Here is a 60,948-nt window from a genome sequence, read left to right on the forward strand (position 1 = left end):
TGTGTGAGGAGAGGAGGAGCCGATTGCCTAGCAACCGGCTGTTTGTTTACATCACAAATGATGGCCGTGATTGGACACGGCCGTCATGTGATCAGGAGGGCCAATCACAGAGCCCTCCTGCCGATCCGAGATGTGCCGTGTCCGGGTGACACGAGCACATCGGGATCGCGCCACTGTGCGTGCGATCTCCCTCCTTCTGAAGGACGTTCCTGAACGTCCTATCAGAAGTAGAGAGCTCCCACCCGGCCGTATATGTACATTGGCCGGGTGGGAAGTGGTTAAGGAGGCCTGCCCCTCTGCCAATCCAAGTTGGGGATTGGTCAGGGCTCCTTAAAACAGCCGAGGCAGCTCCACCTCTCCACTCCTCTCCTCCTCTCTTTCCAGCCCTTTCTCGAAAGAAGAGGGAGGTCTAAGTGATGCTGCCTGTGAGTCACCAGCTGCTACCTCGAGCCGCTCCTAGCCCAGACCAAATCCAGCCAGGCCTGCCTAAATTTGCCTAATCCTCACCAAAATACTCACTCTAGCACATACCTACCTAGAGGGTGCTACATATACAATGCAATCATTTATTTATTTATTTTTTACTTTTTTTTTTGTTCTGCTCATAATAAACAAATAAAACGAATATACATACAAAACTCTACTTTCTGTTAAAGAGTTATTATCAGGCATTTACTGAAGCTACAGCAGAGCATTTCACATGCCTGTTAGATTATTTGAAAGGCTGAGCACACTTTGAGGGGAAAACCCTTGATGATGTATGTACCCACATGCCACATCCCATTCATTTCCCGGAGCAATAGGAAGACAGCTTGGGTGTGGCACTTCATTATTTGGCCAGCAAATCACCAATATGCAGTTAAAGAGGAAGTAAACCCTTACAAACCACTTTGACCTACAGGTAAGCCTAGATTAAGGCTTACCTGTAGGTCCAAGAAATATCTCCTAAACCTATATGGTTTAGGAGATATTTGCCCGAAAACGGGCACCGCTGTCTACAGCGCATGCGCCGTAGACAGCGGCGCGCAGGCGCACTAAACGCGGCAGTTCCAAGAATGGAGCTGCCGCATTTGTCGACTCCCATGCACATGCGCGGGAGTGACGTCATCGCGGCTTTGCCGAATGACAGCAGCGGAGCTGCGAGACGCCACTCCCGTGCGCATGCGCGGGAGTGACGTCATCGCGGCTTCGCCGCTGTCATTCAGCGGAGCTGCGAGACGCCACAAGCAAGATGGATGCGGCGGACTACAGGGGACAGCGGCGACTTCGCTGGCTCCTGTGTCAGGTAAGTGACACATAATGGACTACTATGCGATGCATAGTAGTCCATTATGCTTTACCTTTGCAGGGAAAAAAAGAGGAAGTAAACTCATCAGGGTTTACTTCCTCTTTAAAGGCTTTGCGAAATAAGTGCTTTGCATGTCTCCTGCCCTCCCTCCTCTCCTCTGGAAATCATGCCCAATCACCTTCCCTCTGCACCAGACAAGCCAGCACGGCATTGCAGCAGCCCTATGTACCGTATGTACAGCTAAAGTCATATACAGATGTCTACACTGTCTAGTGTGTTAATAGCAGCTCTGTAGCCAGACTATTGTCATAGAAGTGTAGCAGAATCTCTGACTTCTTCCAGTCTAACACCCACTGACATCCTTGAATAAGTGGTGGGTTGTGAGGCATAGAGGGTGCAAAGGTGGTAAAAGGCATTGGGCGCCAGACACTTCTTGGATGTAAAAGAGGTTTATTTGAAATTGACAGTCCTTTTTATATTTTGTTTATTGAAAGAGAGTTAGGGCCAGGACACCCTTAAGTAGTTGCAATTTCAATAGGCATCCGAGACCCATTAGCACGGTTCCCAATCGTGTAATCATCATGACAAACAATCAGGTGTTCACCTAAAATTTGTTTACAAGCAAACCTGATGGCCGCAGCTGCCACTTTGGATTACAGAATATAACATTTTTTTTATTTTTTTTTAACCCCTTCAGCCCCGGAAGAATTGACCCTCTTCCTGACCAGAGCACTTTTTGCGATTCGGCGCTGCGTTGCTTTAACTAACAATTGTGCGGCTGTGCGGCGTGGCTACCAAACAAAATCGATGTCCTTTTTTCCCCACAAATAGAGCTTTCTTTTGGTGGTATTAGATCTCCTCTGTGGTTTTTATTTTTTGCGCTATAAACAAAAAAAAAAGCCCAAAATCTCCATAGGCGACGTTTAAAAAATTCTACAGGTTGCATGTTTAGAATTATAGAATTATTGCTCTCGCTCTACCAATCGCGGCGATACCTCACATGTTTGGTTTGAAACACTGTTTTCATATGCGGGGTGCTGCTCATGGGATACAGTGCCTTGAAAAAGTATTCATACCCCTTGAAATTTTCTACATTTTGTCATGTTACAACCAAAAACGTAAATGTATTTTATTGGGATTTTATTTGATAGACCAACACAAAGTGGCACATAATTGTGAAATGGAAGGAAAATGATAAATGGTTTTCAAAATGTATTACAAATAAATATCTGGTGTGGCGTGCATTTGTATTTAGCCCCCTATACTCTGATATCCCTAAAATCTAGTGGAACCAATTGCCTTCAGAAGTCCTCTAATTAGTAAATAGAGTCCACCTCAATCCAACAGCATAATGAAGGCCAAGGAACACACCAGAGAGGTCAGGGATACAGTTGTGGAGAAGTTTCAAGGGTAACTCCACTTTCCTGGGCAAAAAAAATAGCGAATAAAGAAAAAATAGCATAGCGCATATAATTGGGACACTAATCATATTGTAATTGAATGTTATTAAAAATTACCTTTCCTTTTCAATCTGCAGCTACCGTAATTTTCTGAGAATGCAATGTGGCTACCTGAAGTTGTTCTGTACACAAAATGTTTACTGACCACTCCCCAGAAACAACATTTCCTGCTTGTGTGATTGGCTCACCAATTTTCCCAGACATCTGCCTAAGATACAAGTCAGATTTCAGGCATCCCCTGCAACAACAATGTCATTTTTGGTGAGATACTTTCAATAAAAAGCACATCTAAAGGGATGCAGGCCCAGCATATTTCCTCATTAGAGCCCAATAGCTGCACATCTGAGTTAATTATGAAACCACTCCCATTAGACCCACTGGGCGCAGAGGCACAGACAAACACACAGGGATTTCTTCAGAATAACAAAAAGGTAGGAATCTGCAATAAAGCTTGTTATAATCCTAGCAATGTACATTTTTACAAATTAATATGTGAAAAGTGTGGGGGGCATTTGTATTCAGCCCCCTTTACTGTGATACCCCTAACTAAAATCTAGTGGAACCAACAGCCTTCAGAAGTCACCTAATTAGTAAATAGAGTCCACCTGTGTGTAATTTTATAGTACAGTATAAATACAGCTGTTCTATGAAGGCCTCAGAGGTTTGTTGGAGAACCTTAGTGAGCAAACAGCATCATGAAGGCCAAGGAACACACCAGAGAGGCCAGGGATAAAGTTGTGGAGAAGTTTAAAGCAGGGTTAGGTTATAAAAAAATATCCCAAGCTTTGAACATCTCACAGGGCACTGTTCAATCCATCATCCAAAAATGGAAAGAATATGGGACAACTGAAAACCTACCAAGACATGGCCGTCCACCTAAACTGACACGCCGGGCAAGGAGAGGAATAATCAGAGAAACAGCCAAGAGGTCCATGGTAACTCTGGAGGAGCTGCAGAGATCCACAGCTCAGGTGGGAGAATCTGTCCACAGGACAAATTTTAGTTGTGCTCTCCACAAATCTGACCTTTATGAAAGAGTGGCAAGAAGAAAGACATTGTTGAAAGAAAATAAGGGAATTCCCATTTGCAGTTTGCGAGAAGCCATGTGGAGGACACAGCAAACATGTGGAAGAAGGTGCTCTGGTCAGATGAGACCAAAATTTAACTTTTTGGCCTAAAAGCAAAATGCTATGTGTAGCGGAAAACTAACACTGCACATAACCCTGAACACACCATGCCCACTGTGAAACATGGTGGTGGCAGCATCATGTTCTGAGGATGCTTTTCTTCAGCAGGGACAGGGAAGTTGGTCAGAGTTGAAGGGAAGATGAATGGAGTTACAGTGCCTTGCGAAAGTATTCGGCCCCCTTGAACTTTTCAACCTTTTGCCACATTTCAGGCTTCAGACATAAAGATATAAAAATTTTATTTTTTGTGAAGAATCACCAACAAGTGGGACACAATTGTGAAGTGGAACGAAATCTATTGGATTTTTGAAACTTTTTTAACTAATAAAAAAAAGAAAAGTGGGGCGTGCAAAATTATACGGCCCCTTTGCGTTAATACTTTGTAGAGCCACCTTTTGCTGCGATTACAGCTGCAAGTCGCTTGGGGTATGTCTCTATCAGTTTTGCACATCAAGAGACTGAAATTCTTGCCCATTCTTCCTTGGGAAACAGCTCGAGCTCAGTGAGGTTGGATGGAGAGCGTTTGTGAACAGCAGTTTTCAGCTCTTTCCACAGATTCTCAATTGGATTCAGGTCTGGACTTTGACTTGGCCATTCTAACACCTGGATACGTTTATTTGTGAACCATTCCTTTTTAGATTTTGCTGTATGTTTGGGATCATTGTCTTGTTGGAAGATAAATCTCCGTCCCAGTTTCAGGTCTTTTCCAGACTCCAACAGGTTTTCATCCAGAATGGTCCTGTATTTGGCTGCATCCATCTTCCCCTCAATTTTAACCATCTTCCCTGTCCCTGCTGAAGAAAAGCAGGCCCAAACCATGATGCTGCCACCACCATGTTTGACAGTGGGGATGGTGTGTTGAGGGTGATGAGCTGTGTTGGTTTTACCCCAAACATATCGTTTTGCATTGTGGGCAAAAAGTTCGATTTTGGTTTCATCTGACCAGAGCACCTTCTTCCACATGTTTGGTGTGTCTCCCAGGTGGCTTGTGGCAAACTTTAGACGAGACTTTTTATGGATATCTTTGAGAAATGGCTTTCTTCTTGCCACTCTTCCATAAAGGCCAGATTTGTGCAGTGTACGACTGATTGTTGTCCTATGGACAGACTCTCCCACCTCAGCTGTAGTTCTCTGCAATTCATCCAGAGTGATCATGGGCCTCTTGGCTGTATCTCTGATCAGTCTTCTCCTTGTCTGAGCTGAAAGTTTAGAGGGACGGCCAGGTCTTGGTAGATTTGCAGTGGTCTGATACTCCTTCCATTTCAAAATGATCGCTTGCACAGTGCTCCTTGGGATGTTTAAAGCTTGGGAAATCTTTTTGTATCCAAATCCGGCTTTAAACTTCTCCACAACAGTATTACGGACCTGCCTGGTGTGTTCCTTGGTCTTCATGATGCTCTCTGCGCTTTCAACAGAACCCTGAGACTATCACAAAGCAGGTGCATTGATACAGAGACTTGATTACACACAGGTGGATTCTATTTATCACCATCAGTCATTTAGGACAACATTGGATCATTCAGAGATCCTCGCTGAACTTCTGGAGTGAGTTTGCTGCACTGAAAGTAAAGGGGCCGAATAATTTTGCACGCACCACTTTTCAGTTTTTTATTTGCTAAAAAAGTTTAAAATATCCAATAGATTTCGTTCCACTTCACAATTGTGTCCCACTTGTTGGTGATTCTTCACAAAAAATTAAAATTTTATATCTTTATGTTTGAAGCCTAAAATGTGGCAAAAGGTTGAAAAGGTTAAGGGGGCCGAATACTTTCGCAAGGCACTGTATATACAGTACAGGGCAATCTTAGAAGAAAACCTGTTAGAATCTGAAAGACCTGAGACTGGGGTGGAGATTCACCTTCCAGCAGACCCTAAACATACATCCAGAGCTACAATGGAATAACAATGGTTAAGATTAAAGCATATTCATGTGTTAGAATGGCCCAGTCAAAGTCCAGACCTAAATCCAATTGAGAATCTGTGGCAAGACTTAAAAATTGCTGTTCACAGACGCTCTCCATCCAATCTGACAGAGCTTGAGATATTTTGCAAAGAAGAATGAGCAAAAATGTCCCTCTCTAGATGTGCAAAGCTGGTAGAGACATCCCCAAAAAGACGTTCTGCTGTAATTGCAGTGAAAGGGGGGTTCTACAAAGTATTGACTCGGGGGGGGGGGGGGGGGCTGAATACAAATGCCCCCACACTTTTCACAGATTTGTAAAAAATATATAAAAAACATTTATCATTTTCTTCCACTTCACAATTATGTGCCACTTTGTGTTGGTCTATCACATAAAATACCAATGAATTACATTTGTCCTTGACAAAATGTGGAAAATCCCAAGGGGTGTGAATACTTTTTCAAGGCACTGTATACATGAAGCAGTGCACCAAATAAAATACTTTTATGTCCTTAACCTCCATGCTGCCTCCTGGCAGCCCTTTAAGTGAGCTTAAATGCCAGTTGGCAGTGAGGCTTCTCTATCACATGATTGCTGTGATTGACTTTCACAGTGGTTAAATGACCCCCTGGCTCTCTCCTGTTCAGAGGCCATGACCGAGAGCTTGGTCAATGTGTCGGGAGCGCCCAGTTAACGTTCTTTCGGTACAGAACCTCAGGCCTCCATGGACACATAGCTGGGTGTTAAAGTCCACTTTTTATGCCGCCTCATATGTGCATTATGTGATCAGCAACAGGTTATGAAACAATGTGAAATGATATATGTAGGCAACTTCGGGGGTTAATGGGCCAAATTTGATGCTGATAAAATTGTGCTCAGAAGGCTTTAAAGTGGTTGTAAACCCTCCCCCACATCTTTGTCCCATGTAAATCAGCATAAAAAACCCTAATGAACACTGCTTGTAGATATCTCCTTACTTGCTTAGCATTGTTGTAATCCTTGTTGTTCTGTAGAATGAAGTCACTGAGCATGCCCAGATCTCCCCTGATTTAAGGCACACTCTCTATGTCTTATCTATCTGTTATCAGGACTTCCTATGGCACAACACTGAACTCTGCTAATCACTCAGAGCTTCCTCCTACACAGCATGTGACCATGGGACCTCACATACAGTCTAAACTTGGCCATTACTGCAGTCTTATCAGCTGAAGCTGATAAGTCGGACAAAAGGGAAACATTAGACATCGGCACAAGTAAATACTATGAAATAAACAAGTAAGCTATGAACAGGGAAGCAGGGTTGCCATAGAATACCCGCTCCTCCCACTGGATGCAATGGTTTCTTCTTCTCTTGTGTCATTGCATGATAGATTGCATCTCCAGGTGGTTTGGATGCCAGGGAGTGTCTCCATGCGGATGCTTCCTACATGTCAAGCTGACATCTATTATATAGTGTGTGTCACATCAACTTTTTTACAAACGTATTGTTCCCACACAAACAGGGCTATGCCTTCCTTTCGCTTCACTATTGTCAGGTGTTCCTCCGGGGTAGCCCAGCCACATGCAGTTCCTACTTGATGTGATATCACTATACGCTCTGAAGATTAGCCATTTGAAAGGGGCAGATCCTTGGAGACTCAGTCCCGCTCATTTTTCTTGCTTTCAATAAAGTCTATCGGAATGTTCCATTTATGATATCTCTACATAATATGTATATGATTGACCTTGTAATAGACACCCCTGAGGAAGGAGACATAGATACTCTTAAATGCGTTGGGTGAACTACAAGAAACTTATTGTCAATCAGTGTGGTGGTTTTGTACTTTGTACACAGTAACTGTAACCATTCCAGTATATTTTATCTATATTATGTATATTATGTTTAATAAAATATGTATTTTCTATAAACCATTTCAGTGCCTTAAAAGTCCATTTAAGGGATACCCTTTTGTTGTTTTTCATGATAGATTAACTAGCAGGAAGAACCATTGCATGTGGCAGAGGAAGCAGGTATTCAATCCATTCAACTGGTGAAATACCTGCAGCACCTGGAGAACAATGAAGCAGAGAACAATGGAAAACAATGAAGTGGAGAACAAAGGAGAACAATGAAGCAGCGGCGTTTGAAATGGGCCGCCAGAAAGGTGTACTGCCTTCTCTTTTTTTTGGGACTGTAGTGATGTGGTCACTTTAAAAAGACATAAGTTATCATAGGTTGTGTCAGGAAGGGCTAGCCAATATCCAAGATGGCGGCCGCTGAATGCGAACACCTCCGGTGCATCTCTGTGTGTGTGTGCGCACACATGGACATGAGAATCCAAGACTTGTCAGATTGCCGCTCCGTGCACATGCACGCATTTTTGCACGCATCTGCGTGCGAGCGCACACCCAGTAACAGCTTTGTCGCCGAATAGCCTATTTAAACACTCCCAGTGCACAGATTCAGTGCTGTCTGCTCTACAGCGTTCCCGTGTGTTCCTGCTACCTGCATCTTGTTACTTGTTCCTGGTACCCGACCCGGCTCGCCTTTGAGGATTCCTGCTATGCGCCTGCACCCGACCCGGCTTGTCTGACCACCGCACCTGCTTGCTCCTTCTGCTACCTCGCTGCCAGCCCGTTGCCGACCGGGCCCGCATCTTGACTATTCTTCTGCCTCCGCATCTGCTCCTGACGTTTCCGCCAGTGTATGACCCGGCCTGCCTGTACCATCACTCTCTTCTGCCTGGAGAATTCTGCTGAGCTACCGCTACTCCTACAGCTGTTTCGGATTCCACGGTCTGCAACCAATCAGGCACTCATGCGACTCTGCACTCCTGCGCTCCCTGTCTGCTCTACCGGGGGGGCCTCGAGTCAGAGGTTTAAGAGAGGCTGTCCGCTGCATAGCAGGCTCTACCGTCAAGTACGTGACAGGTTGGATGAATATACAAAGACCTTGTAATCTTCTATGTTTGGCGTAGGCAATATTGGCCCTTCGAATATGGTAAACTATAAATCCCATCATGCCTCTGCCTCTAGGAGCCATGCCTGTGGCTGTCATTGTTTCAATGCCTCTTGGGATTAGTAGTTCCAAAAAAGCTGTGGAGTGTCTGGGTTGCCTACCCCTATACTAGCTAGTTTAATAATTCTCATCATTTTTTTTAGAACTAATAACATCCCAGACTTGGAGCCAGAAGCAGATTCCACACTGAGCCTACAATGGGAGAAGATAAGAATACTCAGCCTGCACTTTAAAATGCCAACCCAGATGGTGTTCCCAGATAACAAGGATTCCTGCCAAAGGGTTTTAACAGTAGGATGGACTAGTGTGGTAGATTAATAATAAAAGGAAAGGGGGAAATGTGGGACTTTATATGAGACACATGCAATCATGCATCTCCATCCCTAAATCTATGAAAAGAAAAAAAAGTTTGGGATTTTGTATAAGGCATAGAATATAAACTGGGTAAGAATTATAATAATGTTTTTATTAGTATCAACATATGTAGCGCTGGCTCCTGAAGAGCAAGCGCTATATGTTTTGAAAGTTAATGTTACACCTGAACTGCAGTTTGGTTAGGGTATGATTGTTCCAAATTTGGACCTCAGCATCAGTGTGACTGGACTATAGGATGTTCAGCCTGGCCATAGGGGGCACTGTCTCTATGGACAGGCATGGAAACACAGTCTGGTTGGGTGCTTTAAGGTTACTTTCTCTCGGAGCCCGCCCAGTGGGAGTGTCACTCTTGCTGTGCTTTCTGGGAGAGGGTACTTAAGATGCAGATGTCACTTGGTTCGGGGTTCCGGTCCAGAAGAATGTTCTGACTCCATGGTCCTGGTCCTCCTGACCAGCCCCCAGGAAGGCTATGGCCTGGGGTGCGGATCCGCCCGACTTTATGTCTCTGGGCTGGCTAGCCCGAGAAAGGGAAACAAAAGAAGGGATTCTGAGGTGGTTCGGTGCCATCTCCGATCGAGGAGAGGCCCAGTAACTTCGTAGCTATCCAGGGGAGGACTCTTCAGAAGAAGGCCACGTACGGGTTGGCTTCTTAGCAAGAGCCTGGTGGGGCTGAAGTACCTAAGTGAATCCAGTCTCGTGGCTGAAAGATCCAGATATCACACGAGTGTTCTGCAAGTTTTAATTTGCTACATATCTGTGTCAGAGACGTATTCCTATATGTTCTACAACAACGTCTGTGGCAGAGACTTGTTCCTGAGTTAAGCACCTTGTTGGCTGCTAGGCCTTGTGAGAGAGGGACTATCCAACTTGAGTGAACATCCAGTTGTGAATGGCTATTCTCTGGATTTAGTCAAAGTAAGCAAGTTCTTCATTATTGACTTTGACAATAACAGTATCTGAACTTTCCTAACCCTCTGATCCTACTTTAAGAGACTGTTCGTTGACTAGGTTTTGCAAATAAAAATCCCTTTAAGCAGATCTGTTGTCAGTCTCTAAAGTTTCTGGGCCACCTACCACGGGAAATCCCTAGGCATAAATCGAGGAGAAGAAGGTAAGCCCAATTAAACCAGCAGCTCCTTCGGGGGTAAGTGCTACATATATATCATGTCACTTTGCAGTATATGCATATGTGAAAATATTTCATATATATTCAAGTCACTAAAAGTTTACAATTCATAAATATACATAGATAATTGAGCAGCATGTAGTAGTACAAAGTATTCATAAATATGCATGGATGGATAAGCGGTACATAGCAGTAACTGGTGTTCCTACATATACATAGGTGGATACACAGCACATTGCAATAACCAATGGGCAAGCTAATAGTAATGGTTGCCACTTTCATGTAGGCTCTGCCTTCTTGCACTACAGTGGAAGGAGAAGATGTTGCAGGAGCCGTGGCTATCAGCATCATCAGTGCTGCTGATTTACAGGTCTGCACCTTGTCAATCAGAACGTTTCTACACCAAATCCTGCCCACTGCTTTATTGATTTACAGCACTTTATAAAACATAAAGTATAGCAGTTTTGGCCAAAATTTTAAGGGTTTTTGAATGAAATTAGTTGCCAAACGAGTTTTCTATAAGCATTCAAACAATGTAACTGTAACTCTGTGTGGCCAGCTTAAAAGATAAGTATGCTGCATCTGTTCCTCGCCAGCTCTAAGGCTGAGAACCGAGCGACCAAACACCGCTGATTGCTTGGTTCTCAGAGCTCCCTGAGCAGAGAGCTGGTGACTGCCCCCCCCCCCCCCCCCCCACCCCGGCTCTCATTGGAGCACCAGGCTGTGGAGAGGGTGGGAGCGGCAGGCTCAGGCTTTCAGCAGGTACTGGTCCAGGCATGTAGGCGGATCCCGACCATATTGTCGCAATCTTTCCCTAGTCTGTGACGTCAGCCAACAGCGGGCTTCAATCCGCTGTCTGCTGAAAATGGATCACAGGATTGCAGAACGAACTACATTCCTGTGATCCACAGGAGAAGTACAGCCAAACGAGCTTCGGCTGTACTTCTCCTTTAAGGCTAGGTCCACAGTCCATAGCTCCCAACTGTCCCTGATTTCGAGGGACTGTCCCTAATTTGGAGCAATGTCCCTCTGTCCCTCATTCCTTCTCATTTGTCTCTCATTTTGGTCTGATCTATATAGTTGTATATAAAATCCATGTTTTATCTATCAAAAAATGTTTCCCAGTGCTAAACCTTTCATCCAATTTCTAAATTGCTGCATTTGTACATTTTAAAAGCCAATATAAAAGAATAGTAGTGGTAAAGAAAAGCACTTATGGATTTAATAAACCTTTTTTTTTGGTTAATTCTCCTTTAAGGGGGTGTGATGGGGCATGTCCTATGCCTACATATGTTTGTTAGTAGGTGTCCCTCATTCCTCTCTCAAAATGTTGGGAGGTATGTCCACACTAGTGCAGGGTGGGAACGCGCACAAAATCATGCACTTAGCCAGCACACGCAGAAACTCACTGCTCTTCAGCAGACTCTTGGCAGTGCCATCAATTCTTAATGGCACTGAAACGCATCTGCTAACCACCAATGCAGAATTTTGAAAAAGGGTCATGCGATGGGCGGAAATGAGCACACAGTAGTGTGAAGGAAGCATAATTCAGGCAGTCAAGCAATGGCACCTTCCAATGATAACCTCTCACCTGTGCCTGGTAACTGCTGTTTAGACAGGTCAGAAAGACTATACTATGACCAACAGATGCGGTTACAGTAGCCTTTTAGTGCTATATTGAGGTTCCTGGACCACATCCTAATGGATGAGACAGAAATATTTTGAGCTAAGGCCTTGATCAGACATGTGGCAGTCCTTGCCACCACTCTGAAAAGCATGACTATGGTAAGATGAGGCATATGACGTGCCCCAGGCTGCTAGGCCAGAGATTGGGCCTATCCTGGGGGCATCTGGCTGCCAGGCTGTGTGAGGGCCTATCCAGAAGTAAGAGGGCAGCACAGGGTTGGGATTGCGGCTTGCATTTCAGCCAAAAGTGACGGTTCTGCTGGCCGGAGAACCTGTCGCGGTCACAGGTAGAAGGGAAGCTGTCACCACTAAGGGATTAATCACCTTTACCAGGGACCACAGTGAGTAGCTGAAACAAGTACCAGAGCAACATTCACACCAACCGGGCATGGTGGACAATCTGGAAACTTCAGGCGGTGATCAAGTCAGGGTACCCAACCAGCGGAGGTGACGCTTGCAGAGCAGCCCTGTGTGTCATGCCAGGGACTGAGCCGGTTAGCAGGGGTGAAGTTTGAAAAGGTATCTGGAGTGCCAAGCTAGGGACCCAGTAGGGAAGAATGGGTGACGCTTGAGGGAGATACCACCGCAAAAGCCTTGAGGAGCTCACGAGATTCAGAGTCAGTGAATCAGAGAGTCCAGTGAGAGACTAGGAGCTCAAGGGGCTGAAGAGCTACAAGTGGACATTATAGTGAAGTTGAGAGAACTGTTGAACTTTGGGTTAGGAACTGTTAGATACTGTTGATATAGGAGACAGTGCATGTGCAGAAGTAGCACCTTGCTGGGGCAGCACTGGGGTCATTGGTTTGAATCCCAACAATGGCACTGCCTGTCTGGAGTTTGCAAGTTCTCCCTGTGCCTGCATGGGTTTACTCCTACACTCCAAAGACACGTTGGTCGGTTAATTGGCTCCTGTCTAAATTGGCCCTAGTATGTATATGTAGCAGAATCTCTGACCTCTTCCAGCCTAATGGGAACCTTCAAGGCCAAAGATAGCTGACATCCTTCAATAACTGTGAGGTTGTGAGGCATAGTGGGTGCAAAGGTGGTAGAAGTCATTGGGCACCAGACACTTCTTGGATGTAAAAGAGATTTTATTTCTGTGACAGTCCTTTTTATATTTTGTAGGGGAACGAGAGTTAGGGCCAGGACACCCTTAAGTAATTGCAATTTCAAATGGTAGACTCTGAGACTTCAATAGGAAAACAACTGTATAAGGAAAGGCCCCAGCAAGGTACCACTTTTGCATGTGCAGGATTGCGATCTCCTATGGCAACAGTACTTAAAGGGGTTGCAAAGGTAAATGTTTTTTCACCTTAATGCATTCTATGCATTAAGGTGAAAAAACATCTCACAGTGTCGGCGCCCCCAGTCCCCCCGTTTTACTTACATCACCCCTCGAAAGTCCCGCGCTTGCCCCCACCGTCCTCTTCACCACTCAGCCTGGCCGCTGATTGGCTGGAGTGGATGGATTGAAAGCAGCGCAGCCATTGGCTCGCGCTGCTGTCAATCACATCCAATGACGCGGCGCGCTGGGGGGCGGGGCCGTGTGATACAGCGAGCGGCTACAGCCGCCGGCTGTATCACGGGAGTGCGCCCGCAGGTGCTTCTCACCATGCGAGGGAGCTCGCATGAATGTGAGAAGTACCTGCGGGAAGAAGCAGAGACAGCCGCCGAGGGACCCTAGAAGAGCTGGTTCAGGGCCACTCTGTGCAAAACGAGCTGCACAGTGGAGGTAAGGTAAGTATAACATGTTTTTTATTTAAAAAATAAATAAAAAAATTTACTTTACAATCCCTTTAAACAGTTCCTAACTCAAAGTAGCAGTTCTCTCAGCTTTACTACAAGCCTACACTTCTTCAGCCCCTTGATCTCCTGGTCTCTCACTGGACCCTCCGATTCACTAACTCTGAATCCCGTGAGCTCCTCAAGGCTTTTGCGGTGGTATCCCCCTCAAGCGTCACCCGCGCTTCGCTGCTGGGTCCCTAGCTTGGCACTTCGGATACCTTCAAGCTTCACCCCTGCTGACCGGCTCGGTCCCTAGCTTGACACACAAGGCTGCTCTGCAAGCATCACTTCCGCTTTTTGGGTCCCTGACTTGATCACCCCCAGAAGTCTCCTGATTCTCCACCATGCCCGTTTGGTGAGAATACTGCTCTAGTACTTGCTTCAGTTACTCACAGTGGTCCCTGGTAAAGGCGAATGGTCCCTTCATGGCGACAGCTTCCCTTCTACCGCTGACAGATTCTCCGGCCGGCAGAACCATCACTTTTGGTTGGACTGCAAGCCGCAGTCCCAACCCTGCACTGCCCTCTTACTTCTGGATAGGCCCTCACCCAGCAGGGGGCAGCCAGATGCCCCCAGGATAGGCCCAATCTCCAGGCTAGCAGCCCGGGGGGGGAAGACACACGTCCACTCAGTCCGGTTGGCACACAAGAACCTGGATCACTCGAATAATTAGGCTCTCCCAGCAGGCCAAGGGATTCAACAAAATGAAATACCCCATATACCCATAACCTGGTCTTGAATTGTCCTTCCCAATATAATATAATACAATATAATACCTCCAAGTGCCGGGCCACCTGGGGGTAGAAGAGGAAAGTACAACCAGGCCAAACTTAGGGGGAAGTCAATGGATACCTAGTAATTAACTACAGTAGCTATTCCCGACAAGGAATTTGGTGAGGAGCTCCCTGACTAAACCCCAGGGCACTATATCTTCCCCCTGCCTAACAAAACTACGTTTTGGAGTTTGCATTAAAAAAATAAACATAAATAATTATTTGAGCTCCCAAACCTGAGAGCGGATGTTCTGGCAAAAACTGGGATGGGTAAGGAAACAGGAAAGGTTTAACAGTAAAACAAGATAACAAGTATATGTGGTGTACCACATGAATAAACATTATCATCAACATAAAATAGTTAGTCACATATGACATTTAGATGTCAAAAATAATTATTTATACTTCAAGGTAGTAAGGCAATAGCGTTGCTCCCTAACTATCTATTCAATATATACAGTTGTAATAATGCACAAATGGTTAGTGGTGTCATCTGGCTACATCCCTATCGCTTCTTTGCCAAGGAAGACACACCGACTCAGCAACACCTGAAAGAGAGAAACAAACAATGCAAAAGCATCCTATCTTCTAAAAGCATTGTGCGATATGTACGCAGTTATTTAAACTGGTCCTCAGCCAAGGGCAGCATGAAATGTAGGAACATCCTATATACTGTATGTCTACATTATTTATATTGTTTTGAAAGTGGGCTCCATTCTCTGTAAGAATGCCACCCCCCTTCCATTATTGGTATAGAACTAAAAAACTTTTAGCAGTACTTCAATCAGTAAGAGTCCCGATATAGGTGCAGGAGTACATTGTTTGAAGAAATAGGCAACCATTTCTTTATCACAGCCTATTCTAACTAACTACGCATTCAGTGCCCATGACCGCTTACCATCCATGAACATTTGTTCTAAATGGACTACATTCCCCAGCAGTTCCTTCTCTTCTTTAAAAGGAAACTCCGGGCACAGGGCATAACTGCATTTCAAGCAACAGGCATTCAGGCCAATTTGCAAAGGACCATACTTCTGGACACAGATCCCCTTGCATGAACATCTTCAGTCTGCTCACATGGTTAGGGGTATGCACATACCATGGCTGTGATGCTATGCCATGGCAGAAATTATAGAGAGCAAAGCAATATTTTTCAGAATTTTTATTTTTTTTTCTTTACTTTTTTTGTTTTTTTAATTTTTACGGGCTTCCTATTCATTCACAAACTGAAGCATAGTAAACAGTTTACTATACTTTAGGGATGAATGAACACAGGAGCGATTGGTACCGATCACTCACCGTTTATTTAGAAAAGAAGGGGCCAGTAAATAAGATATTTACTGGCCCCTCCCCCCAGCTGCAGCGCAGCTGGAGGGAGGAAGCTGGCAGTGCTGCAGAGGGAGGAAGACTAGGATTGGTATCTACAATAATAAGGCATTACTGCCAGTTCTCTTACTGGGCAGGTGCCAGAGCCTCCCCTTTGAAAGGACCTGGGCCAGGTACAGGAGGGCCGGCTGTACTGCCTTATTAGTGGCTCTGGCACACAGGGTGATTAGGGTGTGCCCAGGAACACTCGGCACACCCCCTGCACACACCTATGACACAGACAGTGTTGACAGGGGAATCAGCAATTGTCTTCTCCCGGCAGGGGCGGGGTGGGGTGGGCGGGTGAAGTCGCCCCTGCGGGGAGAAGACAATGATTATTGCTAGTGGTTCTAGCAGCTGCTATTGATAATTGCAAGAGAAGCCGGCAGGCTGGTTGCACGCAAGTTGACCGATCAGCTTGGTACATTCAGCCTGTCCATTAACGATTCCAGCCATCTATGACCAGCCTTAGGGACCTTGGATTGTAAGCTCCTTGAGGGCAGGGACTGATGTGAATGTGTAAATTGACGGCGCTATATAAGTACCAATAATAAATAAATACTAACAACTTACAAAACCATCCACAACTCAGCCCCCACCTACATCACTAGCCTAGTCTCAAAATACCAACCTAATCGTTCTCTTCATTCCTCCCAAGATCTCCTACACTCTAGCTCCCTCATCATCTCCTCCCATGCTCGCCTCCAGGACTTCTCCAGAGCCTCTCCCATCCTATGGAACTCCCTACCCCAATCTGCCCAATTATCTCCAACTCTGTTTGCAGGATAGGCTCCTCTTCAGAGAAGCCTATCCTGCCTCAACTTAATGACTGCACTTTGATTTTCTCCATCGCCAGCCTCCCCCACAGTTATTACCTTTTGTATCACTCAATCCTCCCTCCAAGATTGGAAGCTCTAACAAGCAGGGCCCTCTGATCCCTCCTGTATTAAATTGTATTGTAACGGTTTTGTCTCCCACTGTGTTGTAAAGCGCTGCGCAAACTGTTGGCGCTATATAAGTCCTGTAAAATAATAATAATAAATAATTAAATAAATGAGTCCTATGGAAGGGCTTCTTTTGTATTTAATATACTTCATCTAGACAGGTCCCCTTTAAACTATCTTGCAGCTGCCTGCCGCCTCCATTGCCGTTTTCACGCAAAGGGGTGAGCCCACCATTTCATCTCATTGCTCAGCACAATCCCGATGACTGCTCCTCTGTTCTAACAAAGGCACTGAAACCGTTAACTTTTATTTTTTTCGGGTAATAAAATAAAGTCCTCCTGACAGCCTTTGAACAAGGGGGGGCGACAAGCGTCAGCGAAAGAGTTATTATCCGAATGCGCATAAAAATAAGGGGGTCCATCGTTCTTATAAACTGGGGCAAGTCTACCCCCCCTTTTTTTTTTTATTCTGCCGTGACAAAATCCCGAGGGTCTCAGGAAGGGGGTGGGGGTCGTAAAATAACCCAGGCCCGATGATTCTGCTACTAAGACGGTTTTGCATTTTGTAAAATGACGCACAAATCTTCCTCTAGCCGAAATCTTATTGGTCTGCTCCCCCACCCTCCTCCCCTGTTTTGCCTGTACAAAATCTGTTCCATCTCCCCCCTTGCATTCTGCGTATAAAATGCCACACCCTTTAGGATGGGATGATCGAGAGCATTGAAGCAGCTTCGCAGTAACCCAAAGCTCTGCAAGCACCATGGCTGCGTCTGTGACCGTGCTCTGGCTGGTAGCTGCTTTTCTGGGAGGAGGTGAGGACTTTCTTTGCTAGCTGAACATCCATCCACCCATTAATGTCTGTTCCTTCTATAGGCACCTGCATGCATCGTACAATATAAAATTACCTATACAGCATGCACCTGACTACGACATCTGCAGGGATTTTAAATTAATCTGTACAAATGATTGATTAATGCATCGACAATAGGAGTCGACCTCCAACCCCCCCAAAAAAAAAAACACAACAGGTTAATGCAGTGCATACATCGTTCAGTGTTCTCAACCCAAATTTATGCAGAAGGGGAAAAAAAAAAAGGTCCTTTATAGAACTGATCATCGTATTTCGAAAGAATTCAGACACGGTTATATCAAATGATTAAAAGATCACAGAGGAATAACTGTTAGCAAAGTTTAAAGGGCCATTTGTTAAATTTTCAACAAAATTTGGCCGCAGACATTTTTTTTTTAGCATGAGGGGAAATCTTTGTAATACATCCTGCGACCGCGCCAATTGTTGCTCATTCCCTTTGAAAACGGTCGAGGTTATGGGTGGCGTTTTTTTTATCATTGTGGCAGGGAGAGTGCAAAAAAAAAAAAAAAATCTGCCAAAATTTGTTGCATGCAGGGTAATTGCTGAAAATAACTGTCATTTTTTTAATATTGATATTTTATGTATAGTAACTTTTGTACAAGAGATTGTAGCTGGAATAATCACTGAATATAACTGCCATTTTTTTTTATATTAATCTATTATACATAGTAAGGTTTGCACAAGAAATGGTAGCTGGAATAAATCGGTGAATATAATTGCCATTTTTTTTTTTTTTTTTATTAATATATCATACATAGTAAGGTTTGCACAAGAAATGGAAGCTGGAATAATCGGTGAAAATAACTGCCATTTTTTTTATAATAATTTATTATGTATAGCAAGGTTTGTACAAGAAATTGTATTTAGAGACCTGCTCCACCCAACATGCTGATGGGGCATGCTGCAACCTGTAGTTCCTGCCCAAAAACACACAGTCAAGTGGAAGGAAAAAGGATAAATGGGTGTTGCCTGGATCATATTTTACCTTACCTTGTGGTATCTTGGAATGTAAAATGGCAGTTGGAATCTTGTTGCTTGGGGCATCCCCGCTCTTTTTTTTTTTTTTTTTTAAAGCCACATGATAAAACAGTTCAAGGAACATACAATAGGATCAAGGAAGTTACAATGGGATCACGGACAGTACAATAGGATCAAGCAAGGTACAATAGGATCAAGGAAGGTACAATAGGATCAAGGAAGGTACAATAGGATCGAGTTAGCCAATCAAAGAAGCTTACAATCTAAAGTGATAAATTGGTGACAGCCAAAGCCAAAGGAATCAGTAGTATGGGTGATGACCAGAGGCTTAGGGTTATTATTTAGGTATTTAAACAAATAGTATCAATGAATCTACAATAGGGTCAGGGAATTTACAATAGGAGTGAACCGGCCAAAGGAGCTTGCAATCTAGGCAATGAACAGGTGACAGGAAGAGCCAAAGACATCTGTAGGATGGGTGGCAAAGAGAGGCTTAGGGTTATGATTCAGGTATTGAAAGAAATAGGATCAAGGAAGGCACAGTAGGATCAAGTGAACTGATCAAAGGAGCTTACAATCTAAAGTGATGAACTGGTGACAGGAAGAACGAAAGGGATTTGTAGGATGGGTGGCGATGGGAGGCTTGGGGTTATTATTCAGGTATTGAAAGAAATAGGATCAAGGAAGGTACAATGGGATCGAGTAAAGTGGTCAAAAGAGCTTACAATCTAAATTGATGAACTGGTGACAGGAAGAACCAAAAGGATCTATAATATGGATGACTTAGGGTTATTATTCAGGTATTGAAAGAAATAGGATCAATGAATCTACAAGAGGGTCAGAGGACTTACATTAGCATTGAGCGAACCGGTCAAAGGAGCTTACAATCTAAAGCAATGGACAGATGACAGGAAGAGCCGAAGGGATCTGTAGGATGGGTGATGAAGGGAGGCTTACAGTTGTTATTCAAGTATTGAAAAAAATAGGATCCATGAATCTACACTAATATTAAGGAAATGTATTAGGATCGAGTGAACCGGTCAAAGGAGCTTGCAATCTAAAGAGATGAAAGGATAACAGGAAGAGCCAAAAGGGATCTTGTAAGACAGGGGGCGATGGGAGGCTTAGGGTTATTAATCAAGTATTGAAAGAAATATGAATCTACAATAGGATCAAGGAATGTACAATAGGATCGAGTGAACCTGTCAAAGGAGCTTGCAATCTAAAGTGATGAACATATGACAGGAAGAACCAAAGGGATCGGTAGGATGGGTGACGATGGGGGGCTTAGGGTTATTATTTAGGTATTGAAAGAAATAGGATAAAGGAAGGTACAATGGGATCAAGTAAACTGGTCAAAAGAGCATACAATCTAAAGTGATGAACTGGTGACAGGAAGAACCAAAAGGATCTGTAAGATGGGTGAAAATGGGAGGCTTGGGGTTATTATTCAGGTATTGAAAGAAATAGGATCAATGAATCTACAAGATGGTCAGGGGACTTACATTAGCATTGAGTGAACCGGACAAAAGAGCTTACCATCTAAAGCAATGGACAGATGACAGGAAGAGCCAACGGGATCTGTAGGAAGGGTGATGAAGGGAGGCTTAGGGTTGTTATTCAAGCATTTAAAATAATGGGATCCAGGAATCTGCACTAATATCAAGGAATGTACAATAGGATCAAGGATTGTACCATATCATCAAGGAATGTACAATAGGGTCAGGGAATTTATAATAGGATTGCGTTAACCCATCAAAGGAGCTTACAATCTAAAGCAATGGACAGATTACAGGAAAAGCCAAAGGGATCTGTAGGATGGGTGATAAAGGGAGGCTTAGGGTTATTATTCAGGTATTGAAAGAAATAGGATCTATGAATCTACAAAAGGATCAAGGAATGTACAATAGGATCGAGTAAACCGGTCAAAGCAGCTTACAATCTAAAGTGATGAACAGGTAGCAGGAAGAGCAAAGGGGATCTGTAGGATGGATCACAATGAGAGGCTTAGGGTCATTATTTAGGTTTTGAAATAACCAGGATCAGGAAACATACAATAGGATCAAGGATTGTAAAATAGGTTCAAGTGACCCGCTCAGCTTACAATCTAAAGTGAAGAACAGGGGACAGGAAGAGCCAAGGGGATCTGTAGGGTGGGTGATGACAGCAGACTTATTATTCAGATACTGAAAGAAATAGGATCTATGAATCTACAATAGGATCAAGGAATGTACAATAGGATCAAGTGAACCGGTCAAAGGAGCTTGCAATCTAAAGGGATGAACAGGTGACAGGAAGAGCCAAAGGGGATCTGTAGGATGGGTGATGATGGGTTATGATTGAGGTAGCTGGTTCCAAGTTTGTAAGTGCGCAGCTTTCAGTGTCTGGGTTATGTCTGGTTGTGACGCACATCGAACAGGCTTGCTGGATGTCCTCACTGCAGGGATACAGAAAATGAGACAGATTATCACAGGGAGAGCGAGGGGAAGAAATAGAGAGGGGGGGGGGGGGATATAGACTGGGTGATAGGGAGAGACAAAGAGAATCCATGGGGCAGACATACGGAAATGGACATATACACTGTATATATCTATATCTATCTAGATATATATATATATATATAGAGAGAGAGAGAGAGAGAGAGAGAGAGAGAGAGAGAGAGAGAGAGAGAGAGGGATAACATGATATGACATAATGCAAAAATATGCCACCCACATATTAGACAGCCAAGGTTCCCGTCCCTGGTCGGATGTGCTGAGAACATGAAGTACAGCACCCCCCCCCCCCCCCTTCCCCAGGGACTGCAGGTAGACGTTAATATCTAATTGAGATCTCATCCCCCAAAAGACAGCCCGCTGACCTCACAGCCATTAGCGAGATAGCAAATGGAAAGTCATTTGGCAATAAACCCCCGTCAGGCTGATAGAATAATTGACTTGCTGAAACGGTTCCAACTGCAGAACGGCTTTTTTTTTATTATTTATTGTTCTGCATTGGCTACTTTACTCATTTTCTTTTAACTATTTTAATTCAATTATATAGAAATAGTTTGGGAGCAGAACTCCCAAAAAGACACAATCATTGTAAGAATTAATGCAGAGCACTTGTATCAGCTTTTTATAGTCCCTGTACAGCAGAGCTAAGACTGGTGGGGGGTGGCGGGGCACAGCACAAGGAGCCAATTAGTTCACTATTGTAAAAGATTAATATAGCGCCCATAGTTTGCACACTATACAATATAAAGTGAGATGGTACAGCTACAATACAATTCAAGACAAGAGGGTTTGGAGTTCATGTGCCATCAAAAAGCATGCAGAGAAGAGAAGAAAGCACAGCGACAGAGACGTGAGCTCATCACTGGGCTGCGTCACATTTCACTGCCCAGATGCAGGCTGGGGCGGGTCCAGGAAAGCCTGGGCTCAGAAGAAGTAAGTTTAAGAAATTTTGACCATCAGACTGAGGACACCCTGTGGCAGAAAAAAGCTCTGAACTAAAGGTGAATATTTCAGCGAAATATGGTTTTGTTATGTTACCTTGTAATGGTCTATTCATCTTTATCTTGTTGTTTTTGGCTGAAATTCATCTTTAAAAAGTATAAGTTCGCTGTGCACACGGGTTGCATGCAGCTGTGCAATTTTACATTTAGCAATAAGTGGACAATACTGCACAGCAAGGAGGTGAGTCCGTCACGCTCACCCCTAATGCAGGTGGTCAGACACTATAGCTGGCTTTGTGTTCTTCACCTATAGCAGCCCCCTTTCCCATAAGGCAAGCAGGCCTACCGGTACTCGGTTGCCCCCAGGACTTATACACAATGCTCTAGTGCCTGGCCAGCATGCCAGGGCAGGCATGAACTAAGCAAAGCAAGCAGGTACTTGCGGTTGGCAGACAGGTAAGGTTCAGAATAGGCATGGTCAATGTCCAAAGTCAAAAGGCAAGCAGAGTTCAGGGAATAGTCAATATCCGATCCAAGGTCATCAACTAGGTAATCCAATCTAGCAGAGCAGGGAAGAAACAGTGAGGTTGTTTGAGGTATTACACACCCTATCACAAGCATGAGACTGCAGGCAAGGCTGGCTTAAATAAGATTTGGTCTCCACCCAGAGAGAGGCCACATTAATTACCTTGCAGGTAGACAGACAGCCAAGGAGAATGCTACCGCTAAAACCAAGATGCGGGAATGAGGAGCAGGAGTACTAGATGCTCCTGGCAGTGTCTTCTTTACTGCACCAATGAGGAGAGGAGGTAAAGTTGGAAGGGAAAAAAAAAGTAGTCCTCATGAAAGCTGTTTTAAGGGGCCACCCAGGTCTGATATTTTAGTATTGGGTGGGTAGAGGTAGCTTAGCTTGTGAAAAAGTTTCTTCTGAAGATGAAGACTTCTGCACTTGATGACCCACCTGTAGCCTCCAAAGCAAAGGGCTCTCACTTTACGTGTTGGAATTGAAATGCAGAAGACTATGGCTATGGAGGACCCGTACCAGAAACTCAGAAGTCATGCCCCTTTTTCTTATATAAGTAAGGAGAAAGAAGAGTAACATTATAAGAAGAGGAGAGAAGATAGCAATGGGAGGTAAGTGGGGTGGGCAGAAAGCAAAAGTTTAGGGGACGCGGGGAATTAACGGTGGGCAGGGGGGGGGGAGGGAGGTGTTGGCTGGGGTGGTGCTCAGCAGCTTGTGTTGTTAGATGCCTTAAGTGACCATTAGAGGTCCAATAAGCTATGATCAAAGGACGTTGGATGGAAGGAGTTGAGGGGTCCTAGATATTATGGAATTTGGCCATTGAGTTTTGGAGACGCGCCATTAGTTTTCGTTGACCAAGGTCCAATGCATGCGAGATTTGACCTCAGCGAGGGGTATGTTTCTTATTAGTCAGACCTATGCCACTACTTGTTTTGCAGCCATGAGGACAGGAGTCATTAGGGCAAATTACGTTCTGGAGACCCTCCTCGGGCTTGCAATTGAGTAAGCTTTCTGATGGGTTTGGCATCTTCTTTTTCATTGCAGGTAAATAACGGATTCCAAGCAGAAGCAACATGCCATCATTACGTTGTTAACGAAGGAGCGGCGCAGGCTGTCCAACATCTACAGAATGCTACAGAATGTTTACAGAGATGACACCTTTGACCAATGAAAACAAATTGCTCTTATCAGTGGTGACATTCCTGTAAACATTCTGTAGACTTCTGTAGATGTCGGGCAGCCCGCATCCCTCCTTCATCAAGAACTCGATGTTGCTTCTGCTTGGAATCCATTAATTACCTGCAACAATTAAGAATATGAGTTACTAGAGGAAGAGTTGGTCTAAGAAAAATTTGAATCACTGACGTAAGTTAATAAAAAAAGTTATGCCCAGTTTTGTGTATGTCTGTTGGGACTTTGGTTGCTCAATCATTGAATAGCTTATAATTTTGCTGAGAAATCTAAGTGAGGTCTTCCATAGCCAGAGTCTCACTCCTCCTGCTGCTCCAATTCCAACACTTAAATTGAGAGCCCCTTGCTTTGGAGGCTACAGGTGGGTCATCGATTCAGAAGTCTTCACCATCAGAAGAAACTTTTTCACAAGCTAAGCTACCTCCACCCACCCAATATTAAAATGTCAGAGTTGGTGGCCCCTTAAAGAGCTTTCATGAGGACTACCTATGTAGTTTTTTTTTTCTTACAAATTTTCCTCCTCTCCTCATTGGTGCAGCAAATAAGAGGAAGTCTACTAACACATGAAATTTGAATGACCTATTCAATTCCCCTTCGAAAGGTTTTACCCTCTTCATAACCAGGCCATTTTCTTGCTATTCAGCACTGTGCTATTTTATCTGGTACTTGCACGGTCATGCTACGCTATACCCAAACAAAATGTGGATAATTTTTTTTTTACACAAATAGAGATTTCCTTTGGTGGTATTTGATCAACACTGGGTTTTTATTTTTAATTGTATAACAGGAAAAAAAAAGACTGAAAATTTTGAAAGAAAAATAATATTTGTTTTACTTTCTGCTATAAAACATATTCAATAATAAAAATAAAAAATAAATATATAAAACAAAATCAAATTTATTTTATTACTTTAGGCCAAAATGTATTCTGCTCCCAATAAGCGATTATTATTTTGTTTGCATGAAAGCTATAGCATCTACAAATGAGGGTACATGCTGGAATTTTTATTTATTAATTTTTTTTTTATACTAGTAATGGCGGTGATTAGCGACTTCTAGTAGGACTGTGATAGTGCGGCAAACAATCTGACACTAATTGACGCTCGGTGGGAACTGACAAAATGACACTGAAATCACAAGTGACACTAATACAGTGAACGGTGCTAATACTGTACACCATACCTCCCAACTTTTTGAGATGGGAAGGAGGGACTTTGGGACTTTATGGGTGTATTACAACATGAATATCACACAATATGTGTAAAAAAAATACTTTTATTTAAATAAGAATACATTTAAAATCATTGCATACAATACATGTGCATCTGGTTGTGTAAATGGGATGTATGATGTTAAACTGCTTTTTCCACACTTGATTTTTTTTCTACATGTTTCGCCATACGGCTTCTTCAGGAAAAGCGTGAAATCTCAATTACCAAAAACAAAATGTAGCACTAACCCCCGAAGGAGCTGCTGGTTATTTTTGGGCTTACCGTTACCTTCCGTTCTCCTTGTTTCAGGTCTAGGGGATGTCCCGTGGTAAATGATCCAGTAACTTGAGACTGACAATAGATGCACTTGAATGGATTTTATTTGCAAAAATTCAAACCATTGAACAGTCTTTCAACTTGGGATCAGAGGGTTGGAAATGAAAGTCCAGGTACTCTCAATGTCAAAGTCCAAAAATGTTAAAGAACTTGCTCACTTTGACTGCATCCAGAGAATAGCCATTCACAGCTGGATGATCACTCAGGTTGGACAGTCCCTCTCTCACAAGGCCTAGCAGCCAACCAGGTGTTTATTCAGGAATAAAGTCTTTATCACCGACGTTGTTACAGAACACGTAGGGAAATGCCCAGTAACTGTGAGCGGAGCCGAGCCAGGTACACTCGGCTATGTATCTTGGTGGAGCCCCCTATAGGGTGGGGCCCATGTGCTTGAGCCCAGTCAAGCCCAATGGTAAGTCCTGCCCTGGGTCTCTCCCGAACTGGAGACAGAACCCATCCACCCACCCAATCTTTCCTTAGTTCCCTTGCCTTGGGCTAGCCAGCCCCGAGGCATTAAAGTCGGGTGGATCCGCACCCCATGCCATAGCCTTCCTGGGGGCTGGTCAGGAGGACCAGGACCAAGTAATCAGCACAGCATACTGGACCGGAACCCCAAAACACGCGACGTCCGCATCTTAAATACCCTCTCCCAGAGGGCACAGCGAGAGGGTCACTCCCACTGACCTAACTCCAAGAGAGAGTAAATTAAAACGCCCAACCAGACCATAGTTCCACGCCTGCCACCAGAGACAGTGCCCCCCTGTGGCCAGGCTGAACATCTCACAGCCCAGTCAGACTGATACAGAAGTCAAATTTAGGCAAATAGACCCAAACCAAACTGTAGTTTGGGTAAAGTTGCATTTTGAAAACCACATAGCGTGTGCTCTTCAGGAGCCCGTCGCTACACAAATAAACACATACATCACACATACATCAATAAAGTACATTTCACATACAGGTTTACAGTACCTCAAATATCACATACCATGTATATACAAAATGGATGCACCCCATACATGACTGATGTCCCTGTGTGTTGGTGCTTACCTCTGATTGAGGAGGATAGGGGCCAAATTATGGAGAAATCGTGAAGGAGGAGTAAAATCCAACGTCTGAATCATGCATACAGCCGACCAAGGTGACTGGTTAGCCCGAATATGCCGGATTTCCAGCAGGGAGGGATCAGAAGGCATAATGAATATAAATAAGTTCCTGTTCTCATTCCAGAGCATTTAAACAGACCAATATTCAAGCTAACTGAGGCTTACTTTCAAATTCCGTTCAAAACAAGATACTGGGAGTCTCAGAGGTAGGAACCAACACACAGGGATATCTGCCATGTATGGGGTCACCTGTATGTGAAATGTACTTTATTGATGTATGTGTTTATTCGATTGGTAGATGAGATTCCACGCTCTTCCTGAAGAAGCCGTATGGCGAAACATGTAGAAAAAAAATCAAGTGTGGAGAAAGCCATTTAAAGTGGTTGTAAACTCTTACAACACACTTTTTGCTACTGGTAAGCCTACAATAAGGCTTACCTGTAGCTACCCTTGATATATCCTAAGCCTACACGGTTTAGGAAATATCCCCTGTATTTGCATGTGGCGACGTCATCGGCACATGCGCATTGCAGCAAACTGAAGCAAAGGCACGTACGTGCCTTTGCTTCAGTTATACTGTGCCGTTACCGGCGACTCCCGCGTGCATGCACGGGAGTGACGTCATCACGGCTCCAGCCAATCACAGCGCCGTAGCCCGCAATACCCGGAAGTAACTCCAGGAGCGATGTCGCTGGCCGGAGCATTGAATGAGGACTGCTGCGGGGGCTTCGATCTAGGGTAAGTAATATATAATGAGGCTAGTATGCTAGCTCATTATGCCTTTGTCTCACAGATTTATTTATTTTTTATCTTGGGTTTACAACCACTTTAACATACAACATACAAACGCGTCCCATTTACACAACCGGATGTGCATGTATTGTATGCAATGATTTTCAATTTATTCTTATTTAACCACTTGCCGCCCGCCCTATAGGCAATTGACGGCTGCAAAGTGGTTGCATAATCCTGACCGGACGTCATATGACGTGATCAGGATTATGAGCCGCTGTGCGCCCCCGGGGGCGCGCATCGCGGCGATCGTTGTTGCGGGGTGTCAGTCTGACACCCGGCAACTACGATCTCGGTAAAGAGTCTCCGACGGAGACTCTTTACCACGTGATCAGCCGTGTCCAATCACGGCTGATCACAGTGTAAATGGGAAGAGCCGGTGATCGGCTTTCCCTCACTCGCGTCTGTCAGACGCGAGTAGAGGAGAGCCGATCGGCTGCTCCTCTGACAGGGGGGGTCTGTGCTGATCGATTATCAGCACAGCCCCCCCGAAGATGCCCACACTGGACCACCAGGGACGCCACCAGACCACCAGGGAAAAGGTAATCCTCCCTAGACCACCAGGGATGCCAGTCAGCACAATGGGTGCCAATCAGTGCCCATAATGGATGCCAATCAGTGCCCACAATGGGCATCACTGATTGGCATGCATTATTGTTTGGCACTGATTGGCATCCATTACTATAGTATAACACCAATGCCGCTTATCAGTGCCCACCTGTGCCGCCTATCAGTGCCCACCTGTGCCGCCTATCCATGCCCATCCATGCTGCCTATCCATGCCCATCTGTGCCGCCTATCCATGCCCATCTGTGTCACCCATCTGTGCCACCCATCCGTGCCGCCCATCCGTGCCAGCTATCAGTGCCAATTTGTGCCACCTATCAGTGTCCGTCCGTGTCGCCCATCCGTGTCGCCCATCCGTGCTGCCTATCAGTGCCACTTCATTGGTGCCACATTGGTGCCCATCGGTTCCTGCCTTATCAGTGCCCATCAGTGTAGCCCCATCAGTGCCCATCAGTGAAGGAGAAAATTTATTTATTTTTTCAAAATTTTCGGTATTTTTTTATTTGTAGCGCAAAAAATAAAAACCGCAGAGGTGATCAAATACCACCAAAAGAAAGCTCTATTTGTGGGAAAAAAATGATTTGGTACAGTGGGTACATTTGGGTACAGTGTAGCATGACCGCGCAATTGTCATTCAAAGTGCGACAGCGCTGAAAGCTCAAATTGGTCTGGGCAGGAAGGTGTTTAAGTGCCCTGTATTGAAGTGGTTAAATAAAAGTATTTTTTTTTTTACACATATTGGGGGTTATTTACTAAAGGAAAATCCACTTTGCACTGCAAGTGCACTTGGAAGTAAAGTCGCTGTAGATCCGAGGGGGACATGCAAGGAAAATAAAAAACAGCATTTTAGCTTGCACAGGATTGGATGATAAAATCAGCAGAGCTTCCTCTCATTTCAGATCTACCCCTTAGATTTACAGTGACTGCACTTCCAAGTGCACTTGCAGTGCAAAGTGGAGTTGCCTTTCGTAAATAACCCCCATTGTGTGATATTCATGTTGTAATGCACCCACGAAGTCCCAAATCTCTCCAAAAACTGCTTTCTATACTATATATATGTTTAGCTAAAGGGGGGCAGACCAGAAAGGTTAATAAAGAAGCTGTGCCCACCTTTGCATTACTTTTGGTACAGCCCTTGTAAAAAGGATTCATATCAGAATAGACCTGTTATGGACAACCGAGTTTCAACCTGCTTACAGACAAGCTTGTTATTTCTTTAGTGGGGAAAAACAAGTCTGGAAAACGTCTAATTTGATATTCCTTTTTTTAATGGGACTTGCTAGCTGCAGCCTGAAAATAGCATCACTTTGTGGCTGTCCTGTATGAAAAGCACCGCCATGGGGTGTCGCCTACGCATGGTTTTCACCAGGACTGCAATTAGCCATCTGTAAAGCATCAAGAACTACTGAAATCTTAGGAATTATCATTTGGTTTTGAAATTTTGAAAATCCCTTTACTACTTTGCAGATTGAATGTCTTTTTTTTTTACAATCTTTATGGGTTTCTCACCATTCAATCGTCCTTTGCTTACTGGTGCAGATTAAAATCTAAGAAGACAAAAAAGCCCATCCGATCTGCTACCTAAAACTGGCCATACACTAGGAGAATTTTCTATAAAATATAAAAAAAATTATCAAAAAGACCCCAGATCTCTCATTTACCTTTAACCCTTTTGCTGCTAGAGCTGTTTTTGCGGGGAGGGTTTTTTTTTTTTTTTGCACACGTGATTAAAAAATCTTTTTCGGGCTAAAGATTATACAAAATCCCCCAAACATTGTATATTTTATGAAGGCAGACACCCTAGAGAATAAAATGGTGGTAGTTCCAATTTTTTTTTTTTTACGTCACATGTTATTACTGTAAACTTTCTAAACAATGGGACAGTTTACTGTCCTTCAGACTTTAGGGGGGGCCAGATTGTGGTCATTGGGATTAGAAAAGGTCCAGACAACAGTGGGAAAAAACAATGTTCCATCGTTGGTGTCAGTGGGTGGAATTGTGCTCCATCATAGGTGTCATTGGGAGGAATGGTGTCCCATCATTGGTGTCATTGCGAGGCATTGTGCCCCATCATTGGTGTTGTTGGACCCCTTTTTCGGTGTCATTGGGTGAATTGTGTCCCATCTTTGGAGTCATTGGGTCCCATTGTTAGTGTCATTGGCAGAAATTGTGTCCCATCATAGATGTCATTGGGGGGCATTGTGCCCCTTCGTTGGTGTCATTGGGAGGAATTGTGCCCCTTTATTGATGTCAGTGAGGGGAATTATGCCTCATTATTGGTATAAGTGGATGAAATAGTGCCCAAAGGGCCGCATAAAAGCAAGCAAAGGGCCGCAGTTTGGAGACCACTGGTCTAGAGAATGCAAACTTTCAGTAAAAAACACACGAAAGTCAATTTTAGGGCAAACAGACACAATAAATGACCCACATTTTTGGTAAAATATAAAAAAATGAGGTTGCGCCGAGTAAAGAGATACCCAACATCTCCAACCTTAAATTTACAAGCTCCCGTGAAATGGCGATAAATTTACGTACCCTATATTTTCTATAGGAGACGCTGTAAAAGCCCCCTATAGTTATCAGTTTTGTGTTACGGAGAGGTCTTGTGTTCTAATTATTGCTCTCCCTCTGATGCGCGAGGCGATATGTAAACATCCCTTGTAATAGAAAAAAACATGACAGGTCCTCTTAAATATGAGATCCAAGGTCAAAAAAGACCTCACATCTTATATTTACACTAAAATGCAATAAAAAAAAAAAAAAAAAAAAAAATATATATATATATATATATATATATATATATATATATATATATATATATATATATATTTTGTCATTTAAAAAAATGACCCTTTAAGAGCTATTGGCGGAAGTGAAGTTTTGACTTCGCTTCCGCCCTGCAGTAATATTATTATTATTATACAGGATTTATATAGCGCCAACAGTTTACGTAGCGCTTTATGGAGACGGGTGGGGGCCATCTTCCCCTCACTCGTCTTCATACCCAGCAAGACGCAATTGGATCGCGGTGGGAGGGAGGTGTCGACGATAATGATCTAGCGGCGAATTCGCCGCAGAGACCCCTTTTATCTTGTAGCGGAACGCCGGCTGAAGAAGAGGGTACCGGGGTTATGGCAGCTAGCTGCTGCCATAACAACGATATCCTCCTTCAAAGTCATCGAGTGAAATGACGGTGGGCGGTAAACGCACTAGGCTGCAGCAAAAACACACCAGGATGCACATGTCCCCATTTAAGGTGAAGAAAAACAGAGAGGGAAAAAAATGCACTGGAGAGCATCAAAAACGTGCATGCAGAAATACATCCGGAACGCATCCGGACTCTGCGTTTCTATGGTGTGAACTGGCCCTCAATGACAATTGCACAGTCATGCAACACTGTGCCCAAACAACATTTTTATCATTTTCCTAAGACAGATAGAGCTTTCTTTTGGTGCTATTTAAAGCAGAGCTTAAAGCGGAGGTCCACCCTAAAGTGGACCTTCTGCTCATTGGAACCCTCCCCCCCTCCGGCGCCACAATTGGCACCTTTCAGGGGGGAGGGGGGTGCAGGTACCTGTACAGTACAGGTATCTGCACCCACTTCCGGTGTAGATTCTGCATAAGGTACGCCCCTTTCCGCAGAATCTACGCCCCTTTCCGAAGGTCCCCCGCTGTCTGCTGGGAAACACACGGATCCCAGAGACAGCGGGGACCGTCCTTATTGCGCAGCACGACTTGCGCATGCGCAGTAGGGAACCGGGAAATGAAGCCGAAAGGATCCACTTCCTGATTCCCATACCCAAGATGGCGGTGGCAGCACCCGAGAGACGATCGAGAGATCGGCTTCGGGTGCTGACATCGCGGGCGCGCTGGGCGGGTAAGTATAATTATTTTAAAAGTCGGCAGCTGCAGTATTTGTAGCTGCTGGCTTTAAAAAAAAAAAAAAACGGCGGACTCCCGCTTTAACCCAAAAGGGGCGCACCTAGTTTTGACAGGTATCCACTCCCACTTATGCTAGGCGATCCGAGCGGAAGTTCTCCTCTCCCCCTCTTTTGCCCGAACATTCAGAAGGCGTCATGTGACTCGGGCATGCGCCAGTGCTGTCACAGCCAGGTGCCCACAGTTGTAATGCCGGCGCTGGGGAGAGGAGGGGGAGGTCACATCGCTGGATCCTGGGACAGGTGAGCGTTTATTAAAAGTCAGCAGCTACACTTTTGTAGACAGGAAAATGCCTTTAATCCCCACTGGGCTTTTTATTTTTTGCTTCAAAAACAAAAAAATAAAAAATTCTTATTTTCTGTTACAAATTTTAGTAAATAAGTCATTTTTCTCCTTCACTGATGTGCACAGATGGGCGCTGATGAGACGGCACTGAAGGGCACTGATGTGGAGGCACTAATATGCAGCACTGATGGGCACTGATAGGTGGCTTTGATGGGCACTGATAGGTGGCACTGATAGGTGACACAAATAGGCACTGATTGACCTCACTGCTGGGCACTGATTGGCATCACTGCTGGGCACTGATTGGCATCACTGCTGGGTACTGTTGGGGCTGCTCTGGTAATCAGTACCCTTATTATCTGTGTAGATCTCCTGAATTCGCAACGTATACGAATTTATCCGAAGTTATGAATTATCCGAAATAGCGAATGCCACATCTAAATGAATAGAACGTAACAAATTAATAATAATAAAAATTATTATTATTATTATTATTATTAATTTGTTACATTCCATTCATTTAGATGCGGCATTCATCATTTCGGATAAATTCGTATTCGTTACTTTCACTAACAGTCAAATTTGAAAGGAAATTCCAATACCGATAATTTAATAGTCATTAGCTAGTAAGCTAGTTAATTATTTAGGATTTTTGTTCTTATCTTCGTTCTTTTGAATTTTCTTCCTTATTTTAGGATTTTTGAATTTCCGAATATAACATTTTAGAATTTTCTTATTTTCTAGTTTTCAGATTTAAGAATTTACAAATGTTCAAATTTAAGAATTTTTGGATTCTGAATTTCCGGATTCGCAAATTTACAAATTCATTTTAAATAATGAATTTGAATTATGTTGAATGACCCGAAAAGAAAAACAAAAAAAAAACAAATTAATGAAAACAAACAAAATGGGGGTGGGGGGTGGGAGAGACCGAAATTCTGGTGGAATACCCTAGGCCAGTGACAGCGAAACTTGGCACCCCAGATGTTTTGGAACTACATTTCCCATGATGCTCCTGCACTCTGCAGTGTAGTTGAGTATCATGGGAAATGTAGTTCCAAAACATCTGGGGTGCCAAGGTTTGCCATCACTGATCTAGGCTAATTCATTCACTCTATTTAGGTCCGGTAAGCTGCAATATATTATCTTTTTTTTTTATACAGGGTTTAGATACACTTTAAAATGCCCATAAAAACAAATTCAAGATCCGTTGTGTCCTGGCATCAGAAGAGTCAAATGTGATTGGTTGTTATGAGTTACGGGTCTTAAGGATTACATGTGAAGAGAAAGAACCGTGAAGCTGAACGCGGCCCATTCAAGTGAATAGAGACATGTTGCGAATGCCCAATAACCATAGGCAATGCATGGAGTTAAAACAGGCAGTAAGAAGGCGTCCTATCACTTCTTCACTGTCTGTCAAACACCTCTGAAAAGCAATTCAAATGCAGATTGACAGTTTGGATGCAGTTCTAAACTTAGCCTTAGTCTACGTGTGGGTGTTGTAGACCACGACTCTCCAAACTGTGGCCCGCGGGCAGATGTGGCCCTTTGCTTGCTTTTATCTGGCCTTTAGGGTGCTGTTCCTCCCACTGATATGATGCACCATTCCTCTCATTGATACTAATGATGGGGCACCATTGCTCCCATTGACACTAATGATGGGGCACAATTCCTCTCACTTATACTAATGATAGGGCACGATTCCTTCCACTGATACTAATGATGGGGCACGATTTATCCCACTGATACTAATGATGGGGCAGGATTCCTTCCACTAATACTAATGATGGGACACAATTCCTTCCACTGACACCAAGAATGGGGTACGATTCACTGACATCAGTGATGGAGCATAATTCCTCCTACTGACCCCAATGATGGGACACGATTCCTTCCACTGACACCAAGGATGGGGTAGGAGTCCTCCCCACTGACATCAATAATGGGGCACAATTCACCGACACCAATGATGGGGCACGATTCCTTCCACTGACACCAAGGATGGGGTAGGAGTCCTCCCCACTGACATCAATAATGGGGCACAATTCACTGACACCAATGATGGGGCACGATTCCTCCCACTGACACCAATGATGGGGCACAATTCTTCCCACTGACACCAATGATGGGGCACGATTCCTCTCACTTACACCAATGATGGGGCACGATTCCTCCCACTGACATTAATAATGGAGTACTATTCCTCTCACTGACACCAATGATGGGGCACGATTCCTCCCACTGACACCAATGATGGGGCACGATTCCTCCCACTGACATTAATGATAGAGTACTATTCCTCCCACTGACACCAATGATGGGGCACAATTCTTCCCACTGACACCAATGATGGGGCACGATTCCTCCCACTGATACTAATGATGGGGCATGATTCCTCTCACTGATGCTAATGATGGGGCACAATTCCTCCCACTGACACCAATAATGGGGCACAATTCACTGACACCGAAAATGGGGCACAATTCACTGACACCAATGATGGGGCACAAGTCCTCCCCACTGACACCAATGATGGGGCGTGAGTCCTTCCACTGACACCAATGATGGCGCATGATTCCTCCCACTGACATTAATGATGGGGCACTATTCCCCTCACTTACACTAATGATGGGGCATGATTCCTCCCACTGATACTAATGATGGGGCATGATTGCTCTCACTGATATTAATGATGGAGCACGATTCCTCCCACTGACACCAATAATGGGGCATGATTCCTTTCCCTACAGACTATACTGAGTATGTAATTTACATACTGCCATTGACCCCTAAGTCCGAGGCATTTCTTACCCCACTGTCACCGGGGCATTTTCTACTCCCTCTGGTCACAGTCTGGCCCTCCTAAATTCTGAAGGATGATAAACTGGCCCTTTTTTTAGAAAGTTTGGCGGCCCCTGTTCTAGACTACAAACTAGTCATTTCATGCAGTTCAAGTCCATCCAGAAATGCCCCCCACCAATAATAAGAGAGCTAATGATATCTTTACATCTACCCATAATGCTTCACTCTGGTCTACAATCACCAGATGGCGAGCGCCTCTTCAAAGTGAGATCAATACATCGCTAAAAGGAATGTGATGTCAGTTCTCTGCGTTCTCTTTGCAAATCCCCATCGGACCTCAAGGCTGCTTCGTTTTACATGTTTTCAGCATTAGCGGGCGATCGATGTGTGTGAAGGACAGTTCATGGCGCACTCACCAACAAAGCCTTACATCGAGGTGACAGTTCTGGAAGCAATTCGATTTAAAGTTGAAGTTAAGTCTGCTTATATTATCCTTCCCTGGTTCCTCCAACATGCAAATGGGAATTTAAAATAAAACATTTCCGTTTTCATGACATGCTTTATTTTAGACTCAATGACATCATCACCGGGTCTCTGTGCTTATCTATGCAATGAAGGCAGATCATGGCTGGTGGGAGGGGCCGGCGGGGTTCTGTACAGAGCTTCCTGATATCACAGCACCCTATCCCAGTACTCCTCTAAAGAGCCCTCAGCCCATGTATCCAGTGAAGTGACTGGCCTCAGGTTAAATAAATCCTCCTACATATGTTGTACTTGTTTATCTGCAGTCTTCTCTTCTCTACATCCATTCACAGTCCAGAATTTCCAGAAGTCCAGAAGAGTATCTCTTAGCTCCAAAGGGTGTGTGTGGGGGGGGGGGGGGGGGGCGGGGGTGACAACCTGCAGATTAAGGAGGGTTTCCTTTCTCTTTTGCCAGCAGCCAAGACTCTTTAACCATTTGCCGACCGTGCTATGGCCAAAAGACAGCTACAGCGTTGTTTTCCAGTTCTGGTAGGAGCGTCAATAGACGTCCTCCTAGAACCACACCCTCTGCGAGTTAGCTGATCACAGATTGGGGTAAAGGGCCAATCATAGATGATCACATGTACACAGACGTGCCGGTAGACATCGACATACACAGTGTGGGAGGAAATATGAGCCGTTAACCAGCAAGCCTGTGAGCACATCATTTACTCTGATAATAAGGGCACTGATCATCAGTGCAGCCTATCAGTACCCATTAGTGCCACCTATCAGTGCCCATCCGTGCCGTCTATTATAGCTTCCTCATCATCGCCCATTAGTGCTGCCTCATCAGTGTAAATAAGTACAGCCTATGAGTGCCCATCAGTGCCTTCCTCATCAGTGCAGTCTATCAGTGCAGCCTCATCAGTGCCCATCAGTGCCCTCCTCATCAGTGCAGCCTCATCAGTGCACATTATTTCAGCCTCATCAGTGCCCATCAGTGCAGCCTCATCAGTGCCCATCAGTTCCATCTATCAGTGCCTCCTCATCAGTGCACATCACTGCCATCTATCAGTGCCTCCTCATCAGTGCACATCAGTGCCATCTATCAGTGCCTCCTCATCAGTGCACATCAGTGCAGCCTATGAATGCCAATCAGTGCAGCCTATCAGTGCCCATTAGTGACACCTATCAGCGCCCATCCGTGCCATCTATTAGAGCTTCCTCATCAGTGCCCATTAGTGCTGCCTCATCAGTGTACATCAGTGCAGCCTATTAGTGCCACCTATCAGTGCCCATCCGTGCCGTCTATTATAGCTTCCTCATCAGTGCCCATTAGAGCTGCCTCATCAGTGTAAATCAGTACAGCCTATGAGTGCCCATCAGTGCCTTCCTCATCAGTCCCATCTATCAGTGCAGCCTCATCAGTGCCCATCAGTACCTTCCTCATCAGTGCAGCCTCATCAGTGCACATTATTTCAGCCTCATCAGTGCCCATCAGTTCCATCTATCAGTACCTCCTCATCAGTGCACATCAGTGCTTTCTCAGTGCAGCCACATCAGTGCCATCTATCAGTGCCTCCTCATCAGTGCAGCCTATGAATGCCAATCAGTGCAGCCTATCAGTGCCCATTAGTGACACCTATCAGCGCCCATCCGTGCCATCTATTAGAGCTTCCTCATCGGTGCCCATTAGTGCTGCCTAATCAGTGTACATCAGTACAGCCTATGATTGCCGTCTATCAGTGCCCATCAGTGCAGCCTCATCGGTGCCCATCAGTGCCTCCTCAGTGCACATTAGTGCAGCCTATGAATCCCAATCAGTGCAGCCTATCAGTGCCCATTAGTGACACCCATCAGCGCTTCCTCATTAGTGCCCATTAGTGCTGCCTTATCAGTGTACATCAGTACAGCCTATGAGTGCCGTTTATCAGTGCAGCCTCATCGGTGCCCATCAGTGCATATTAGTGCCTCCTCATCAGTGCCCATCAGTGAAGCCTATCAGTGCCCATTAGTGCCACTTATCAGTGCCCACTATCAGTGCAGCCTCATCAGCACACATCAGCAGAGAAGAAAAATTACTTATTTGCAACATTTTATAACAGAAACAAACAAAAAGGTTTTTGTTTCAAAATTTTCATTCTTTTTTTTGTTTGTTTAGCAAAAAAATAAAAAACAGTGGTGATTAAATACCACCAAAAGAAAGCTCTATTTATGTGAAAAAAAATGATAAAAATGTAATTTGGGTACATCGCTGCATGACCGCGCAATTGTCCTTCAAAGTGTGACAGCACTGAAAGCTGAAAATTGACCTGGGCAGGAAGGGGGTGAGAGTGCCCGGTATTGAGGTGGTTAAAACTTCTGGACTCCAGAACCCAAACCAGGAGCTAAAAAAAATAAGAAAAAAAACTGTAAATGTTACCAGGGTGGATTTACTAAAGGCAAATAGACTGTGCACTAATTTTCCCCAGAGCTTAGTGAATGTGGTAATGCACTGCTTATTTCCACCATCCAATCATGTTTAAAAAAAAAAAATGTTTTTATTTTTTTCCCTTGCACCTGTGACCTGATTGGGTATTTTTCACAAAGTGAAGATAGATAGATACACAATATTATCAAAAGTATTGGGACACATGCCTTTACACACACATGAACTTTAATGCCATCCCAGACTTAGTCAGTAGGGTTCAATATTGAGTTGGCCCACCCTTTGCAGCTATAACAGCTTCAACTCTTCTGGTAAGGCCGTCCACAAGGTTTAGGAGTGTGTCTATGGGAATGTTTAACCATTCTTCCAGAAGCGCATTTATGAGGTCAGGCACTGACGTTGGACGAGAAGGCCCGACTCGCAGTCTCTGCTCTAATTCATCCCAAAAAGGTTCTATCAGGTTGAAGTCAGGACCAGTCAAGTTCCTCCACCCCAAACCCGCTCATCCATGTCTTGTGGATCTTGCTTTGTACACTGGTGCACACAGTCACATTGGAACAGGAAGAGGTCATCCCCAAACTGTTCCCACAAAGTTGGGAGCATGAAATAATCTAAAATTTCTTGGTATGCTGACACCTTAAGAGTGCCTTTTATGCCGCATACACACGACCGGACTTTGATGGACCAGGTCTTCCTGACGGAGTTTCGGCGGAGTTCCGACGGACTTTCCGAACGAACGGACTTGGCCACACACAAGCACACCAAAGTCCAACGGATTCGGACGTGATGACGGACGACTGGACTAGAATAAGGAAGTTCATAGCCAGTAACCAATAGCTGCCCTAGCGTCGGTTTGGTTTTCGTCCGTCAGACTAGCGAGTCCATCGGTAAGATTTGAAACATGTTTTAAATCTAAAGTCCATCTGATTTTTAGACAGCAAAGGTTCCGATGAAGCCCACACACAATCGAATTGTCCGGTGGATTAGTTCCGTTGGACCTAGTCCGTCGAAAAGTCCGATCGTGTGTACACGGCATTACTGAAACTAAGGGGCCAAGCCCAAACCCTGAAAAACAACCCCACAACATGATCCCCCTTCCACCAAATGATTTGGACCAGGGCACAAAGCAAGGTCCATAAAGACATGGATGAGCGAGTTTGGGGTGGAGGAACTTGACTGGCCTGACCTCAACCCAATAGAAAATCTTTGGGATAAATTAGAGCAGAGACTGTGAGCCAGGCCTTTTCATCCACATCAGTACCTGACCTCACAAATGTGCTTCTGGAAGAATGGTGAAACATTCCCATAGACACACTCCTAAACCTTGTGGACGGCCTTCCCAGAAGAGTTGAAGCTGTTATAGCTGCAAAGGGGGGGCCAACTCAATATTGAACCCTACGAACTAAGACTGGGATGCCATTAAAGTCATTGTAAGGGGTTTTTTTTGTTTCTTTTTTTAAATAACAAACATATGATACTTACCTCTACTATTCGGTGGTCCCCATGGCGTAAGGTGCCCAGATATTTTTTAAATGAAATCCGGGGACATACTTTTTTTTTTTCTAGTAGTGGCGGCAATTAACGACTCTCTGCCCTTCGCTGCTGCCGTCCGCCTCACAGCCTGTCAAGTCTTACTCTCCAGGCCCCGTCTACAACTGGGTGGGGAGCGGAGGAAGATCACTCCACCAGTGAAGGCAAGGAGATGGGCAAGGTGGCTGGCCGGGACTTGAGCCAAGGCAGAAGAACATGCGAGCAGGAGCGGAACGGGCAAGAAATATTCTGTCCACTCCGACCAGCACATGATCATCAGAAAGGGGCACAGATAATGAAAAAAATACACCCACACCCCCTAAGCTAGTAGGAACGGCAGAGCGGAGGGGGGGGGGGGGGGTTAGGGTGTAATTCAGATTTTTTTTTTATTATTCTGCACTGTCTTTGAAATTGCCGCAGCCCCTGTTCAAATCCAATCCGGGGACAGACTTGATTCGGGGACAGTGTCCTCAATCCGGGAACTGTCCCTGGAAACCGGGGATGTCTGGTCACCCTACCCTGGCAGATCTTACGGCTCCTCCCCACATCAGATAACCCCCAAGGAGAAGTGCTCTCCCAGGGGGGTTACCTCGCAGGCGTGCTCCGAGTCCATCATTCGGCATCCATAGCCTCTGAATGTATAAATCGGCCCCGCCCCCTGGTGCCCGCATTCGATTGATGGCATCAGGAGCCAATGGCTGCGCTGCTATCAATCTAGCCAACCCGGCACGAGAAAAAGAGGGTTTGGGTAAGTAAAACGGGGGGGGGGGGGGCTAGGGGGGCTGCTGCACTGCAAGAGGTTTTGATAGATAGATAGATAGATAGATAGATAGATAGATAGATAGAGATATGTATGCATATAAATGAAGGGTGGAAATTTCCTGTCCTCTATAACAATTACTATACTAAAGTACAGCACAATCTGGATTTCCCTCCGGTGCTGACTTAGTTCAGCGCGTTCTGTGGTCAGATCAGAAGGACGGTGCACATCACAGCCTGTTCCTGATTCATCCACTAAAAATAGGAATTGTACACCAGATCTACCAAACACGAAACGAGGACATTAGAGGTGAAACGCATCTTCCGACACCTGCGTGATGCTATAGTGTGCGAGCAAAAACAGGGCTCATCAGCAAAAAAAAAGGGGACTTGATTAACGAAATTAAATCCCTCCTTTGTACTTGAAGTAGAACATCAGAAAATGAAGTCCTGTTAGATCACTTCAGGCGGCCCCTTTTGCAGGTATAGCTACTGAAAACATTAACTACTTCAGCCCCGGAAGAATTTCCCCCCTTCCTGACCAGGGCACTTTTTGCGATTCGACACTGCGTCGCTTTAACTGACAATTGCGCGGTGGTACAACGTTGTACCCAAACAAAAGTGACAATCTTTTTTCTCCCACAAATAGAGCTTTCTTTTGGTGGTGTTTGATCACCTGTGCGGTTTTTATTTTTTGCGCTATAAACAAAAAAAGCATCAATTTTGAAAAAATTTTTTTTTTACTTTTTGCTATAATACATATCCCCAAAAAAATGTTTTAAAAAAACAAATTTCTTCCTCAGTTTAGGTCGATATGTATTTTTCTACATATTTCTGGTAAGAAAAAAAAAAATTGCAATAAGCATACATTGATCGGTTTGCACAAAAGTTATAGCATCTACAAAATAGGGGATATATTTATGGCATTTTTTTTTTTTTGCCAATTTTTATTATTATAAATTTTTTAATTTTTTAACTAGTAATGGCAGGGATCTGCGATTTTTAGCAGTACTGCCACATTGCGGTGGACAGATCAGACACTTTTAACACCTTTTTGGGACCATTGACATTTATGCAGCGATCGGTGCTATAAAAATGCACGGATTACTGTGTAAATGTTACTGGCAGGGAAGGGGTTAACACTAGGAGGCCAAACAAAATTGACGTCCTTTTTTCCCCCCACAGATAGAGCTTTCTTTTGGTGGTATTTGATCACCCCTGCGGTTTTTATTTTTTGCGCTATAAACAAAAAAAAGAGCGCCAATTTTGATAAAAATATGTATTCTTCTACATATTTTTGGTAAAAATAAATAAATAAATAAATCACAATAAGCGTATATTGATTGGTTTGAGCAAATATTAATAATCAATAAATTGATTGGTTTGAGCAAAAGCAAAAGTTATAGCGACTACAAAATAGGGGATAGATTTATTGCATTTTTATTTATTTTTTTATTAGTAATGGCGGAGATCTTTTTATCGTGACTGCGACATTATGGCAGACACATCAGACAATTTTGACACTATTTTGGGACCATTGTCATTTATACAGCAATCAGTGCTATAAAAAATGTACCGATTACTGTGTAAGTGACACTGGCAGGGAAGGGGTTAACACTAGGGGGCCATGAAGGGGTTAAGTATGTCCTAGGGAGTGATTCTAACTGTGCGGGGATGGGCTACCACTGACATGACAGACTTCTCCCAATGACAGGGAGCAGTGATCTCTATCATGTCACTAGGCAGAAAGGGGAAATGCCTTGTTTACACGATCACGGGACACCGGCGGACATCAAGCTCGCGGGCACGGTCATGGAGTGCGCGCCCACAATGCTGCGTCTTAAAGGGGATGTACCTGTACGCCCATTTGCGCAGCCATACTATGGTGCCAACGTATATCGTCGTGCACTGATCGCCAACTGGTTAAAAATAAGTGCCTATACTGTGCCAATACTGCAAAGCAGGGTTGAGAAACTGAGAAATCTAGTAGTAAAAAGCAGCACGCTTTACACACATTGCACATAGTTAGGCACACTTTTAACCCCTTGATCGCCCTAGATGTTAACCCCTTCGTAGCCAGTGTCATTAGTACAGTGACAGTGTATAGTATTATCACTGATCACTGTATTAGTGCCACTGGTGATGTCAGTGTCAGTTAGTCAGTTCCCCCAGTATCAGTTAGTGTCAGATTGTACACCGCACTATCACAGTCCCATTATAAGTCGCTGATCGACGCCATTAGTAGTATATAAAAAAAAAATTCCAGTATATATACACACGCCATAGTTTGTAGGCGCTATAACCTTCCCGCAAACCAATCAATATACACTTATTGGGATTTTTTTTAATCAAAAACATGTAGCAGAATATAATTTGGTCAACATTTAAGAAATTACATTTTTTTTTTATTGGATACGTTTTATAGAAGAAAAAAATATATAAAAATAAAAGAAAAAAAATATTAAAAAAAGATATCAATTTAGTTTGGGTGCAACGTTGCAATTAACCACTTGCCGACCAACCGCTGTCATTATACTGCAACAGGTTGGCTCTATTGCGCAAATCAACGTAGGTGGCTGGAGCCGATGCATGTGGCCATGATGTCTGCCGGCCACCCATTGATCGCTCCACAGGAAACCTAGAACGGGTATCTGTCAATGTAAACAAACAGATCCCCATTCTGTCAGTGTAGGAGAGAGAGATTGTCCGTTCCTAGTGACCAGAAACAGGGATCTCTCTCCTCCTCCAGTCAGTCCCTCCCCCCACAGTTAGAAACACCTCCCTAGGGAACACATTTAACCCCTTGATCGCCCCCTAGTGTTAACCCCTTCCCTGTCAGTGTCATTTATACAGTAATCAGTGCATTTTTATAGCTGTATAAATGTCACTGGTCCCAAAAAAGGTGTCTGATCTGTCTGCCGCAATGTTACAGTCCCGCTCACAGCTATTACTAGGAAAAAAATAATAATAAAAATGCCATAAATCTATTTCCCTATTTTTGTAGACGCAATAACCAATATATGCTTATTGCGATTTTTTTTTTTTACCAAAAATATGTAATAGAATACATATTGACCTAAACTGATGAAGACATTAGTTTTTTTTAACTTTTGTTTTACTTTTGGGATATTTATTATAGCAAAAATTAATATATATATATATATATATATATATATATATATATATATATATATATATAATTTTTTTTTTTTTTTTATTATAATAAATTCTAAAAAAAAATTGTCAATGTCAGTTCATGATTCAAAAACACAGTTTTAATATATAAATTTAGATGTTCACAGAGGCAACCATATTTGCTCATTAAATACTCATGGACTGCTCCCTGCCTTGCAATGCTACACAATGGCTGTGCTTTCCTGCTGCGTCTCACAATGCAAAGCTATCAGCCAACTCATTAACCTATGCCTTCCCTGAGTGACTGACAGCCCAACTCCTATTTATATGTTTTATTTCATTTGGAATAGATCAGGGAAGGGTCAAGGACTCTGACAGGGTTTTTCCTTGCTGTCTGTGACCTTATCTAGCGGATTTACCCTCACTTCCTGTCAGGACAGAAAGCAATTGCTTCCTGTCCTATCCTGACAGGAAGTGAGGGAAAATCTGCTATAACGGATCAGGGAAGGTTCAGGGATCCTGTCAGTTTTTTTTTCCCTTGCTGTCTGTGACTGTGACCCTGTCTAGCAGATTTCCACCTCACTTCCTGTCAGCACAGAAAGCAATTGCTTCCTGTGCTGACAGGAAGTGAGGGGAAATCTGCTAGACAGGGTCACAGAGAGCAAGATGGTGGCACAGACATGAATTCAATTATAATTTAAGTATAACTAAAGATAAACTTTTTTTTTATTATTTTAGTTTTGGACGGAGTGGAAAGGGATGACAGTTTTTTTTGTTTTGTTTTTTGCTGGTTGTGATTCACCCCCTCTATTTGTTCTGGTGACTGTTATCAAGAAAATCACAAATTTTAGGTTGTTACCCAAACAGGAATAGAGGGGCAGTCTTCCAATGGACACACCAGCTCTGTTGACAACCAGGAATTCCCTCAATTTGTAGAGTTTTCATCTCACTTCCTATTTTGGCTATGGGACAGGAAGTGAAGGGAAATCCCACCAGTGAGATACAGTTTTCCTGTTTCATGTTAACAACCTTGTAAATGGTAAACATGTACCAACTTTGTTTGTTTTTCAGCTTTCTCCCTGACTTGCTTTCACTGTAACACCAACACTGGAGACTGTAACGAAAATGAGAAGCCCTGTCTAGCACCGCATGACACGTGTTTTACTACGCTCACCGAAAATCAGCTAGGTAAGTTGACCCGCACCCCTCTCCCCAATCCAACATACATGTTATAATTTGTGACTGTGAGGACACAGACACCAAAAAAACTCAACAAGGAGGTTTCTGATCTTCTACTCAACGCTCGGCCGCGGAGAGAAGATGCCAAACCTGGAAGATGCAGAGGATAAAACAGCGGCGGGGGACGACGAAGCAATAATGGGGTTCGCAGAGCTAACAGTGCTGGAAAAGGACAGTGGCAGTTTAGTCACATTTGTACCCCCCCCCCCCCCCCCCCCGGCCACCCACCAAAAGCCTAACAAAGCGACCAGAGGGGATAATACACATCCCATGGCAAATTTCACTCAGCTTTTCAAGTCTGACAGGCGACACTTACCCATTGAAGTCATTGGGACTGTGCAGTGGAGGGAGCCAATGCATTTCGGGAGTTCAAACACTCCTCCTTCATCAGGGCCAATGTATTAGGGAACCTCAAAAACACCTGGACCCAACTTAGATTGTAATGATAGTTGTGTTATTGATTACCGGTATATTGTGTTGACATTTTATGCATTCTGTACATTCACATCAGTCCCTACACTCAAAGAGCTTATAATCTATGGTTCCTATTTCACATGCTTATACATATTAGGGCCAAATATCTTATATAGTCAGTGGGAGAGCCAACACGTTTCGGGGGGGGGGGGGGGGGGTTGGGTCCATGCACGCCTCCTTCATCAGGGCCAATTTATTATGGCACCTCAAAAATGGCTGGACTCAACTTAATTGTGATGGTAGTTGTATTGTTTATTATATCAGGAGGAGCAGTATCATCTCCTAACTGTCTTGAAGCTACTAATCTGACACCCATCTAAAAGGCTATCTACGCAGCACGTTTCTCAGACTCTGCCGCTATGTAAACATAGCCTATGGGTGCCACAACAATGGTCGAAGAGTCTTTTTTTCATTTTAGGCCCCTTTCACACATGCGGACAGTATGTCCGTATTTCATCCATCCGTTTGCGGATGAAATAAGGACATACATGCATTCCTATGGAATAGCGGGTATCTGCGGGTAAACATCCGCAGACACCCGCTATCGTCCGCCTCCGCTATTGTCCGATTCTGCAGATGGAGGAAAATCCTATTTTTCTATCCGTCTGCAGAGCGGATGAACACGGACAGACGGTCATCTGATCCCCCCCATAGAGGAGAGCGGGGAGCTGACAGTGTGCGGAGACTGCCCTGTCCGCCGCTGCTCAGTGGGACCACGGAGCGATCCCCACGGATCATCATTACTGATCCATCCCGTGTGAAAGGGGCCTTATATTTTATGTTATATTATTTAATTTATGTTATTCTATTTTATTTTATACTTAGTGGGAGAACCAACATATTTCAGTAGTTCAAACTCTCCTCCTTCATCGGGGTCAATCTATTAGGGAACGTCAAAAACGTCTAGACTCAACTTGCAATGCAATGATAATTTTATTATTTATTACAGGTATTTATATACTGCATTGTCATTTTATGGAGACTGTACATTCACATCAGTCCCTAACCTCAAGGAGCTTACAAACAATGGGCCCTATCTCACGTTTATACATATTTGGGCTAATTAAGTACCCAGGAGAAACCATCACAAGCACAGGGAGAGCATGCAAACCCATGTAGATAGCAGTGACGGCTGGTGGTCAATATTTTGGGGTGTGCTGGTAAACAGGACCTGGCCCCCTCACTCGCAACAAAACAAAATCGATTATAGCGCACACATACAAAAATGACATTTAAATTCTACAATGCTATTTCAAAACACTTGAACATATTCAAAAATATGGGGATTTGGTCACAATATATGGTCCTATAGTGCTAAACCCACTTATCAGTGGGTCCTACACTTTTCATAGAATGAAATGTCCTTTGTCTCAACTATGGTTGCCACCTCATCCCTTTAAACCCAAACACATATTAATTACACAGGTTCTCTGGCTGATTAAGGTGGCAATTAAACTCACTTGGGGCTTTATCTGTGTAACGGAACCCCTAATATAAAGGGGGTTAACGCCGTTTACGATGTTCCCTCTCCTAGACACACATCCACTCGCTACCAATATCCACAGCTAAACAACCCTTTCCTATAGGAGCCGACCCCTCTGGCAAAAAGACGAGACGCACTCTGTCTCTTCTGTAGTAGGAATGACTTTATTATTGAGAAACATTGTAACTTTATACACAATTCAAGGCACATGCTTTAACATGAACAAGGGCCCAGCTCCACCCACACATCCCAAGACTCAACACCTCATCCTGACGTCTGCTAGGCTTCAAACGATCCCACCCAATACACATCTTTTCACAAAGGGTTGGTAGCCAGTCTATCTGGCACTTTACAATACACACAAGGACAGACTTAAATGAACAATAGAAATGCAAAACAACTTAATTCCTCACAGCAATGATACTTAACCCCCATATACAGTATACATCCAATCTATATACAATGTATATACAGCCTTGAATATGGCTATCACAGACCATATCGGGGGTTTCTTTTATTTACCCTGTGTCCAAAGTGACCCCACTGTCACAATCTGCATTTAATTAGCCTCAGAACTTGTGTAATTCGAAGGTGTTCGGGTTTAAAGGGATGAGGTGGCAACTCTAGTCTCAACCATGGGAGACAATCTCCTCTTTATGGGAGAACTGAAAGGACTCCTATAACACAGGTGGACACTAATGAGAGTTAATGAAGGGGGGATGGGGTGCTCCTGCCCAAGAGTCCTGGTCAGGATCCATACAGCATGCAAACCCTAAAAATGCGTTTACATTCAAGACACCCCCCTCCCCATGGCTCTCAATCCATTTCCACTCACGGCTCTCGATCCACACTACATGGAGATTAGGGTGCCCTGGTGCATGGAATGAGGAGGGAGGGAGCAGCACCCCTAATGGACTGGCCACCACTGGTAGGTGGTATCCTGGCTAGTTGCCACCTCATCCCTTTAAACCAGAAAACCTTTGAATTACACAGGTTCTGAAGCTAATTAAATGCAGATAAGGCACCAAGTGAGTTTAATTACCACCTTAGTCACAGAACCTGTGTAATTAATATGTGTTTGGGTTTAAAGGGATGAGGTGGATACCATAGTACTGGGCAGGATTGGAATTGAGGACCTTAGACGTGCCACCTGCTAATCCAATCCTACCATCATATGTTTTTTCAGCGTGGACTGTCTGAAAATACAAAATGTGTTGGCTCTCTGAATATATAACAAGAAAACATTTTGGCCTGTATGACCTTTGGTTGGCCATGGTTGGTACTGTTTCTTACATATTTTGACTTCTCTCAAGATCCCCCCCCCTTTCTTTTGGGGGAGTCTGATACATGTGAGCATCCTAACTGAAGTGAGGCAGCTTGATCAATGGGATGGTCTTTTCCAACACTGGATATTAATAATATCATGCATGATGCATGCACCTAGCGCTGGATTAAATTGGCACACTCAGAAGTAAGTACTGTATGTTATGCATACTTTATGGAAAGGGCTGCCTACCCTTCACCATACTACAGTTCTGTTTTAAGGTATGTATACTGTAATTGTTTTTTTAATAGGTTCCAGTGGAAGGAAGGGCTTCAGGGTGCAAAAAAGGGATGTGGGGGAGAGTTCAACTAAGATCTTGAGGGTCCCTCTGTGCTCCTCTGGTCCCTCATATGCACCTATGGTCCCCCATGCACCTCTGATCCCCCCCATGCTCCTCTGGCCCCTTGTGCTCCTCTATTCCCCCATGCTCCTCTGGTCCCCCACACTACCCTTTGGTCCCCCTGTTCTCCTCTGGTCCCCCACATGTTCCTCTATTCCCCCCATGCTCTTCTGGTACCAATGGAAGGAGGGGCTTCAGGGTGCAAAAAAGGGAAGTGTGTGTGGGTGGGGGGGGGGGGGTTACAACTAAGATATTGAGGGTACAAATAATCAGTACCTAATATGTTTATTTTATTGTCGTCAGCTCCATCTAGAAGCCATAATACAGTAATTTTCTGAAATACCTCATTATGGCCACTAGATAGATCTGATGGTCATAGGAGATTAACATAAAAAATTGCTGTGTGAATGCCTCAAGCAAATTATGAATAAATGCCATAATATGTTAATTTCCTATGACCATCAGCTCTATCTAGTGGCCATAATGTGGTATTTTCTTCATTGAGGTATTTCAGGAAAATACCGTATTATGGCCTCTAGATGGAGCTGACGATGGTAGGAAATAAACATATTAGGTATCGATTATTTGTTTTATAAACAAGGCTCCTAGAAGTTGGGTTAACCCCCATGAATCAGTTGCATATATGCAGAGGCTAACAGGAAAACTGTGTGTGTTTTTTTTTTTTTGTAAAAAAATATTTCTTGTTCTGTGTTTTGACAGACAAACAAAAGCTGCCCACCAAACATCTGGTGAAATCATGCGGAGAAAAGAAGTTCTGCAATCAAAGTTACAGCATGTCTTTCAACAGCACCAAGTTATATGCGTCAATCACATGCTGCGATTCAGACAAGTGCAAAACAATAATGCCTTCAAGTAAGTCTGAATAGAAGAATATATATATATATATTTTTAGCTCTTATAGTTCTGATCCTAAAAATTCTACCATAAAGAATTCTAAATATTAGAGCAGCGGTCGGCAGCCTTTTCTACATAAAGTGTCACGTTGTCAAGCATTGGACACCCGGAGCATCAGGGAACGTATGGTAGATTGTTGTCAACTCTTTGCATGCATAGTTGTACGGCTAATGGCAATTTCTGCTCAGTCATTATTTTATACTGTGAAATTAGTTTACATGCCATTAGCAGTACAGCTACAGTACATGCAGAAACTATTCACAGTGCTTCGCTTTTTGTACATTTTGTTATGTTACAGCCTTATTCCCAAATTGATCAGGGGTCTCAAACTTGCGACCCTCCAGCTGCTGCAAAACTACAAGCCCCATCATGCCTTTGCCTGAGGGAGTCTTGCTTGTAACTGTCACCCTTGCAATGCCTCATGGGACTTGTAGTTTCACAACAGCTGGAGGGCCATCAGTTTGAGACCCCTGGATTAAATTAATTATTTTACGCAAAATTCTACAAACAATACTCCATAATGACAACGTGAACAAAGTTTATTTTAAATCTTTGCAAATTTGAGTTTCCACTGATCACCCTTGAGATGTTTCTACAACTTGATTGGAGTCCATCTGTAGTAGATTCAGTTGATTGGTAGTGATTTGGAAGCACACACACCTGTCTATATAAGGTGCCACAGTTAACAGTGCACGTCAGAGCACAAACCAAGCCATGAAGTCCAAGGAATTGTCTGTGGACCTCTGAGACAGGATTGTATAGAGGCACAGGTCTGGGGAAGGGTTCAGAAAAATGTCTGTAGCCAGGGCTGGACTGGGACAAAAATCTGGCCCTGAACTTCATCCAGACTGGCCCACTTCGACAGGTCTCTGCCAGCCAACCTTGATGGACACCCAAGCCTCCCCGCCCCCCCGTTCACTGGCCATCAGCCATTATTTCTCTTATAGGCAGTGCCAGTGGCAAAGCTGGACATTCTTACAATCAGCTCTCCCCACCCGTAATGGAACAAGATTAGGCAGGAAAGTGAGAAACTCCCAGGCCATAGCTGTTGAGTCACCTGTCTCCCCCCCCCCCCCCCCCCCCGCTCCTTCTGGTCCCCCCATGCTCATTCTGGTCCTCCCGTGCTGCTCTGGTCCTCCGCCGTGCTCCTCTGGTCCCCCACATACTTCTGCATTCCCCTCCTGCTCCTCCGTTCCCCCCATGCTCCTCTGGCCCCCCCTGCTCCCCTTCCCCTCCTATTCCTCTGGCCCCCCACATGCACCTCTGGTCTTCTGTGCTCCTCTAGTCCCCATGCTTCTTTGGTCCCCCTGTGCTATTCTGGTCCCCTCCATGCTTCTCTGTCCCCCCCACATGCTCCTCTGTTCCCCCCACATGCTCCACTGTTCCCCCCACATGCTCCTCTGTACCCCAACATGCCCCTCTGGTCCCCTGTGCTCCTCTATTCTCCCATGCTCCTTTGGTCTCCCACATGAACCTCTGGTCCCCTTGTGCTCCTCTGGTCCCCCACAAGCTCCTCTGGTCCCTTGCATGCACCTCTGATCCCCTGTGCTCCTCTGGTCTCCCCTGTGCTCCTCTGGTCTCCCCCATGCTCCTCTGGTCTCCCCCATGAACCTCTGGTCCCCCACAAGCTCCCCTTGTCCCTCGCATGCTCCTCTGGTCTCTGTGCTCCTCTTTCCCCTGTTTTTTTCTGCCCCCCTCCTACAGTGCCCACCTCACCTCCCTGGCTAGTTATCCAGTGCAAGCTGAATAAAGACATGATCCTCAGGAGTTGGCACTGAGAAGCTCATCATGCGTTCCGGAAGACAGGCAGCCACAGACCATTATAACATAACTTTCCCCGACACTCATTCTCCTGCTCTTTCCTTCCCCCAGTCTCCATCTAGACTCCCTGCAGCAGCAGATAGGATGGAGAGCGCAGTAAGGAAAAAGCATGAGAATGAGTTATAACGGTCTGTGGCTGCCTGTCTCCTGGATTGTATTATGAGCATGAGCTTCTTAGTGCCGACTCCTGAGGATCATGTCTTTATTCTGCCCCGACTGCACAACTATCCAGGAAGAGGAGGGTAGCGATGTGGGGGGAACTAGAGAAGCAGAGGGGGCGGTGGTCCGCTGTCACTGAAACCGATAGTCCCGATGGCCACTACATGCCTGTCTGCAGCATTGAAGGTCCCAGTGAGCACAGTGGCCTACATCATCCATAAATTAAAGAAGTTTGGAACCACCAGGACTCTTACTAGAGCAGGCTGCCCAGACAAACTGAGCAATCAAGGGAAAAGGGCCTTAGTCAGGGAGGTGACCAATAACCCGATGGTCACTCTGACAGAGCTCCAACGTTTCTCTTTGGAGAGAGGAGAACCTTCCAAAACAACAACAATCTCTGCAATCAGGCCTGTATGGTAGAGTGGCCAGACGGAAGTTACTCACTAAAAGCCATATGACAGCCCACCTGGAGTTTTCCAAAAGGCACCTGTAGGACTCTCAGACCATGAGAAACATGGTCTGGTCTCATGAAACAAAGATTGAACTCTTTGGCCTGAATGGCAAGCGCCATGTCTGAAGGAAACCAGGTACCGCTCATCACCTGGCCAACACTGTCACTATAGTGAAGCATAGTGGTGGCAGCACCATGCTGTTGGGTTGTTTTTCAGTGGCAGGAACTGGGAGACTAGTCAGGATCGAGGGAAAGATGAATGAAGCAATGTACAGAGACATCCTTGATGAAAACCTGCTTCAGAGCGCTCTGGACCTCAGACTGGGGAGAAGGTCCATCTTCCAACAGGACAACAACTCCATGAATGTCCTTGAGTGGCCCAGCTAGAGCCCAGACTTGAATCCGATTGAATATCTCTAGAGAGATTTGAAAATGGCTGTGCACCGGCACTCCCCATCCAACCTGATGGAGCTTGAGAGGTCCTGCAAAGAAGAATGGGAGAAACTGTCCACAAATAGGTGTGCCAAGCTTGTAGCATCATTCACAAAAAGACTTGGCTGTAATTGGTGCCAAAAGTGCTTCAACAAAGTATTGAGCAAAGGCGGTGAATACTTATGTACACTGGATTTTTTTCGGTTTTTATTTTTAATAAATTTGCAAAGATTTCAAACAAACTTAATTCATGTTATTATGGGGTATTGTTTGTGGAATTTTGAGGAAAATAATTTGATTATTCCATTTTGGAATAAGGCTGTAACATAACAAAATGTGTAAAAAGTGAAGTGCTGTGAGTACTTTCTGGATGTACTTGTATAAGAACAGAAATGTACTAACTGTTGCAAACATGACACATGTTCAGTCCCAATGTATGAACTTAAAGTGGAGGGCCACCCTAAAAAACAAAAGTACATTAAAATGTTCCCAAAAAAAATTATTTTTTAAATTGAAATTTTTTTTTAAACTTACCAGAAATGCCTGTTGCTAGGCCAATCATCCTAATCTGCCTCTTCCTACTCCGCGGTGATCTTCGCTGGTCTTCGGTCTTCTCCTACGTGTGCTGTCTTCTGGGGAATGGGGCACGGTGTGTTCTGGGAACTGTGTGTGTCCCAGAACACAGCTCACAATGCTACACACTTTTGCTAATAGGTGACCCTTGTTCCCATCTCAGAATCTTTAGAGGTATGCTTTTCTATTCCCAATGGCCGCAATCCAGCCCCCCTTAAGTCTGAAGGACAGTAAACTGGCCCTCTCTTTAGGAAGTTTGGAGACCCCTGTTCTAGAGGGATCACAGAGGTATGGTATCTGTATAGTTACATAGCTCCCAACTGTCCCTGATTTGGAGGGACTGTCCCTCATTTGGAGAAATTTCCCTCTGTCCCTCATTTTGGTCTGATCTATAGAGTTGTAAATAAAATGCACTTTTTATATATCAAAAAGTGTTTCCCAGTTCTAAACCTTTCATCCCATTTCTAAAATTCCAAAGGACAGTATAAAGGAATAGTAGTGGTAAATAAACACTTTTGGGTTTAAAGCGGAATTCCACCCAAATTGGAACTTCCGCTTTTCAGAATCTTCCCCCTCCGGTGTCACATTTGGCACCTTTTCAGGGGGCAGGGAGGAGCAGATACCCGTCTAAACCCCTGTACACACGGTCGGAGATTTTCACAACCAAATCCGTCGGATTTTGCCCGTCGGATTTTGCCCGTCGGATCTTGTCCGAAACTGTTGCATACACACGGTTGGACAAAGTTGGCGAAAAATCCAATCTTTCAGAACATGATGAACGTGATTTCAGACGACGATGGCACTATATTCAGGCTAGTAGCCAATAGCTTTGATGTAGGAATTTGATCTGAGCATGCGTGGCACTTGGTCCGATCAAAATTCTCTACACATGATCGGAGTATGTCCGATCGGACCAGTTGGTCGGCAAATATTTCCAACATGTTGGAAAATTGAGTCCGACGGATATTCCGACGGAATCAGTCCGATGCATACCACACACAGTTGGATTATCCAACGACACGGTCCGATAGGACACACTCCGACGGATTCTCCGTCCGTGTGTACAAGGGCTTACACAGGTATTTTGCTCCCACTTCTGGGCATAGATAATCGAGCCACCCTCAGGTATCTACTCCACTTGCAGCTCCTTCATTGTCCTCCCGGCTGTCTTCTGGGATAGATACAGGACCCAGAAGACAACAGAGACCAGTGGGATCATGCAGCGAGAGTCGCGCATGCGTAGAGTCGTGCATGCGCAGCAGGGAACCAGGAAGTGGAGCCGCAAAGCTTCACTTCCTGATTCCCTTAAGGAAGATGGTGACGTCTCCATCCAAGAGCAGAGGGACGAGTTGGATTCTGGTGCCGACATCGCGGGTGCCCTGGACGGGTAAGTATCCTTATTTTAAAAGTCAGCAGCTGCAGTATTTGTAGCTGCTGACTTTAAAAATGAATAAAAAAATTAGGTGGAACTCCGCTTTAACCAATGATATTTTTTTTGTACAATTCTCCTTTAAGGGGGGGGGGGGGCATGGCAGGGGGCGTATACTTTTGCTAATAGGTGTCCCTCATTATCTGTCTGCATTTTGTTTTCAGTTGAAGATCCAAAAAAGGAGAAGGACAAGGAGAACGCTCTCAGTTGCCCTTACTGTAGCGAACTTGGTGCAACTAAGTGCAATAATAAAGACACAGCCAAGTGCTACGGAAAAGAGGACAAATGTGTGAGCTTCACGTCTCGTTCACTTCAAGACAATGCAGGTATCTTGTCCAGATCTTTATGGTCATACTACTGCTCTTATTTTGTAAAACCAATAAAACTTACGAGTCCTGAGAAAAATCTGAACTGTGGATCCCTACTGTTGCGTGCAAAACATTTTCACTTTTTTAGGCCCCTTTCACACTTGTGCGACCTGAAAGTCACGCAACTTTGACGCAATTTTTACCGCGACTTTAAGCAATGCCTGTGTAATCTTGTCGTCTGTGGACCTCAAGTCGCATCAAAGTCGGACCAAAGTAGTGCAGGGACCAGTGCTGGGACAAGGTCATCTAGAGCCCAGGGCAAACATCCCAAATTGCGCGCCCCCTCCTCCCAAGATTTAAAACATTATGTGTCAGCAAAAATCCCCCCCCAATAAAAATTAAAGCACTAATCTGCATGTTCACCCCCTAAACCTAACCCCTCCCTCCTCCCATTACAAATCCACACCGTGCTGAAATCCCTTCTCCCGCAACAAATCCTTGCCCCCCCCCCCATCTCTCCCAGCTCACACCCTCTCTCCCTCCATATGCCCCCAGCACAAATCTATCCCCCCTCCCCCAGCACAAATCCTTTCTTCTTAAATTTCCCCTCCAAGCACGGATTCCCTCTTCCCCCCACTCTCCAAATCCCCCCTTCTAGCACTAATTCCTCCCCACAATCCTCCATCCTAGCACATATATCCCCCCCCCAGCACAAATAACCCCAATCAGCCCTACTAGCACAAATCACCCCCCCCCCCACACCCCACTTATCAATGATATTTCCCCTCTACCATACTACTTTTATAGCAGAAACCACCCCAAAATCCCCCATCCTAGCACCAATCCTCTTCCCCCCCATCCCACCTCCCAATACAAACCAACCCCCCCCCCCCCCCCCCCAATCACTTTTCCTAACACACCTCCCTTAATTTGCCCTCCTAGAACAATTATTACCCCCTCTGCCTCTCCCCAAATTCCCCTTCTCAACACAAATCCCCTGCCCCCAATCTCCTTGAGGTGCCACCCCACCTCACATGATAACACAGTGCGCAGGGCAGCCGTCCCACCTGCCCATCCCTTGGCCCTGGCAGGGACTAATTTGCCGTCGCACAAATATGAATGGTACTCATTCGAAATCATGGGGTTTGACTAGTCATGTGACTTTGCAGCCCCAAGTCGCAGGACAAGTCGCACAAGTGTGAAAGGGGCCTTAGACTTTGCAGTACCAAATTTTTAATAATTGTAATAAAACTGCACAAGGTTTCATGTTTTCTAATGTAATATACTGATTGGAAGCTCAAACTACACATAGAAAAGGGATATAAAAGGATAAACTAAAAATCTAAATACTATATTAGATTAGTCTATCTTTATGGTAAAGTGGTTGTAAACTCTTACATACAGTAAGTATTCATACCCCTTGAAACGTTCCACATTTTGTCATGTTACAACCAAAAACGTAAATATATTTTTTTGTAATTTTATGTGAGAGACCAACACAAAGTGGCACATAATTGTAAAGTGGAAGGAAAATGATAAATGGTTTTCAACATTTTTTACAAATAAATATCTGAAAAGTATGGCGTGCATTTGTATTCAGCCCCCTTTACTCTGATACCCCTAACTAAAATCTAGTGGAACCAATTGCCTTCAGAAGACACCTAATTAGTAAATAGAGTCCACCTGTGTGTAATTTAATCTCAGTATAAATACAGCTGTTCTGTGAAGCCCTCAGAGGTTTGTTGGCGAACCATAGTGAACAAACAGCATCATGAAGGCCATAGGGATAAAGTATCGGAATCCAGGAGCCCCCTTTAATAACGGGGCCCCCAGATACCGGCCCCCCACCCTATGTGAATGAGTATGGGGTACAATGTACCCCTACCCATTCACCTGTGAAAAAAGTAAAAAAAAAAAAACACAACGCAGGGTAAAAATAGTTTATTGCACATCTCCGGGGGTCTTCCGTCTTCGGGGGGTCTTCTTGCCGGACTCCTCCGCTATCTTCTTCTAGCTCTTTTGCTAGCGGAGGAGCCCGGCTTTCTTCCTCGCCGCCGCCCTTCTTCCGACTTCGGGGGTCTTGTCCCCCTCTTCGGTTCTTCTGCCGGGCCACCGCGCCTTCTTATAGCTCTTTTACAGGCGGTGGCCCGGTCTGCTGTCGCCGCCGCCTTCTATTCTTCTGCTCTCTTCTTCTCTTCAGATCTTGACTCGTCGCTCCCTCTGCTCACAATGGCTCCGACACGACGCGCGGTGACTTATATAGGGACATCACCGGATGATGTCCCCGCCCATTATGATGGGGACATGGGGACAAGTTGCTTTGGGGTGGGGGGGCCGCGCGGCCCCCCTTTCCCCAAGGCACCCCCCATTTTGAGGGCACGCGGCCCGGTACGGCTCAGGAGGGGGGGGGGGCGCTCGCTCGCTCCCCCCCCTTTCCTGGCCGGTCGGGTAGCGTGCTCGGACAAGGGTCTGATGTGGACCTGGGGGGACCCCCACACCGATTTTTTTTTTTTTTCAGTGTTGGGGTTGCCCTTTAAGTCCATACCAGGTGGCGGGGCCAGCGACGTCTCCTTCGCGGGCCCCGCCTACCTGGAGACGCGTTCGAAATGAGCGGACTTTCCTCCGCGTGTGTGGATGAGTCCCTTCATTTCAAAAGTACGGAGGACTTAGTACGCCGTATTAGTCCACTGAAAAAGTGCCGCGTGTGGGCAAGTAGCCCGTTCGGAAAGTCTGACGGACAGTCTGGCGGGAAGTCCACCAGACTAAGTCCGCCGGATAGTCGGCTACGTGTGTACGCGGCATAAGATACAAGTCGGATTTCAGGCATCCCCACTTCAAAGCGGAAAAGTATATCTATGTATTACGTCCTTTTAAAGGTAGTTGCCAACTAAGGGGGTGGAGTCAGAACCTGCGAGCAGGAAGCTTGGCTGGTAGTTACTTTGCAAAATGCACCGGGTGTTTGGTGATGATTTTTTGCCACCCATTGCCTTTAAAGGAAAGCTTTACTTTTGTAAAGTTATGCATTAAACTAAGCAATCATACTGTATATGTGCAGTAATGGCGGTATCAGTGCCGGTGTCTTGTCAAATAGCGTCCTCCATCAGATAATGTCCCCTGCGTACTGCGCATGCGCAGTACACAGGAACACAGGTTCCGAAAATTGCCGAGGATGAACGGCGCCTGCGCCGTGAGTCCAGGTTCTATCCCCACTATCCAAGTGGACATAGAGTTAGAATAAAAAAGAGCCGAGCGCAGCGAGGCCGAGCCCGAAGCGTGGCGAGCGAAGCTCGCCCGCGAGGGGCCCTCTAAAATTCACAACCCTACGTCCGCTTGGATGGTGGGGCTACCACCTCCACTCACGGCGCAGGCGCCGTTCAGCTTCGGAGATTTTCAGAAGCTTCGTCTGCTCCGTACTGCGCATGCGCAGTACGGAGTGGACACTATGTGATGCCCGGACTCTATACGCCAGAACACCGGGACAAGGTCATCCAGCACCCCAGGCAAAGATGCCAAACTTAGGTAAGGTTAGGGTTAGCAGTGAGGTCATTGTCACTACTCCTGTTAGCTCAGAAGCAACGGATACAGGGTGCTCATTCCCTGAAATAAACCACTGCACCCAGGGCAGCCGTTCCTCCTGCCCACCCCTTGTCCTGACTGGTATGATTGGATAGGGGATAGGGGATTCTGTTTTAATCATGAGCTCTTTTTCTTCAGCCTATTCTTTCTGTTTTCAGGGGCAAACTCAAGCAAAGTCTCTAAATGGATGGGATGTGCGACAGCTAATTTGTGTTCAATGAGTTCTGTGGCCACTCTGCCAATAAGCCACGTTGACATGACAAAGATCGAGTGCAACCACGCTCCATCTCTGCTGCCGGGACTGTTACTCCCCATGGCATTCGGCCCAGCCATGCTGAAGCTCCTCTTGTAGTCGCCATCTCAGGGGACGTCATCTGGAGACCCCATCCTTCCCTGGGGGCTGGACCAGCCACGATGCATTGCAGAGATGTTCCGACCGTCTACACGCAGGGCAATGCATGTTTCTACACTGTATATTTCCAGAGCCATGTCTATCTATATAACAGCTCCGATTAATTTATGTATGTATGTTCATCATGTGCAGAAGTAATATTTACCTATATCTACAGGCAGAAAACAAACAAAACCCAAACCTTGTATATCTCATACACAACAACAAAAAGGGAAAATACAATATGGTATGTGTGTATCAGCAATGCATGGCTACCTTAGTAACAAAAAAGAATAAATAAATAAGTAATTGACATGATCCATTACACAGAAACACCTACAATAGAAGGCCAGAGGTCATCTTGGATGGTGAAGGAAACATTCGGGATAGGGGTTAATTTTATTGGGCCAGCTCTTTATCGTTATGGAGGTCCATTTTTATTTATTTTTTTATTGAAATTTCTCAATGCCAGTACAAAACTAGCCATAAAAAACTGCCATTGACATGTGAAAATAAGTATAACGCAAATAGCTAAGGTGTGTAGTAATCCATAACCACCAAAGGAAGACAACCCAAGAAAGAATGATGGTTACCAAGGGTAAGTGCACCTTGCATACCGTTCTTTGCCTTATTAAATAAAGTGCAGTGTGTATATATTCCTGGGAAGGGATTGGAATGTTGTACAATTTTAGGCGCATTGTATATAATAGGGTGAGGCCCAAGGAAAGGCTTTAGGCCTCATTTGCAAGGGCATACTACAGCGTACACCCATGCGAGTGCTGTGTTTGCCCAAATGGGGATACACAGGTGTTCTGTGTATCCCCGTGCAGGCAGTCCCATCAATGTCAATTGGGCTGCATGAACACAGCCGCTGCTCCCAATTTGACAGCCATGCGGGTGCAGGTGCAGGTACATGCACAGCCCCGAACGCCAACAGTGTGCACCTGCATTGCGTTCCAATTTGCATTGATGGTACTGCCTGCACAGGGATACATGGAACACCTCTGCGTCCCTTTACAGGCAAACAACGCCCGCGCACGGATGTACGTTGAAGTACTCTCATGTGAATGAGGCCTTACAGATGCAATGGCGTCACTCCGGTCATGCTGGTAAGGCCTGGTGGAGTCACCTCTGCTCTTCCTAATGGCTGAGCATTCTGGGAATTCTGCCTTTCCAACACCAAGACAACCCAATGTCTCCTATCTTCATATTAGATTATAATCAGTCTCACCCTTTACACACTGTTATATAAAGGGCAGCATAACGACGTATTCCTGAAATGTGACTGCGATTGCATTTTGCTTTGTTTCTTTTCCTTCTGGAAACAATAAATTATTAATTAAATACATTTTTAAAGAACGTCTATGTATATCTTTTGCTGGAAACTTGCTACTGCCAGAATCACATTTTCAAGAGATGTCAACCTGAGAGACACGTTTATGGGTCGACAAGAAGGTGACATCGTACAGCAAAAACAGGCTGTGGATAAATTGTTTTAAACAGAACAGAAAACCAATTGCCCCTTAAAGGTTAAAATGAAGGGGAAAAAAAACAGCTTATAATAAAGCTTACCTGTAGATAAAATTTATATCTCCTAAATGTGCACCATTTATGAGCAGTAGCCAGTGACATCTCCGCTCTGAAAGGACGGCATACTGACCATTCGGGCACTCGGGCACTGCCCGAGGGCCCCATGCCACCAAGGGGCCCCATCAGGGTTGCCAGCCTCAATAAAACCAGGGACAGTGTAAAAATCTTTTTTTAAAGATCCCAAGATTATAGCTGCCCCATCTCTCCAGTACCTTTTCAGCGTGTGTATGTGTATTCTGTGTGTGTATACTGTGTATCTGTGTGTGTGTATACTGTGTGGCCATAATCTATTGCCTGGGGGCCCCATAATCTTCTATTGCCTGGGGGCCCCATAATCTCCTATTGCCCGGGGCCCCATAATCCCTTATTGCCCGGGGCTCCATAATCTTCCCCTATTGCCTAGGGGCCCCATGAGTTGTCAGTCCGCCCCTGGTGCCATCCTTTCAGAGCTCTGTGTCATGGCCGTCACATCATCGCAAACCCAGACAGAGGACCAGGTGAAAACAGAAGCCCTCTCAGCGGTGACCGCTGGAGGGCCTCATTTTAAGGTAAGTCTCTCATAATGTGCTAACATGTGATGCACACTAGCCCATTATAACCTTGTTTTGCAGGGTGAAATTTTATTTTTATTTTTTTTATCGCTTCTCCACTTCACTACCGCTTTAAAGGAACTACTGTCTGAGCAGTCAAGATGACCTGGCCCTCAACCATCTATGGCATGCACCATGTTGTTGGTTACCAATAAATCAAACAGCACAGAGATTGCAAGGTTGGGTTGACGCAACCAACACATGGTTAAAAAGTAGGGCTATTGGTGACCAGCCCAACTATCCGTGTAACTGAAGGTACCAGACAAGTCAAATGATACAAGATGTCCATTAGTAATTCAATATTTCACCCCAAAAATTTCTTTCTATTTGGTGGAATTGGCCTGTAATTTCCTTCCATGTTTTGGAGGCAATTGGCCCTTAAAAATGGATCTGAAGTCTTTAAAAATAAGTGCTAGAGGGCAACGTTGTATTTTGGTTTTCTTCTGCCCTAGGCAAGACTAAAATCAGGCGCCCCCGCATCTAAATTTATCCCACCTCTTCCTTCTCAAGTGGCTATTCGGGGGCTCTGGTGACTATGTGGGGTCTCTGAGAGAGAGAGAGAGGGGGGTAAGAGAGCGGGGTGAGAGAGAAAGAGGCGGGATGAGAGAGAGGGGG

At 44.7% G+C, this 60,948-nt stretch overlaps 1 protein-coding gene across 1 annotated transcript; it reads left to right on the forward strand.

Annotated features, from left to right (window-relative positions):
* The first annotated feature begins 17,540 nt into the window (after window positions 1-17,540).
* On the forward strand, window positions 17,541-59,512 carry LOC143933709 (uncharacterized). The gene is made up of 5 exons (XM_077456700.1): window positions 17,541-17,699; window positions 44,310-44,426; window positions 48,819-48,971; window positions 54,043-54,204; window positions 57,921-59,512. Exons 1-5 carry the CDS (start codon window positions 17,648-17,650, stop codon window positions 58,112-58,114), a joined length of 678 nt encoding a protein of 225 aa, XP_077312826.1. The 5' UTR covers window positions 17,541-17,647; the 3' UTR covers window positions 58,115-59,512.
* The last annotated feature ends 1,436 nt before the right edge of the window (window positions 59,513-60,948 follow it).

This window comes from Lithobates pipiens, unplaced genomic scaffold (assembly GCF_037356315.1).
Source record: "Lithobates pipiens isolate NorthernLeopardFrog02 unplaced genomic scaffold, aLitPip1_a1.2 Scaffold_27, whole genome shotgun sequence".
Classification (NCBI taxonomy): Eukaryota; Metazoa; Chordata; class Amphibia; order Anura; family Ranidae; genus Lithobates; species Lithobates pipiens.

Bases quoted from the DNA above. Each gene is read 5' to 3' on its own strand.
- LOC143933709 (XM_077456700.1), top strand. From the start codon at position 17,648: ATGGCTGCGTCTGTGACCGTGCTCTGGCTGGTAGCTGCTTTTCTGGGA. The intron at 44,427-48,818 runs GTAAGTTGACCC...GTGTTTTGACAG, and splicing joins GCTCACCGAAAATCAGCTAG to ACAAACAAAAGCTGCCCACC. The intron at 54,205-57,920 runs GTATCTTGTCCA...TTCTGTTTTCAG, and splicing joins TTCACTTCAAGACAATGCAG to GGGCAAACTCAAGCAAAGTC.